The following is a 71,766-nucleotide window of genomic DNA, read 5'->3' on the forward strand; positions in this document are numbered from 1 at the left end:
CTAAAAGGACTTCAACTATTGTTCCTGCTGCACCTGAGCTTTTCTTATCGTGACGAGTAAAATGTTGACACGGTGCATAAACAGACCTGACATAGAGCAGCAGACATCGCTACAGAAACCATCTCAGAGGTTAAAAGAAACGCTGGAGCCCCCATCTCAGCTGCTGCAGCCGTTTCCTCTTCAGTCTCGCTGCTTGTTGATGGACTCAGAGGTGCTTCTTAAATGCATGTCGTCACTTCCTGCCCTGGAGGGTCGTCTCCAGGTCGGTCTGAGGTCAAACTCAGGTCGCTGCAGCGGGAAGTCGGAGGTCACGTCGTCGTCTGTCGTACAGAAGTGGTTAAACGGTCATTTATACTCATTGTTTGCTAATGGTTGCGTAACATAATGCTCCTATTTAATAAAAGGTTTATTCAAGGGAATGAGTCACGTTCACGAGACGTAATGAATCTGGGAGAACAAAGAATCACATTCCTGAGCCCCGATAAAATAATTATACTAAACTCTGTTCCTATCGGTGAAACCTAAAGTAAAGTGAAGGTAATTTTTTGCTTTCAGCTTGTGGAAGCACTGACAGAAAAAAGAACAATAACAATTACATTAATTATTGCATTTTCAGTCAAAAATGAAACAATAATTTAACGTCAGAGGGGACGCTGATGTCTGGGAGAGTCAGGGTGGGTTCAGATAGAGGTCAACATGCTGTATTTACGCAATTATAAGTTCGTTTTATATGTTTAAATATGAACATTTCTCAGTTTCCTTTGGTGTCATGAGAATCAGTAACACTATCCCATAAAATCATTATTTTAAATTCATGATGAAAAGTTATTAAGCAGGACTCATTTGGAGCATAAAATACATTTCAGAAGCTTTAAGTAACCTCATAAAGGTACCTGAATTAGCTGTATTTTAAAATATAAGGGCATTTTTTTAAAGAGCATTTAACCCTCGTGTCGTCCTGCAGGTTAAAATTGACTCGTTTTAAAGTTTGAAAATGTGGAAAAAAAAATTTTTTTCTCAGTGAAACTTCTGATGTCCACATTTTCAACATTTTTGGGGGAAAAAAAAGAAATGTTAAAAATGTTTTGAGTCATTTGAACATGAATCTGGCAAACATTTTAGGGATCTGTGAGGAGGAGGAGCCTTCATTCAGTGAGTTCAGGAACTAGCATTAGAACACAGGAGTGATGGTTGCTGGAAATGTTCCTCTGTACCTCTATGGAGATATTCCATTAAAAATCAGCCGTTTCCAGCTACAATAGTCATTTACCACATTAACTATGTCTACACTGGATTTATCATTCATTTCATGTTATCTGCATTGAAAAAAAAGCTTTTCTTTCAAAAATGAGGACATTTCTAAGGTAGTGTATCTCATAGCATTCATACTGTATCTATGCTGTAAATAAAGCACTTTACTGCTGCTTCTGATCAGATGCTAACCTGTGCTTTGTTGTTTTAGTGCTCCCTGCAATGACATTAGCGTAAAATCTGATCTAATCTAAATGGACCAAACACTATATTTTGGGATAATAGACATGTGGTTTTGGCATGACCTCAAAATGTTAATTTCTACCAAATCACTGAACTTAAAAAGCTTCCAATAAGTAGTCTGCATCAGCCATAATAATGTAAGAAATCAGGGTTTTATCTGAATAATGAAATCTTCTGTGCCTCAGTTCTTTTCATCCATTGAAATGACTGAAATCATCCCAGAATATTTGACATTATTCAGGACATTTACAGGTTCAGGGCTGTTGCACACGTTTTAAAATCTAATTTAAGACTTTTTAATGACCTAAACAAACAAGACAAAGATTAAATCTCTGCTGAAGGACTGTGAATGAAGACAGCAGATATAATAAACGACATGAAGGCCAGATGAAACACAAGAGCTGAAATAAAACAGTCATAAAAAATCACTTAAAGCTAACTAGGTACGGTAATATAAACGGATTTGATAAGTTAATCTAAGTGCCATCTCAAAATTTAAGGCCCCTCGTAAGTAAGAAAATATGACTTTTTATGACATTTTATGACCTTAAATTTTTTAAAGCAAATCTGGTAGTTTTTAGGACTTTTTAAGGATCTACAGCTACCCTGAGTAAAAGACTCCTGATGATGGTTTTAAGGAGAAAAGGGTTTATTGTAAGTGTTAATGATCCTTGGGTTCATAGGTGATGATGCTTATATTAATGAATGCATCTATAATTAGACCAAACCATATTTAACAGGGGAGTCAAACTCATTCTAGTTTAGGTTCCACATGCGGCCCAGTTTGATCTCCAGTGATCCGGACCAGTAAAACCACAGCATAATAACCTATAAATAACCACAACTCCTAATGGTTCCTTTGTTTTAGTGCAAAAAAAAAAAACATTCGGAAAATGTTCACATTTAAGGAATTATCTTTTCATAAAATGTCATGAACAACCTGAAATTTGTTAAGAAAAATAAGTTCAATTTCAACAATATTCAGCCTCAGTTTATCATTTAAACATTACAACTTCCAGATCACGAAAGCACAAAACATTCAGTCTCAGGTATCTGGAACTACTTTCTGATCAAGACAACAAAAGTCAGACAAAAAACAACAAAAACAAGACAAAAGATTACAAAAAAAAGACACAAAATGACAAAAATGAGACAAAAAAAACGAATAACGTGAAACAAAATGACAAAAATGAGACAAAAAACACAAGCGAGACAAAAAGGAAAACGACAAAAACACACAAAACGACAGTCATTTTGGACAATTTTTAGCTTGTAAGGAAAATCTGGAGTCATTTTGGCCAAATTTTAACTAATTTTGGTAATTTTGGACAATTTTTAGCTCATATCAGGCAAATGTTGGACAGTTTCTTAGCTTATAAGACAAAATATTAATAAAACGAGACACAAAACAACAAAAAACTGGACAAACAACATGAGCGAGACAAACAAAAGACACAAAACAACAAAAATGAGACAAAAAACAACAAATAAAGCGAAACACAAAATGACAAAAACAAAACAAAAAACACAAGCGAGACAAAAAGGAAACAAACCAACAAAAGCATGAGACAACAAAAACAAGACAAAATATTACAAAAATGAGACACAAAATGACAGAACAACAGTGAACAATCTGGTATTTTACTTTCTGATCAAAACAACTTGTCAGGGTCTAGAAATTATTTTAAATTTATAGTTTTACAAATTTACAATCTGCAGTTAATGTCTCCTCTGTAATTTTTAAACTTTGAGGGCCAGATTAGACCCTCTGGAGGGCTGCTTTTGGCCCACGGGCCGTATGTTAGAACCCCTGCAAAGATCTCGTTGTGTTAAAACACTTTGCAATGTAAAATGAAAGCAATAGTTCTCTCGTTTGCATCCCTCCATTTCCTCTGTTTTCTCTGAGCCAGCAGCAGCTCAGTTGGTGGATCCCCACACTCCCACCTTAATGCCCCGCTCCATGCTGCTGCTGCCCCCGGGGGGTGAGGATGTGATGGAGGATGGAGGAGAGTCGTTGCCCTGCTGTTGAACCCACTACGTTCCTGTCCTTCCTCCTCCATCTCTCTCATGTCTGATGTATGCAGCGCTCTGATCACAGCCCTGAAACCTTCCCAGCGCATCTTCATTTCCAAAACAGCCAAATAAAGCACAGGAATTTATGGAATAAATGTAAAGATAAGCCCCGTGGGTGAGTCCGCCTCTCTGTCGATAACAGCGTGAAGCTGTCCTCGTACGTCTGGAAATGTTAATATGGATCAATCCGAGTGGCGGAGGATCATAAAACCCAGATCAGGACTTTTACAGGAGGTTGGAGCTCCTCTCTAAAGTCCTGAGGGATGGAGATCAGCTGTGGTTTACACCTGTCCTGGTCCACACCAACAATAAAAGACAATGAGGATCTTCTTTATCAGTGAGAATGGAAAGAAACGGTCTGGCTTGACAAAAAATGTTTGTACATTTATGGTGAAAAACTGTCAAACCATGACAGTGAAAATCTGTAAAGTTTGATAACATTTAGATAACACTGAATCACCGTAAATATCAGGAGAAAACTGTATGTTTTAAAACATTTTTACTCTTGTCTGTTATTTAATAGAAAAATGCAAATCAATACTGTAAGTTTTGCATTTATGTCTCTATTTTTAGCAGTCAGATGTACATATTGTTTTGCTAATTTATTTGATGTAAAAATTACAGTTTGTAGTGGTCAAATTGATGTACAGTTATGTTAATTATGGGCATATGCTTTAATATTTATGACAGTTGTAGCCAAAAATACATATATTTAATGTTAAATACACAAACTGTTGTGCTGATGATGGAAAATGGTGTAATATTTATAATAAGTTACACAAACTTGTACATTTTCAAGTTTATTTTTTTTACAGTAAAGTATGGAATGAAGCACATTTTTAACCATAAAACCAACAATATTAATACATTTCTTTACTGTAAATGACGAAAAACTTTTGCTGTAATTTTACGGTACACTGTAAAAGCTTACCGTAAAATGTACAGTAACTAGCTGGCAGTTATTGACAAGTAAGTTGCTGTAGGATGTTTTACAGTGATCTTACTGTAAACTTAATCACAGTACCTATTTTGTTATTTACAGTAATAGGGTGGTGTATTTTTTGTCACAGCAAACATGAGGAAACCCACACATGTACAGGAGAACATGGAGACTCCATGCAGGAAGATCCCAGGAATGCTGGGACATGAACCAGGGATCTTCTAGCTGCAAGGTGACAGTACTAACCACCAAGCCACGGTGCAGCCCCACAGCATAAGTCATTTAAAGCTAAAACCAAGAATAGTATTTCTCCACAAAATCTACCAAAACAAACCCTCCATGTCTCCAGAAATGTACAGATAAGAAAACAGAGACACAAACCCCGACCCCCTCACCCCGTGACGTCACGCCTGTTGTCATGGTAACCTGAGAGACTGACATGCCCTCCAGTTCTGCCTCCGTCTCTGTCTCCAGCGTCCTGGAGCCAATAAGTGTCTTCATTAGGCTGGAAAAGGGCAGAAAAAAATGACAAACAATAACCACCTGTATGTGTTCATTCCTGATCTCTCTCTCCTCCTATCTGTCCTCCTATCTGTCCTCCTATCTCTCTCTCCTCCTATCTGTCCTCCTGTCCGTCCTCCTATCTCTCTCTCCTCCTATCTGTCCTCCTGTCCGTCCTCCTATCTCTCTCTCCTCCTATCTGTCCTCCTATCTGTCCTCCTATCTCTCTCTCCTCCTATCTGTCCTCCTATCTGTCCTCCTATCTCTCTCTCCTCCTATCTGTCCTCCTGTCCGTCCTCCTATCTCTCTCTCCTCCTATCTGTCCTCCTATCTGTCCTCCTATCCGTCCTCCTATCTCTCTCTCCTCCTGTCTGTCCTCCTATCTCTCTCTCCTCCTATCTGTCCTCCTGTCTGTCCTCCTATCTCTCTCTCCTCCTATCTGTCCTCCTATCCGTCCTCCTATCTCTCTCTCCTCCTATCTGTCCTCCTATCTGTCCTCCTATCTCTCTCTCCTCCTATCCGTCCTCCTATCTGTCCTCCTATCTGTCCTCCTATCTGTCTCTCCTCCTATCTGTCCTCTTATCTGTCCTCCTATCTCTCTCTCTCCTCCTATCTGTCCTCCTATCTGTCCTCCTATCTCTCTCTCCTCCTATCTGTCCTCCTATCCGTGCTCCTATCTCTCTCTCTTCCTATCTGTCCTCCTATCTGTCCTCCTATCTCTCTCTCCTCCTATCTGTCCTCCTATCCGTCCTCCTATCTCTCTCTCCTCCTATCTGTCCTCCTATCTGTCCTCCTATCCGTCCTCCTATCTCTCTCTCCTCCTATCTGTCCTCCTATCCGTCCTCCTATCTCTCTCTCCTCCTATCTGTCCTCCTGTCCGTCCTCCTATCTCTCTCCTCCTATCTGTCCTCCTATCCGTCCTCCTATCTCTCTCTCTTCCTATCTGTCCTCCTATCTGTCCTCCTATCTCTCTCTCCTCCTATCTGTCCTCCTATCTGTCCTCCTATCCGTCCTCCTATCTCTCTCTCCTCCTATCTGTCCTCCTATCTGTCCTCCTATCCGTCCTCCTATCTCTCTCTCCTCCTATCTGTCCTCCTATCCGTCCTCCTATCTGTCCTCCTATCCGTCCTCCTATCTCTCTCTCCTCCTATCCATCCTCCTATCCGTCCTCCTATCTCTCTCTCCTCCTATCTGTCCTCCTGTCCGTCCTCCTATCTCTCTCCTCCTATCTGTCCTCCTATCTGTCCTCCTATCTCTCTCTCCTCCTATCTGTCCTCCTATCTGTCCTCCTATCTCTCTCTCCTCCTATCTGTCCTCCTATCTGTCCTCCTATCTCTCTCTCCTCCTATCCGTCCTCCTATCCGTCCTCCTATCTCTCTCTCCTCCTTCCCTCTCCCTCTCTCCATCCATTGTCGGGTCACCCTGAGGTCGGGAGGAAAAATGAGGCGCCACCTCTCCTCTGATGAAAATCTCTCCCTCTCATCCTTCCATTACTCGCCGGCTTCTCATCTCTCCCATGTTTCTCCTTCTCTCCTCTCTCATCTCTTCTTCCTGTGTTTCTAACCATGCAGTTCTTCGTTTTCTTCCGTACGGGAAAAGAAACAATATCTTTGTGCTTCTCTGAGTGTCTTAAAAAAACTAGTGGTGGGACACGATTTAAAAAATGAATCGAACTGATTAGAGGCTTTGTTATTAAATAATCGCAATTAATCACGTTTTTGCCAAATATCAATATTTGATACAATAAGCAAAGTTTTTTACTTCAAATAAATGTTGGTTGACTGTGTAGATGAACATTCAAATACGTGAACTTAAACAACTAAAATGTTTGTTTTATTTCTATTTATCTGCATTTTTCATCTGTCTGCTACATTCACAGATTACTGCAAACTCACATTGACATTACAGCAATTATATTCAACATTTTAAGAGTTTTTGTAAACTCAAGCACTTCCACTGTCTTCTAAAGTGGTCTATTATGGTAGTGCTGTTGCATTGCAGCGTGTTTCTAGCTGCACTCTGATGCGTCTTCCCAGAGCTCATTTGCATAAAGTATACTCCACTTCTACTTTATGCAAATCTGGTGTGGAGATCGGAGGTCCGACGCATCATGAAATAATCGTTAAACGTCTAAACTAGCTGTTGTTGAACTAAAATGAGGATTCAGCAGCTTATTTCTCTCCTCAAATGCTTTCAGAAATACTTTTAGCTGAAGAGTTTTTGTAATAAAAGAGAAAGTTTGTGACCGAGCCGCTATGTTGGTCCGACCTTTCTACCGGACTGAAGCTAAAGCGCTGTCATCTGACCTCCTAATGGACCACTACAGTGCTACTTGTGGGTCTGCAAACAGACTTTAGGCTCATTAGCGCCACCTATTGGACTGGAGTGTTCATCAGAGTTAAAAAACTTTGCCACTTTCTCGCTAAATCTGGCGACTTTTTCTGTCAAAGCGACTAGCGACGAATCTAGCTACTTCTTCTGGTGCTTTAGAGACTCTGACAGGGAAGCTCATATCATTCTGCAGTTACTGTCCTGAACAAGCAGCAGGTGGCGCTGTGAGCTCCTCCCCCTCCCAAAACACTCACAGGCGGTCAGTCTAGTGACCTCCGCATCCAGACGGCAAATCAGTCGCACATGCGTGAAGCTGCTGCAGATCCTGTCCCGGCTTACAGAGCGCGATGTTAATCAAAATAATAATAATAATAATAATAATAATAATAATAATAATAATAATAATAATAATAATAATAATAATAATAATAATAATAATAATAATAATAAATTTTATTTATAGGCGCCTTTCAGAACACTCAAGGTCACCGTACAGAGGAAACACAAATAAAAACACATTCAAATATACAATATAAAATGTAAGAATTGTTTTTTTAATTTAAAAGAAGAAAATTTAGCAATTTTAAAACAACAGAAGGAGGAATGGAAGTCAAAGTGAGTAGGCTTGTTTGAACAGGTGGGTTTTGAGATTGGATTTGAAAATGTCCAGTGTGTTGATGTTTGTGATGTCAGGTGGGAGGGAGTTCCAGAGGCGTAAGGCAGAGCGGCTGAAGGCTCTGAGGCCCATGGTGGTCATACTGAGGGAAGAAGATGATCTGAGAGTCTGGCTGGATGCGTTTATATGGAGGAGTTCAGTGAGGTATGGAGTGGCGAGGTTATGGAGGGCCTTGAAGGTTAGGAGAATGGTTTTGTAGAAGATGCGGTGAGTGATTGGAAGCCAGTGGAGCTGTTGGAAAACTGGGGTGATGTGGTGGAGAGAAGGTGTCCTAGTGATGATCCGGGCTGCTGCATTCTGGACTAGTTGAAGTTTATGGAGGGACTTGAGGGGGAGACCAAAATGTTTCTTTTCTGTCAAACTAAAATAAATCACTGCATCTGACTCACAGCCTCGAGTTCTAAACATACTTTGGGTGTTTTATCCTCTCTTTTTGTCTCTCCCACAACGTTATTCCTCTCTCCCACAACATCTGTTGCAATTACATGCAAATTATGGGATGATGTCATTTAGCGACTTTTAGGGCAGCCAATAACAACTTTCCTTACTGAGGAGTTGGCAGCACTGGAGTTCATCAGTGTTATCGGTGTGCCAGACATTAGGGAACGGAGAAAGGTGCGATTAAATGTGTTATTTTTTAATGTGTTACTTTTTTCTATAGTTAATTAATTAATCTAAATTAATATGTTAAAGTCCCAGCCCTTGAAAAAACACAAAAAAGTTGGTGTATGTGCAGCTACAGACCTGCTGATAGTAACAGTAGGAGTGGTTTTAGTAAAGGCAGTAGTGTCCATATAAGTGTCAGAGACGTAAAACAGCAGATTATATCCATCCATCCATCCATCCATCCATCCATTATCTACACACCGCTTAATCCTCACTAGGGTCACGGGGAGCTGCAGTCTATCCCAGCTGACTCAGGTGAAGGCAGGGGACACCTGGACAGGTAACAGTCTGTCTCAGGGTTACATATACAGACAATTAATCACACTCACATTCACACCTACAGACAGTTTAGAATCACCAGTTAACCTCAGCATGTTTGTGGACTGTGGGAGGAAGCTGGAGAACCTGGAGAAAACCCACACATGTACAGGAGAACATGGAGACTCCATGCAGGAAGATCCCAGGAAGGCCGGGACACAAACCAGGGATCTTCTAGCTGCAAGGTGACAGTACTAACCACTACGCCACTGTGCAGCCCAGATTATATACAATTACAAATAAATTAAAATTTAATAATAAAAAAATCAGCAGGTATATTAAAAGCAGCAATAAAACAACAGATTGAACAACAGAATGTACAGAATGGGGATATTGCAGAATGAGAGCAAATGATTTATTTTAACTAATCTTGTAAAATTAATTATTTGTATTTTTTTAGGTCTATGTTTAAATGTGATTGGGTGTCAAAACTGTTGTTTTTTACTGTGTGTACTGCCATTCTAGGCCAGGTTTCTCTCATAACAGAGATGTAGGATCTCAACGGGACAAACCTGGTTAAATAAAGATAATAATAATAATAATAATAATAATAACAAATTGCACGGTATAAAAATAAAAGTAAAAGTAAGTAACTAAAGTTAACCTGGTAAAGATCTGCAGATGAATTGAAGATGCGCGCATACACACACACACACACACACACACACAACAAAAAAATAGGGATGATTATGGGTTATGGTTAAAATCAGCATTCCATTTTGTACTCAAGTACAAAAATAAAAAGCATCTACAGTAATTAACATGTGATTGATGGAGCCTCAGAAAGGGTTCTGACATTCTTTAGCGTTTCCTCTCGTGTGTGTGTGTGTGTGTGTGTGTGTGTGTGTGTGTGTGTGTGTGTGTGTGTGTGTGTGTGTGTGTGTGTGTGTGTGTGTGTCTGTGTCTGTGTCTGTGTCTGTGTGTGTGTTTACAGAATGTCAGCTTGCCAACACGCCAACCGCTGCTGATTTGTCGCCCTATCATTTGTTTTTCCTGTGTTTTCTCCTCTTAACCCTCGTGTCGTGCTGCAGGTCAATTTGACCCATTTTAAAGTTTGAAAATGTTGGAAAAAAAATATTTTCACAATGAAACTTCTGATGTCCACATTTTCAACATTTTTGGGAAATCTTTGAACATTTTTTGGTGGAAAAAAAGAAACGTTAGAAATGTTTCTTAAGAACATTCACAAAAAAATCAACCAAAAACCAGCAAATTTCACTAGATTTTGGTTGATTTTTATGTGAATGTTCTTCAAGAAAATATTAGAAGTTTTACTGATATATATGGAATCACTTTAGATATTTTTAGGATTTTTTGGAAGATTTTTACTCATTTTTTTTGAAAATATTTATGAGGATTTTCTTGCCAAATTTGGAGGATTTTTTTTTAAATAAAATTTTTAAGGGAAATTTTTAAGGAATTATTGGAATTTTCTTCCTGAAGGTTTTGCAAATTTTCAGAAATTTGGGGGATAACAATATTTTGTGGTGCCCATAAAAGAGGACAACAGGAGGGTTAAAATTGTGATAAATAAAAAGTGAAGCTTTTCTTTTGTATCCAGAAACTACACACAAATATACCTGAAATCTGCTCTGTTATTCTCAGCGATAATCTAAAAGAGATAGAGGTGAGGTTGGGGTGGAGAGGAGTGAAAGAACAAATCCTTTCTTTCGTCCTCGCAGCAAATCCAACCATAACTCCTCCAGCTGCAGGTCAAGGATCAAGTCAGGAATCCCAGGGATCCACGGTGTGTGTCCGTTATAGGGACTCATTCACACACACCATTACACACATCAATATTCACAGCACCTCCGTCCATCACACACACAGTAAACTGATGTTTTCATGGTTGAACTGATCATTAATATTGATCAGCTGTTAGAGGACGCATGTGTTCTACTGAGTGAGAAGGATTGGAATCATGTCTGTGTGTAAAATATGACTGTAAGAGGAGTTAAAGTGACAAATAATCCAGCTTTTATTGTAATATTGCAACACTAAACAAACATAAAATAATCCACTGGTTAGAATAATAATAATTTGGACACAAAATTGGTAGAAATCCGTCTTCAGATCGTTTGCTTGTCCTTGAAATGTGTCCAGAACATGATGGGACTCCAAATGTGAGAAATTTAATTGGATCTGAGGAAGAACCCACAACTCATTCTGCGTGTCAGGACAAAAACTGAACCATCAAGTCCAAGAAACTCTCTGTAGACCTTCACAATAAAATGGAGGCAGAGATCAGGGTGAAGGTATGAAAGCATTTATGAAGCTCTGAGTGTTCCCAGCAGCACCGTGGCCTCGATAACGGTGAAATGGAAGAATCAGGAGGACTGCTGTTGGAGTCTGAACCCAGCAGAAGGTCCTCAGTCAGGGAGGAGACCAAGAAATCAACAGAAAAAACAGCAGCAGAGAGGAAGAACCTGCAGCAAAACCTCAAATTAATGTCTTCAATCAAGGTCATATATGTTTGTTTTACGTCTGATGAGATGTTTTTAGAGCATTTCACTTGATTCAAGCTAAACATTAACATATAACGTCTTAATGAGATTTCATCCCTCGTTCAAACATTATGCTCCAAATGACAATAATTAGACTGATAAAGGTGTTCATCTAAGTAAAGAACATGACTAGTGTGTTGCAGCTCTTCCATTCAGACATTATCCAGCATTTCATACATCTACGTTCATGAACTTAACTTGGACAAGCTCTGGTACCTTTACACCATGTTTTTAAAGCCTTTCGAACTGTCTAATGTTCAAAATGTGCAGCAGAGAAAATGCAAAACCTCAACTGAAATGTCTTAAACCTGTAAGACCCAAAAATAGGGAAAAAAATGAGCAAAAAAAAAATAATATACAAAAAAAATGAACCCTAACATAGAAAAAAAGAGAATTAAATGAAACTAAAAGATAATAATAATAATAATGACAATATATAAACCCAAATGTATGAGAGAAAATTTTTTTTTAAAAATCTAGAAAAAATTTGCTAAGAAAATAAAAAATAAATTTATTTATTTTTATATATATATATATATATATATATATATATATATAGGGTTAAGGTAAAATTACATGTGACCCTGTGGACTTTTAAAATTCTACATATTTTAATACAAACATATTTTTATTTTTTATGCTATAATGTAAGGCTAATGCTTAAGTTAATTTCCAGTGGATGAACAGTTCTCAGTTGTGGTTTTTGTACTTTAAAATGCAGAAAGGATCTAATAACAGCTCTGAGGTTTGTTTTGAGTCTGGAGATGAATCTGTTGGATTCTGCTCCACTGCTCCACCTGCTGCCTGAAAGTGTTATTACACCAAACTGCTGTCATTTCAGGGAGCATTAATAGATAAATGTTGATAAGATCTGCAAATAATAACTGGAAGCTGATTGAAACCTGTTTAATATTGGTTTGAATGTTTTTTTATATTGCATTTTTTTAAAAAATAAATGTTAGATTGATTTTAACACAATGAAAAATCAAAAGGCTCCCTCTGTCCTCTTAATATTTACTTCATCCTCTTCTTATTTCTATGTATTTTTACGTGAGTTTTTATATAAATATGCATTCTTATTTGTATAATAAACATCGACATTTTATACTATATTATACTACTACATTATATTGTGTGTGTGTGTGTGTGTGTGTGCGTGTGCGTGTGCGTGTGCGTGTGCGTGTGCGTGTGCGTGTGCGTGTGCGTGTGCGTGTGTGTCATTTCAATTTAAATTCAGAAATTACAATTTTTAAGGAAAAATATTTTTTTCCTATAGATGGTATTTTTATGCAATAAATGAATTTAGAATAAATTAATAAAGTATCACAATGCCGATACTTCTTAATAATTTTTAAGTTGGTAAAACACAATTAAAGTGTTAAATTCTATTGCACACAGAACAGATAAAATAACATTTATGTTTTATATTTTTTAACCTCCTAAGACCAGAGCTTTGGTTGAATTTTAGATTTCTTTTAGTTATCTGGGATAAGGAGTAACCAATAAACACAATAATTGGATAAAATTTAATGTCTGATTATTACATTTATCATATTTTATTATATATATTGTTATTATTATAATCGTTATTTATATTATTATTATTATTATTATTATTATTATTATTATTATTATTATTATTATTATTATTATTATTAACAATACACTCTTTTTGAAAAAAAACAATTATGTCCACATATGTGGTCCTAGGAGGTTAATAATAATTTTTTGTCTAAAATGTATTTCTATGGATTGCAATTTTTGTGAAAATGTGAACTGCAAAAATTAATAAGTAAAAAATAAAAGCAAATTAAATGATCGAATAAATGAAGAATGTTGAAAGAAAAAATATTACACTTATTTAGACGTTTAAAATGATAATATTGTGCTTTATAATTTATTTAAAATCATGTAATGTAATATATGAATTGAAAGGTATGTATATTGAAACATATTGTTAGATTTTAAATTTTAATAATTGATAAATAAGTGATTTAAGGTATTTATGGAGTTATTTAGATGATCTGACATGGATCTAATGATATCAGAGCCATGTTTAACCAGAACCAACACTTCATCATCAGCTGTCTCTTCTGTCAGGTTCCACTCATTTCATCTTCCACCGAGAAGGAAGACGGAAATAAATCCTCTCTCTTCCCTCCGGAGCCAAATCCATGTCGTATATTTCACAGTTATCATATTGTTCCTGTGAAACCAAATCAAACTCTTTCCACTCCATTTACAGAGGTGTTAAATCACAGCCTTAATCCTCCTGTTGTCCTCATTTACAGGCACCAAAAAATATTGTTTCCTTGTCTGAAAAAAAATCCACAAATTCAGCAAAAAAAATTCCCCAAATTTTTGAAAATTTGCAAAACATTCAGGAAGAAAATTCCAATAATTCCTTAAAAGTTCCCTTAAAAGTTTTATTTTTAAAAAATCCCCCAAATTTGGCAAAAAAAAAATTTCTTATGAACGTTTTCAAAAAATGAGTAAAAATCTTCCAAAAAATCCTAAAAATATCTAAAGTGATTACATATATATCAGTAAAACTTCTATTTTCTTTAAGAACATTCATATAAAAATTTTTCTGTGTTCTTATGAAACATTTTTAACATTTTTTTTCCACCAAAAAATGTTCAAAGATTTCCCAAAAATGTTGAAAATGTGGACATCAGAAGTTTCACTGAATTTTTTTTTCTTCCACATTTTCAAACTGGACGACTCGAGGGTTAAGCCTGATCATTCAGGTTCTTCTATAGTAGAAATCCTCTGTGTGATGTTAAACACATCCCATAATTATTTATTTAGTGTTCTGTATTCTGTCTGACTTTAACACTTTCATCTCTCAGTCACTTCCATCTCTGAGATGTTTCTAACTCTTCTGTTTGGCGTTTAAAACCCAAAAAAATTCTGAAAAACAACAGCTTGCAAGCATTTGTTTGTTACTGATGGCCGTGGTGACAAGAAGTAGATCCCTGTGGTGACGGGAAGTAGATCCCTGTGGTGACAGGAAGTAGATCCCTGTGGTGACAGCAGAGTATCTAACAGGATGGTTTGCCTTCATCCTGAGGATCAATCAACCAAAGCTGGGAGCTAAAGCTGCTCCAAAGAACCACCTGGTGGTTAAAACAAGCACTGCAGCGTTCTAACACGACAACATGAACATTATCAGGAAACTGGCAAAACTAAATACATTCAGAAGAAGTAAAATAACCAGGAAATAGTCCAATATTATGTTAGTATAATATTATAATAAATGCAGGACAAACAGGCTGAAAAACAGCTTTTTCCCATGGTCCATCAGTCTCCTGAAAACCTAAAGGCACAGTGTCACTTTTAATGGTTGTTGGTTGGTGCTTATGTGTAATCTTCAGACCATATTTATTCTATTTTATTGGATTTTATTACATTTAATTTACCTCCCATATTGTATATGTCTTGCCTCCATTGCATATGTTGTCATTTTTAATGTTGTCTTGTTTTATATGTGCATTTGCTTTTATTATTTATTGCTGTTAATTTAGTTTGTTTTAATTCACCGTCCAGTGGCAGCTATTTATAATTTCGTCATGCCCCCATGTATGATGACAATGAAGCTATTATATTATATTATATTATATTATATTATATTATATTATATTATATTATATTATATTATATTATATTATATTATATTATATTATATTATATTATATTATATTATATTATATTATATTATACTCTATTCTATACTCTGAAAAACTGTCAGAACTAAACCTGCAGCATTTGGTTTTTAAGGCAAACCAGAAAACCTGTCAACCTGCACTGTCATATTTTTATTCCATTGTTCTTCTATGTTATTTTATTAATTTTTAGAACGTATTTTGCATGTTTTTGTTTCTTTCATATCGCATAACTTTATATTTCCCTGTTGTCTAAAGGTGCAACATAAATAAACCTGCACTCCTTCTTACATAAAGATTAACCACATCTCTATCAATAACTAAAGCTGTAATAATTATTCTAATTTTATTTTAAGTACAGTCATTTCAGGTTTTGTTTTAAATTCTACTAATAAGACACATGAACCTTTTTTAAGACATCAGTGAATGTCACCAAATTCTGAATAAACTTCTCAAACAGAACTTCTACCAGAAGCCTCAGTACGCTGTATTCAATGTTTGACATCAGACAGAATGAGTGACATTAATGAGTTTCCTAAAAGTACAAACTTAACTTTAACCTTATAAATAAATCTCATAAATCCCATAAATTTGCAATGAGGAAACACCAGAGGCAGTTCAAGTCAATGATTCAAAAACTAAGAAGAGAAAAGACAATAATAATAAAGCGAAATCTGAAAAAAAAAACCAACAACTTAGAACTGGCTAAAATGTACAAACAGACATAAATAATTAAAAAATAATGAATTAATAAAATAAAGATAAGTATTGATTGCAAAGTCTAAAATGACAAATCTGTTTTGAAGAGATTTATTTATTTATTTATTTATGTTTTTTTTTGTTTGTTTGTTTGTTTTTTTTAAACAAAAAAGCCCAGATTTGGTCAAGGTTTAACTTTGGCCTGAAATCTGCACCCTTGTTCTTTGTCCACTAGATGGCAGGATTGGATCAATGTTCATGGAGCAACAACCTCAACACTCAGCAAACTTCCTCTGCTGCCTCCACGACCTCGGATAAGTGGAAGAAGATGGATGGATGGATGGATGATAAATGGATGGATGGATGGATGGATGGATGGATGGATGGATGGATGGATGGATGGATGGACAGATGGACAGATGGATGAACCATTCATTCAAAGGCTAATTCATCACTGAGAAGCAGCAGTCACTGGTTCTGGCTGTTCCTTTTGACATACGGTAGTTTCCATTCTCTAACACGAGCACAATGATGCAAAGCAACCGGTACCAACAACCTCCAGCACAGGGTAGAGAGGTTCTGTGAATGTGCAGTGGAAGGTGTGGAGGTGGACCAGAGTGTCTGAGAGGACTCTGTAGAAGGACAGAGTCCCAGCAGGCCAGTCCAGATAAACAGCTATCCTGTCGGGTCTGTGAGTGGACGACGTCGATGAGACAGTGGCCTTTCCGTCGTGCCAAGCAATGTTCCTGTAGTCAAAGCCCCAGGACTTGTTGTTCCACCCAAGCAACGAGTCGTCCCCTTTTCCTTTCTTCTCTATCCCTCTGTATGCTACTCCCACTGTAACTGGTCCCGACCACTCCACCTCCCAGTAGCACCGCCCAGTCAGACCATTCATACCCAGAACCTGGCACCGGACCTCAAACCTGTCTGGGTGATCCGGATACGGCTGCTGCTCTTTCACCACCGTTACCTTCTTGTTATCCTGAGACAGGAGGAAGTTCTTGTAAGCTGTGTTTGGGTCTAGTGTAAGTTCACAGGCATCTGCCAGGAAAGAAAGAGACACAGCTTAAAATTTACACAGAACTTTACTCATTTGACTTACATATTATTTTGAACATCACATTTCTGTGATGTCGTGTAAAGTTTAATTTTAACACTCGACAAAATTGAACCATTTTTAAGTTTGAAAATGTGGGGGGAAAAAATATATTTTCACGGTGAACCTTCTGATGTCCACATTTTCAACATTTTTGAATATTGTTTGGTGGAAAAAAGGAAATATTAAAAATGTTTGTTAAGAACATTGACATAAAAATCAACCAAAATCCAGCGAAGATCGCTGGATTTTGGTTGATTTTTATGTCAATGTTCTTAAGAAAATATTAGAAGTTTTAATTGATATATATGTAATCACTTTAGATATTTTTAGGATTTTCTTTGAAGATTTTTACTCATTTTTTGAAAATATTTGCAAGAATTTTCTTGCCAAATTTGGGGGATTTTTTTTTTTAAATAAAACTTTTAAGGGAAACTTTTAAGGAATTATTGGAATTTTCTTCCTGAAGGTTTTGCAAATTTTCAAAAATTTGGGGACTTTTTTTGCTGAATTTGTGGATTTTTTTCACACAAGGAAACAATTTTGTTGGTGCATGTAAATGAGGACAACAGGAGGGTTAAAGGGAATCTATGAACAACTTTTCAGGCATCTACCTATGTGGATAAAGATTCGTATTGTTTTCCAATGAGAAAACTCTAGAATTCTGGATCGCAAACTGCAATAAAGCTGCAGTATAAAGCTACTAGTACTGAGAACATCATGTCAGGAAATGCAGACATTTTTTGCCCATTTTTACTGGTACTTACATTTTTTAGGCCCAAGCAACATTCTGGACTCTCCACAATGATCAACCCTAAAGTCAAAAAGACGGGACACTGCATCATCATCAAATTAGTGAGAATACCCGTACTGAATACTCTAAGACAACAGAAGTCATACTGAGCTAGGTTGACTAGTTAATGTTAGTAACGCCACAGTAGAAATACCCAAATTTACAAGAGCTAGCAAAAGTCCAGACAATTTTAGTTCTTGGAAACTTCCCAAGTCACTAAAATTTCCTTCAGCTCTTTGTTATCTAGTACTTAAACCTTGGACTCAACAATGTTTAGCCCCACCATAGGAGTTCTCAAACCTTTAGAAAGTACAACCCTCTAGCAGTGACTGCAGTGGGGGTGCACTGTGAATTGAACTGCTAATGAACTCTTTATACCTGAGGGTCTCCAGCCTCCAATGTGGATCCTCCAGTCCAGCTGAGAGCAGCTTCAGCCCGGAGTCTCCTGGATGGTTGTAGCTCAGGTCCAGCTCTCTCAGATGGGAGGGGTTGAAGCTAATAGCCGATGCCAGAGAGGAACAGCCTTTCTCTGTAACCAGGCAGCCTGACAAACTGGAGGAGGTACAGGTTTAAATCACAACTAATTATCTCTATACCAAAACAAAGGTTTAGGACTACTAACCTGAGGGTTTCCAGTCTGCAGTTTGGTCTTTCCAGGCCAAGAGACAGCAGCTCTACTCCCAAGTCCCGCAGGTCGTTGTTACTCAGGTCCAGGTTTCTCAGACTGGAGGGTTTGGACTGGAAAACCGAGGCCAGATAGTCACAGCCCTTCTCCGACATGCAACACCAGCTGAGCCTGAAGAGAAGTCAAATGTTGAGTCGTGTGAAAACTGTTGCATCTAAGTCAAGTGGAATCTAAGTCAAATCAAGTCTAAGACTTGATCGTGTTCAAATGTTAAAGATCTTTTAAAAAATCACCAAGAGAAGTCAGCGTTCAGACGCAGCAGGATTTATTGTCGACAGAAACCCAGGAGTAGTTCTTAGCAGTAATAACACCCCAAGCAAAACCAGAGATACTGAGCTGTGCTTCATCTTTATGCTGTGAGAGTTGGTCATTTTTCCATGCCTATAGGGTGCCCAGACATGTTCAGACTTTGCCCGATTATTTTGAGACAGATGTCATCCATGTTCTACCTTTATGTATTGTGATGTTTCTGATACACCTCTTTTAAAACCTTTATACTGCTTTAAGTTTACACCATTATGCTTTGAGTACTCCACATATATCATCAACAAGAAAAAGACCATCTTCATGAATACACACATCAGTCTGCCGACAAAACTAAGAATCCTCAGATGCTGCATCTGGTCAGTCTGGATGTATGGATGCAAAACGTGGACAATATCAAACAATATGCAGAAGAGACTCCAGGTTCCTACGAAGAACGCTAAAGATACCGTAGGTAGAAAGAGGAACCAATGAAGAGGTGCTTATGAGAGCAAAAAGAACAACACTGGCAACCATCAAATTGAGAAAAATTAAACTCCTAGGACATGTGATGAGGAGGAATAGTATAGAGAATCTTGCAATAACAGGCAAAATAGAAGGAAAGAAAGCAAGAGGACGCCAGGGAATGTAATATATTGACAACATCAAGGCCTGGATAAATACATCGAAAGCCAACACTGGACTACATGCAACATATGACAGAGAAAAGTGGAAAGGCATGGTCATCAACACGATTAAAAAGACGCCTAAGAAGAAGAAGAACATAGCAAAAGTTAGAGGTTATACTTTGTGATCTTCCAGCTGTGATACCATCAAACCATACCATCAAAGATCAGTCATTACTAGAACATTCATCATTATGTATTTTATGTTTTAACTCTGGTCTTTGGTCTAATAGCATTTGCCGTAATTATATCATCTTTTACTTATAACACATCGCCCCCAAAAAATATACAACGGATGTAATAGAGACAAACTGAGAATTAGAAAAGCTTCTTAAACAAAGTGAACAGACCTGAGATCTTCCAGTCTGCAGCGTGGACTCTCCAGTCCAGCAGAAAGACGCTTCACTCCGACATCCTGCAGGTCGTTGTTACTCAGGTCCAGCCCTCTGAGACTGGAATACTGGCCCACGTTGTGACCGCGGGGCTCCGTTAGCTCACAGTGTACCGGTCTACGAAAAAATATCAAACAACATCCACATGCAAGGTACACAGTAAAAGGCTTGGTGGTATATGTCACAGTATGCAAATATTCAGAAAGTTGACATGAATTCTTGTAAAATCACTACATTGTTATGATGTTACTCTACATTTTAATGTTATTTTGTAACTTCCAATAAACACACTGAATTTTAAAGCCACTAAATATAAAATATAGATATACATTCTCAATTTCACGGTTGGCTGCTTCACTTTTGGATTTCTTGGACGATCGTTGCTCAGGTCCAGTTCTTTCGGATATGAAGGGTTGGTGCTCAAGGCCGAAGCCAAAGGAGTGCAGCCGTCCTGAGTGACCTCACAGCATGACAACCTGGAAATGGCAAAGCATCATTCATTTCTACTCTCCTTGTCCATGTTCTTCTTAGCTGTGAATTTAGTTTGATTAGCCAAAGTTATCTTTGTTGCCTTTATTACATCTGGACTCTTGCTTTGATATCTACAGAGAACAGGTTTTAATTTCACATCAAAGTAATGCTCAGATCTTGACGAAACATTTTCATAATAACAAACCAAAGCAAATTGCCATCATTATCACTACCAGTTCTGCATATGGTTTGTCTAAAGCAGGGGTGTCCAACATGCGACCCGTGGGCCAAAAGCGGTCCTCCAGAGGGTCCAATCCAGTCCTCAAAGTATAAAAATTCCAGAGAAGACATTAACTGCAGATTGTAAATTAGTAAAACTATAAATTTAAAATAATTTCTAGACCATGACAAGTTGTTTTTATCAGAAAGTAAAATACTAGATTGTTCATTGTTCTTCTGTCATTTTGTGTCTCATTTTTGTAATGTCTTGTTTTTGTTGTTTTTTGTCTGACTTTGACGTTTGTCTCATGTTTGTCGTTTTCTTTCTTGTTTTTGTCATTTTGTATCTCCTTTTGGTCTCGCTTGTGTTTTTGTCTCATTTTTGTCAGTTTGTGTTTTGCTTTATTCATTGTTTTCTGTATCATTTTTGTCATTTTGTTTCACGCTTTTGTAATTTTTTGTCTCGTTTGTCCATTTTTTGTTGCTATGTAACTTTTTTGTCCAATTTTTTGTCTCTTTCTTGTCAATTTGTTTCTCACTGTTGTCGTTTTGTCTCATTTTTGTAATGTTTTGTCTTGTTTTTGTTGTTTTTTGTTTTTTTTAAAGTGAAATACTTTATCATCACTTCCAGATAGCTGTGACTAAATGTTGCGTTCCTTTGTAGACACTCTGTGATCTGGAAGTTGTAATGTGGAAATGATAAACTGAGGCTGAATGTTGCTGAAACGGTATTTATTTTTCTTTTAAAAAAATCAGGTTGTTCATAATGTTCTGTAAAAAGATAATTCCTTAAATGTGAACATTTTCAGAATGTACTTTTTGCACTTAAAGGAAAAATTTGGAGTTGTGGTTATTTATAAGTTGTTATGCTGTGATTTACTGGTCTGGTCCACTTTAAATCCAATTGGGATGTATGTGGAACCTGAAATAGAATGAGTTTTACACCCCTGCTGTGGGTAGCTGCCATCAACTTTGGGCTAACGCGACGTATAGGAACATCCCCATAATCAGCTCTTTCAGGCTTTCTCTTTTCATTGCAGTGTAGGATCTAACAGCGATGTTAATTCCTAGTGCACCAACACAAAGAAAAATGGCAGTTTCTGGATGTAACTCCAGTTCTATGTAGAAATTAGAACAATTGGCAGGTTTGTTGTGTTTGCCTAGATGGTGAATTTTAGTGTCAAGACGACAGAAAAATGACGCCTGTTGTCCACTCCGACGACAACATTTGTCTTTGCCAAGTGTAAGCAGACGTTGCCGACACCCACACAGCATTTTTCATGGCTGCTCAGGTATATCTGCCCTGAAAGAGGTTCAACAGGGGGTCGTTCTTGGAGTAGGAACTTACACAAAGTTGCTGCCACGGAAAACAACATAATGTCAAACATTACTCTGTATTAAAAAATGGAAAAGTTAAATGGAATATCTCCGTCTATTGTGATTATTTTTGCAATGTAATGAAAATTAGTGTTCTTTGCCTGTTAAAATGCTAAAATATAGTTCAAGATTTGGCTACAAACCAGTCCTTGAACTGGAAAGTTGCTACCAGTGGTCGAATAGAAAGGACAGAAACTACAAATCTTAATACCAGGACCATTAGCAGAAGGAAATAATGAACCACAGTCAAACTGTTCATTAGATGATCTAGTACAGATCACATAAAACCCCTCACATCTCTTAAATAGTGTCATCAGCACTGACCTGAGAGTTTCCAGTTTACAGTGTGAACTCTTCAGTCCAACAGAGAGAAGATTCACTCCTACATCGTGAAGCTTGTTGAAACTCAGGTCCAGTTCTCTCACACTGGAGGCCTGCGAGCTGAGAGTTGAAGCCAGAGCTTCACAAGACAGTCGAGAGAGCTGACACTGGCTCAGTCTAGATCAGGAATCAGACAGTGGAAGTTATTTTCTTTAAGGATTATACCAAAGATGCTGTGACTCCTGGAAGAGAGCCTTACTTAAAACATACAAAACACATCATTCAGTCAGCCATCACATCAAAAAATAGTCATGTGATTATAGAATGCTACTGTACATCATTATTATTATTATTGGTGTTTAGACAGCAGGGGAAAAGGGGGAGAGCTGAGTGATGACGACTTGAGACTGCATTGTCCATCTGTAATGGAACAAAGGCACCCAGTGAGTCCTGTGCTACTGACATAAAGACACCTAAGAAAATACTGTCTTTTCAGCATTTATGTTCTGCGCAGACGTGGTTAATGGTCGCAGACAGAGCAGAGCGGTCTGCAGAGGATGAACAAAGAACGTTGTGTGCTGAGTGTAAGGCTAGGAGAGGGAGGATGGCAGTAGACATGTAGGAATGCAGTCCTTTGTAAACCTTGGTAATTAATTGCTGCTTTCGTCTACAGGACGTACTCCCTCAGATACCATGCAAAGGGCTGGTTGTCAGCTAAGCATGTTCAAACATCAGACACAGGTCAAACATCAGTCTCAGTGTAAAACACTAGCACAGTGAAAAATTGCTTTTCAGCTTTCGGGGTTGTTTATGAAATTCCATCTTTTGTTTCCTCAAAATAGTCACATAAATCGGTACTTTAACATGTACACTACCAGTCACAAGTTTGGACACACCTTCTCATTCAATGCTTTTTGTTTATTTGTATTATTTTCTACATTGTAGATTAACCCTCCAGTTGTCTCCATATACAGGCACCAAAAAATATTGTTTCCTTGTCTAAAAAAAAAATCCAAAAATTCAGCTAAAAAATTCCCCAAATTTCTGAAAATTTGCAAAACCTTCAGGAAGAAAATTCCAATAATTCCTTAAAAGTTTTTTTTTTTTAATCCCCCAAATTTGGCAGTAAAATATTTTCAAAAAATTAGTAAAAATCTTCCAAAAAAAATCCTAAAAAATATCTAAAATGATTCCACATATATCAGTAAAACTTCTAATATTTTCTTTAAGAACATTCACAAAATATCAACCAAAATCCAGTGAAATTCGCAGGATTTTGGTAGATTTTTTTGTGAATGTTCTTAAGAAACATTTTTAACATTTCTTTTTTTCCACCAAAAAAATTTCAGAGATTTCCCAAAAATGTTGAAAATGTGGACATCAGAAATTTCATTATGAATTTTTTTTTTTTTTTCACATTTTCAAACTTTAAAACGGGTCAATTTGACCCGCAGGACGACATGAGGGTTAATACTGAAGATTAACACATTTTCATTTATAACATAATTCCATATGTGTTCTTTTATTGTTTTGATGTCTTCAGTATTAATATGCAATATAGAAAATAAGAAAATAAAAACCACTGAATGAGAAGGTATGTGTAAACTTTTGACTGGTAGTGTATGTATGCAAACATTTAAATAACCTATAAACCAGTTCTTACAGTGCAGTAGTTGAGACTTTGACCAACGGCAGCATTCTCAGAAGAACCTCCTCTGATCTAGAGTATTTCTTCAGATCAAACACATCCAGGTCTTCTTCGGATGACAGCAACACGTAGACCAGAGCTGACCACTGAGCAGGAGAGATGTGTGCTGTGGAGATGCTTCCTGTCCTCAGGTAATGTTGGATCTCGTCCACCAGTGACCAGTCCCTCAGTTCACTCAGGCAGTGGAACAGGTTGATGCATCTCTCTGGTGAGGGATTCTCCCTGATTTTCTTTTTGATGTATTTTGCCAGTTCCTGGCTGGTGTCTTTGCTGCTTGGTTTTAGTTTCAGGAGACCTCGTAAGAGAGCCTGATTTGACTTCAAAGAAAGGCCCAGGAGGAAGCGGAGGAACAAGTCTAGGTGTCCATTTGGACTCTGCAAGGCCTTGTCCACAGCTCTCTCACAGACTTCAGTTACAGTGGCTTTCTGGAACAGCCTGTTCAGATGTTGGAGAGGTGTTTGTGGTTCAGCCATCACGTCCTTGTTGTCATTTAAGAGGGACAGGACCACATAAAAAGCTGCCAAAAACTCATGAATGCTCAAATGAACAAAGGAAAACATCTTGTCTTCATTCAGTCCATCTTCTTCTTGAAAGATCTGCGTGAACACACCTGAGTACACGGACGCATCACTGAGGGGAATGCCACTGTTCTTCAAATCTGTCTCGTAGAAGATCAGATTTCCTTTCTCCAGCTGGTGAAAAGCCAGCTTTGCTAGTGATTTAATGATCTTCACGTTCTCAGTCATGTCATACTTCATTGCTGTCTGTTTCATCTGAAACACCAGGAACTTTGCATACATCTCGGTCAGAGTTTGAGGAATTTCATTTTTCTCACCTTCTCCTAACATTTCCATCAGAACTGTAGCAGTGATCCAGCAGAAGACTGGGATGTGACACATGATGTGGAGGCTTCGGGATGTCTTCACGTGGGAGATGATTCGGCCACAAGCCTGCTCATCTCTGAACCTCTTCCTGAAGTACTCCTCCTTCTGTGGGTCGGTGAACCCTCTCACCTCTGTCATGATGTCAACAAAGTCAAGAGGGATCTGATTGGCCGCTGCAGGTCGTGTGGTTATCCAGAGGCGAGCAGAAGGAAGCAGCTTCCCCTGGATGAGGTTCGCCAGCAGCTCATTCACAAACAGTGGCTCGTCAACAGAGCATTCATCCTTGTCGCAGAAGTTGAGGTGAAGGCGGCTTTCGTCCAGACCGTCGAGCACAAACAGAAGTTTATATGTGCTCTTGTCGTAGTTGGTGTTTCCTGATGTCTGTAGTTTTGTGAAGATGTAATTAAGAGCCTCCTCTTGGATATCTTGGCTTTCCCTGATACATTTGTGAATGAGCTCAGCGAGACGAAACCTTCTCCCCTTCAGTAAGTTCAGCTGGCGGAAGGTGAAGGGGAACGTGAGATGCGTGTCTTGATTGGCTCTTCCTTCAGCCCAGTCCAGGATGAACTTGTGCACCAGAAATGTTTTGCCAATTCCTGCGATCCCATGAGTCAGAACTGTTCTCACAGGTGTGCTTTCCCCAGAAGGGTGTTTGAAAATATCATTGTGCTGAATTGATCTTTCGCTTCCTTGCGGCCTTCTTGATGCCATCTCAATGTGCCTGACCTCATGCTGCCTGTTGATGTCTTCATCATTCCCGTCGATGATGTAGAGCTCAGTGTAGATGTCATCCAGAAGTTTCTTGTCCTTCTGCTTCGATGACCCCTCTAGTATACACATGAACTTGTTCTGGAGGTTTGACTGGAGCATGCGTTGGTACGACGTGATGGGTTGTGGAGGCTTAGGTCTTTGCACCAGCACATCTGTATGGAGAACAGTCACATTATTCAGAGTTTATTTATTTTTTTGGCTCATAATCCTGAATCTAGATACCAAGCAATGAGCATGGCATCACAGGCGCAGTGTTTGTACGAATATCAAAAACAAAAACATGTCATGAAATCACTACAACACCTGCTAAATGCTCAGAAAACCTGGTGCAGGTTCACCTTCAGTCTGTAAACCAGGAGTAGGAGGTTGAGGAAGAACTGTTTGCGCCTGTTGAATGGAACAAGCTCCTGTTGTTTCTGAAGTCTCACCAACATCAGTGGCATCATCTGAGACAGACATGAAGACATGAAAATGTTCAGGGAGGCCTTCATTTTCACTTATGGAAGGATGGAAATCAAAGGAGTAAATGATTAAATATCTTCTAACCGTTAAAGTGAAGATAGATTTTAGTCATACAGTAGAGGACTTACTGTTAGCCTGAGCAACACTTTGTGAAAAATGCTCCACTAAATCATTCCTGCCAATCTTCCTCAGAACTTCCAGTGTGATCCGCAGAGCTCCATGCAGGCTGTAGGTCTGCACCATCTCATCCACCATGTCCTGTCTGTCGGCCTCCTCTAGTCGGCTCTTTGGGATGGCTGGGAAACCCTCGATGATCCCAGCCTGCTTCAGGAGCCACTGAAAATGCTTGAGCTCATCATTCCCCAAGTCCTGCAGAACTCCCAAGAGGAGCTCTATGTGTGACGCCATGACTGATGCCAAAAGAGGACAGTTTGATTATCAGACGGCAACTTCAGAAGGTTATGCAGAACATGTATTCAGTGAATCGAATAACTCTGGCAGAAGGTCTTTTTACGATTCGATCATTTCCATTTTACATTTTAGAGTCTGTGAGCACTAAAACTGCCTCTCTGATATCCTGCTTTCACATCACATTCTCTCCATATGAGGTAAAGAAGTAGTGCCAGAAATGCTAAAGTATGTGCACTCATGAGGCACTTTATTAGGAACATTTGTACACATGTTTATCCAATTAACCAATCATCTAACAGTAGTGCAGCATCAACTCCGACAGATACCGGACCGTTTATAATCGTTATTAAACATCAGAATAAGGGAAAACTGTGATCTCTTTGACCATAGCTTGATTCCTGGTGGCAGATGGGCTAGTTTAAATATTTCTGAAACTGCAGATCTCTCTAATCTTCACTACAACAACAGATTCTAGAGTTTACTCAGCATGCTGAAAAACAAGAAGCATCCAATGAGCAACAGAGGTCAGGCTGGTTGGAGATAACAAGTGTCTAAAGCAACACCACGTCCAATTTTGAGGCATATGGGATACACAAGCAGAAACAACATGTTGGGTTTGAGTTTTGTCAGCCAAGAGCTGAAATCTAAGGCTGAGAGCTTAAAATCTGGCATCAACGTTATGAATCTATGGAGCTTATCTGCCTTTGGTCAACAGTCCAGACTGCTAGCAGCAGTGTAGCTTTGTGAGAATGTTTTCTTGGTTTACTTTGGCACCGTTTCTACCAATGGTCTGATCAGCCAGCATGTATATGTATATCACTTTTAGATCAATGCATTTCTGGTCTGTTATGAGTTTGTTTGATCAGTGCTGCTGGTTTGTGCTATTGTTTTGTTGCTTATAGTCTTAGATAAGTTCTGTTCTTTTGTCCCCTTGCTTGGTCCTGAATTTAGTACTGGTTTTCGTAACTTTGTCATTTTTTCAATAAAGTAAAAAACAGTTCTCGTGCTTTACAGATTGGTCCCTCCAACAGGGCAGTTATTTAAGACTTGGTGATTCAAAAGATAAAATATATGTTATATTCAGTTCATTTTAACAAAGACCCCATAAGAAAAACCTACTGTTTACAATTGCTATATCAAAATCAATGCACGTACAAAATTCAACTTAAATCTATTTTCAGTTTGCGGCAAGTTTTACGTGGCCTTAATATGTAAAAGTGTATTCGTAGAAAAGCTTTTCAAACTATTCAGTCACTGTATTACTGAAATACTAGGCAAAAGCAGATAAAAATGCAAGATGAAACGTTACAGCATACATTGAAGAAATACCTTGACACACTCAGCTGTGGTTCCTCAAATCAAAGCGTGTCTAAAGCAATAACTTCTCAACTTCATGTGACGAAAGTGCAAAGAGTCTGGCATTGGTTTGCTCTAACAGCGACATCATTAAATCCTTATCCTGAATATATAGTCTGACCTAAAGGAATACCGTCTAGGTTCAGTGCCGGTTTCTCAGGTGTGTTGAAAAACAGGAGGAACAACCAGGTGAACTTTAGTCTCCCAGGAACCTTTGTCCTTCCCCTCCCTTTCCACACTTAAGAGCACGAGTGGAATCATTCCAAACCAAGAAAGATCAGAACATAAAACTAAATACGTACACAGTTGATATTTAAGACAGTACAATTCACTTCGGCCTCAAACTGATTCAAAATTTTAATACTGAACACGAGATATCACATTGATTTAAAATTGCAGAAGAAATATTTAATTGCATTAAAATCAGAGCAAATGAGTGAGATGTTGTTTAGAGAGAATATTTAGGAGTCCATCTGACTCCGCTTATTTATTTTAATGACACAAAATGTTACCAACCTGCCAGCTGATCCGCTCAAACTGTTTTCCGTTAAAAGTTGAAATGAGGAACTGAGTCAGGGGAACTAAATTTCCTCCCTATCTCTCTGCTGACTAAATCCAGCTTCACAACAGGCTGCTTCCTCATGTGCTGTTTACACTGTGATCATTTGTTCAAATAAATTTGGTCAAAATATTTGTACATTTTACATTTACTGTTATTTTACTATGAGTAGTTGTAATGAAAGTACTAACAGTAAACGTGCAGGCTACCAAAGGTGGATGTTTGCTGCACTGCACATATTAACCCTCGTGTCGTCCTGTGGGTCAAAACTGACCCGTTTTAAAGTTTGAAAATGTGCGAAAAAAATATATTTTCACAGTGAAACTTCTGAGGTCCACATTTTCAACATTTTTGGGAAATCTTTGAACATTTTTTGGTGGAAAAAAGAAATGTTAAAAATGTTTCTTAAGAACATTCACATAAAAATCAACCAAAATCCAGCGAATTTCACTGGATTTTGGTTGATTTTTATGTGAATGTTCTTAAAGAAAATATTAGAAATTTTACTGATATATATGTAATCACTTTAGATATTTTTAGGATTTTTTTGGAAGATTTTTATTTATTTTTTGAAAAGATTTACAAGAATCTTCTTGCCAAATTTGAGGGATTTTTAAAAAAAATAAAACTTTTAAGGAATTATTGGAGTTTTCTTTCTGAAGGTTTTGCAAATTTTCAGAAATTTGGGGACAGTTTTTGCTGATTTTTGGGATTTTTTTCAGACAAGGAAATAGTATTTTTTGGTGCCTGTAAATGAAGACAACAAGAGGGTTAACATTGTCTGAAGAATGAAGTTGAAGATATTTTCTTTTTTATGTACCAGCTGGTTTCTCCTCTTTATGGTGGAAATGTCTTTGTTTATATCAACGTTTATGTCAAAATATAATGAAATACAATGCCGAGGGGGCACAGCCACAGCTGAAATATCACTGGCTACCTCAGATCTGATGGGACAAATTCATTCACTAAAACTTGGATAAAACATTGTGACTGTATCCGCTGAGTGTAGCAGCAGTCAGTCGGCTGTGTGACCATCCATCATTCAAAATGTGTAAATTATGCACATATGTGCAATTTTACAGATTTTTTTAAATCTACAAACACTTAGATTTCTTCTCTAAGGATAAAGTCACTATTTATGCTGCTCTTTTCTTTATGCTGTTCTTTTTTTGTATCTGCTGCATAACACTTAAAATGTCCTTGCTGCAAGATCAATAAAGGATCTATCTATCTATCTATCTATCTGTCTATCTGTCTATCTGTCTATCTGTCTATCTGTCTATCTGTCTGTCTGTCTGTCTGTAATATATCCGAGAAATGGGACTTGTTGGACAAGGACAATTGGAAAGCGACTTGTTGAAGCTGGTCTGAAGTCCCACAGGGCAGGAAGAAGCCCTTCATTAAGGAAAGTCAGAGGAAAGCCGGTTACTCTTTACTGGGATCACAAGGATTGGACTGTTGATGATTGGCCTGAGGTTCTCTTCAGGGATGAATTCAGTTTTCAGTTGATGTCCACTCCAGCCAACTTACTGGTTAGGAGGAAGCCTGGAGAAGCTACAAACCAGACTGTCTGCCCCTACAGTAAAACATGGGGGTGGATCAGTGACTATCTGGGGTAGTTTCAGTCTGGGTGGAACAGGACCAATGAACCAGGTCATGTTTGGGGCTACTCTAGAAAACAGTCTTCTTCCATCAGCTAGAAAACTCTTTCCTGTCTTGAATGATTGGATTTTCCAATAAGACAATGCCCCTTACCACACTGCAAGGTCAGGTAAATCCTGGATGGAGAACCAGAACATTGGAACCATGCCTTGGCTGCTCAATCACCAGATCTAAATCCAACTGAAAACCTGTGGAAAATCATCAAACCCAAAATGGAGAACCACAAGCCCAAAAACAAAGAAGATTATTTAGAATTAGACAACAGGAATGGGCTGCTGTGACAGTAGAACAATGTCAGAAGCTGGTGGAGAGCAGCCAAGACGCATGGATGCAGTCATCAGAAACTATGGTTATGAATCAGTACTAACTCCTGTGTGGCTCATGGGACTAAAACAGACAGAAAAGAAAGCATGGAATCCTAAAAGCTGTTTTTGGCAGAACAATGCCATAGCTACTGATAGAAGAACTGAAAGGATTTTGGTTATTATCAAGAAAACCGTGGAAAATGTCTATCAGCTCTGAAATTAAACTCTTAGGAGCTATTTTTGTTGTTCTCATTATATTTGTCCAAACGGATGAACCTTTAGTCGTACCAGGCATTAAAATGAACAAGAAATTGAAGAAAACAAGGGTGGTCTAATCATTTATTTCCATGACTGTATCTACAGTATTGCTGGTGTGAGTGGCGTGACTCCAACTCCCAGCCTGCCTTGCGATAACGCTGCCCAGTGACGTGATTCCGGTGTTGCTGTTGGCGGGCAGAACGGGGTCGGTGCTGGTTGTTAGCGACGCGGCTGGGGCTATTGTGTGATTCAGCAGCGAGGCACATTGCGGGGAGACGTCGCTCCACACACGCCGAGCCCTCAGGTAGTCGTCTCTGTCGCCTCGGGCCCGTCTTTGGCTTGTTCGTCGTCTCCAGCAGACGCTCAAATCACAGTGTTTCCACACGGGCCTGCCCTGAGCCCAGACGAGCTCCGAAGCTTCTCTTTAAAGGTAAGGCTCCTCTCAGCTAGCTAGTGGAGGCTAAACACGCCAGCCATGTTGCCCTCTGGCTGCGGGAGTCTGGCCGCCTGGCTCGCCTCCGTGCTCGGCCTTTTTGGTGAATTGCAAAGACGTTTAGGTCGTATCAAGTCAAACCAAATTAACTTATGTGAGCACTCGGACGTTATTTTTGCCCGGGCGGCGCGACGGTTGCAGCGCGTGCAGCCATGATGGGAAAACGGCGTGCGTTGCTCCGGTTCTTATAAAGCACCGGACCGGACATTATTCAGATCCCACACACAAATATCCCGTTTTAATGGGTTTGTCCACGTGTGGGTTAAGTTGGGGATTCCGCAGTATGCGTTTTTCGGTGGTCGCGCTCTTGAAACATGGAGGCGGGGTGTTTTTTTAAATTATTTTTTTATTTCTTACTAGCAAACCACCAGATATTTAACCGACGCAGTAAACAGACATCAGCCCCGGAGATGTTAGAGAGCAGCTGGGGTAGTTTCAAGGTTGGGAAAACTTTTTGGGATGTTACTGGTTCAGCAGTTTAAACGTGTAGCCAGCGGCGTTTTGTTTCCTCCGTGCTCCGCCCTCCTACTGGCTCAGAGCGCGGAGAAGGTACAGAACCGAAGCTACCACCAGCAGCTAACATGTGTCACCTGAGCTGGAAAAAAAAAAGTTTATCCAGCCTGATATGCAGCCATTCATTCCCCCCTTTACCTGTGCATTTTATTAGATTTCTTCAGTTCATCACACCAGCAGCAACCAGTTTGGGTCCCACGACTGACTGACATATAAGCAACAAATATGGACTCTGCAGGAACCACCCTTCTAGACAGTTCTCTCAACGATGGTAAAAAAAAGAACTCAACATACACACAATGATTCACAACCTGTGGCCCAGGTGAGACCACAGACTCCACTGTTGGTCTCAGGTGTAAGTAGTGTGCATAGAAGCTGTTTTATTAACCCTGTAAAACCCACTGTTGCAGAAATCTAACATTATTTTTTAAAAATCCTACACGTCTCATTTTTCCTCTGTATTTGGGTTTTAGTATATATTAAATTTAGTTTATTTTTTGCTCATTTTTCTATATTTGTCATATATATATCAAATATAGAAAAATATTAGCAAAAAATAAAGTCAAACTAAAAAATATAAATCATAAAAATAATGTACAATCCAAAATATAAAAGAAAATGAGCAAAAAAAAAAAAACATATGTATGTGTATATATATGTATATATATATTTTTTTGATACGTTTTTTCTATATTTGGGTTTATGTATTATTGGTACTGGTGTTATTATTACTGCGTATTATTTTAATTTTTTTGCTCATTTTTTAGATTTAGTTTTATATATGCATACATTTTTTTGTTTATTTTATATTTTTCTGCTCATTTTTTTTTTATATTTGGGTCTTACAGGGTTAAGATTTACCACTCATTCATATGTTGGTCATACATTGTCTGTTTCTCACATATTTGCTCATTTTCACCAGCTAGATGCTTTTGTGTGTACATTTAAAACTTTTAGCACCACTATCAGCTCTTTGCATGCCACAGCCTGAGTTTTGCCAACCACCTGTAGGTGTTCTCTGTACTTATGTTCAAATTGTAAGCATTGTTAGCAGTTTTTCTAGACTAGTAGTAGTAACACCTCTCCTTATTTAGGTGCACACATAACTTGTTTACTCCAATGCCAAGATGAACAGTTTAATAAAGGGAGCCTAAAGTGCATATATCATGATTGGCCCAATGTTAAATTGTTCTAAATCAAAATGTGCAACCACAGGTGGAATGTGTTACCATGTTTGTTGTGTTTTGACTTTTAAATATACTATATTTTTGTAGTGATATTTTGATGCCTTGGCTTTCTAAGTCAGTTTGTGTCATTCGTATTCTTTATTTGCTTGTATTTTATATAAATGATAGCTTTAAATCAGGGGTGTCAAACTCATTTTAGTTCAGGGGAAAACATTCAGCCCAGTGATCTCCAGTGGACTGGACCAGTAAAATCACAGCATTAATAACCTATAAATAACCACAAATCCTAATTTTTCCTTTGTGTGCAAAAAAGTTCACATTTAAGAAATTAGCTTTTTACAAAACATTTGAGCAACCTGAAATTTGTTAAGAATAATATGATCACATTCAACAACATTCAGCCTCAGTTTATCATTTCCACATTACAACTTCCAGATCAGAGTGTCTACAAAGGAACACAACATTTAGTCACAGCTATCTGGAACTGAATGATAGAGGATTTTATTTTATGATCAAAACCACAAAATTCAGACAAAAACAAGACAAAATATTACAAAAATGAGACACAAAACAACAAGAAATGAGACAAACGAAATGAAAAAAACAGACAAAAAATTGACAAAACAACAAAAAAAAACACAAAACAACAAAAACGATGCTCAAAACAATGAATAAAGCAATACAAAATGAGAAAAATAAGACAAAACACCACTGAGACCAAAAGGAAACAAAAAATCAGAAACAAACAGCAAAAGTCAGACAAAATTTAACAAAAATAAGACAAAATAACAAAAACGAGACAAAATGACAAAAAAATGAGACAAACAAAACAGACAAAAAATTTGGCAAACTTACAAAGCGACAAAAAATGGAAATGCAAAATGACAAAACAATGACAAAAACATGAGAAAGAAAGACAAAAACGACAAAATATAGCAAAAATGAGATGCAAAATGACTAAAAATGAAACAAATGACACGAGACAAATGACATGAAACAAAACAGACAAAAAAATTGACAAAAACGTTACAAAGCAACAAAAAATGAGGCAAGCAACACAAGAAAGAAAAAAAACCCCAAACAACAAAAACGATGCTCAAAACAACGAATAAAGCAAAACACAAAATGAGAGAAGACACAAACGAGACAGAAAAGAAAACGACCAAAAATGAGACAAACGAAACAAAACTAAAAAAGACAATTTCAACAAAAAAAGTTACAAAGTGGAAAAAAATGGACACAAACGATGGTCAAAACAACGAATAAAGCAAAACAGAAAATGAGAAAAATAAGACAAAAACCACAAACGACAGAAAAAGTAAAGACAAAAAAATGAGACAAATGACGAAAGTCAGACAAAAAACAACCAAATCAAGAAACAAAACAACAAAAGAACAATGAACAATCTAGTATTTTACTTTATGATCCAAACAACTTGTCATGGTCTAGAAATGTTTTTAAATTTATAGTTTTACTAATTTACAATCTGCAGTTCATGTCTTCTCTGGAATTTTTACACTTTGAGGGCCGGATTGGACCCTCTGGAGGACCACTTTTGGCCCGCAGGCCTCATGTTGGACACCCCTGCTTTAAATGATCATAACAGTGGTTTTCGTATGCATGATTTAGTCTCTTGCCTCACATATTTAATAAGAGCTGTGAAATTGTTCCTTTAAAAAACTACTATTATGAACATAAACTTTCAATAATTTTCAGGAAACATAACAGCTCTCCTTTCCATTAATCTGAGGCATCATGTCGGATTCATGTCTACTGACATTTCCATATCACTCAACATTTTACAAATCTGAGCTTCATGCAGTCACATTAATACATCGGCTACAAGATTACAACAACCTGATGTAGGACCCTGTAATGTATAGTGGGTGATACCATTTCATACGTTGTCCTATGGTGCAGTATTGTATGTGCACGTTGTCTCTCCAGCCTTATTGAGAGCATGTATGAAGGAAGCCGTGAGGAACATTATTGTAAAAGTGACTTAATGCTGTCACTGATGAAGCAGCAATATTGAGCATCATATCTGTAAAAACGGCCTGATTTCCTCCAACACCGCTGCTCTGTGTTTTCCTCTAACAGAGGGAAATTGTGGCTTTTGTCGGGAGCTATTTCCAGCGGCTGATTAATCCATATGTGGCGCTCTGGTGCGTGTTTACCCCAGCAGGATGTTGAACGTGAATCAAAATTGCAGCGTCTGTTGTCATGGTAATGAAGGAGCGTATCAGCTGGCTCAACAGTGTGCCTCACCAACATTTCTCTTACAGTTTTGGGCTCAAGGGCACAGAGAGATAAAATATGCCAGGCTTTGGATGTGCTCGGTGCTGGCTAGTAGAACGTGTTGTTGATTCCAGCGCCTGGAGTGTTTATTCTGTAAAGAGTCTTCACTCAGGTTAAGGCTGAGCAGCATCCTTCATGTCTCTTAGTCGTGGAAAATCCCAACAATTCCACAGTTTCCCCATTTTGCTGCCCACCTGGATGTGTAGAGTAAGTCGTGTGATTGGATACCTGCCAAATGGCTGCTGGAGGGGAACCAGTCGGCAGACACTCTCCAGACGCCCGAGCCGAGCGTTCTGGGTCCGTACCGGTGTTTGTTCTTTATCTGGTGACCCCCTCCTCCTTTCTTTCTCTGCAGACTCAGGTTTCAGCTTCATTTCTCTCTCACCGGGTCTAACATGGCTTCCTCTGAGCTTTTGGTCAGGGAGGCTGCTATATAGGCTTGTAGTTTTTCTGGAATCACGATACGAAGGAGTGTTTTGAAATTTTCCGCCTCATGAATCATCACATTTTCAATAATAATAATAACAATAAATTTATACATAAAGTGCTTTCAGTCAAAATGCTGTACATGGAGATAAAAATATCAGAAATCCACAAACATACCGAAACACTGAAAAGGATATCAATAAACAAACACTTTCAGACTCATGTAACAGTAAAGAACGTTTTAATGTTTTAATTTATTGTTTATTGTACAGCACTTTGTTTCAGCGGCTGCTGTTTAAAGCGCTTTATAAATAAAGTTGAGTTGAGTTGAGTAAAAAAGTGGGTATTCAGCTTTGTTTTAAATCCATCAGTGGAAGATGCCTGCCTGATTTCAACAGGTAGACTGTTCCAGAAAGACAAAGCCCGTTTCCCAACCGTCTTTCTACAGACCTTTGGGACACTCAGAAGCCCAAAACACGAGTGGGGACATTATGGGTTCATCAGATTGGACAGGTACAATGGAGCAATTTCATTTACAGTTTTATCTGTTAGCAGTAGCACCTTAAAGTCTGCTCTAACCTCAACAGGTAGCCAGTGCAGAGAGGCTCATATCTGCTAGAGCTGCTGGTTCTGGACCATCTGCAGACCACCAAGGCTCTTCTTTGGCAGGCCTGATAAAAGGACATTACAGTAATCTAACCGTGATGAAACAAAATCATGAATTAGGACCTCAGCATCCTGAAACAACAGAATCGGTCTAATCTTGGAAATGTTTATGAGGTGAAAAAAGGCCACTCTGGTCATCTCTTTAATATGGATCTCCAAAGAGTATGATCAAAGAGCACACCAGATTGTGGACTCTGTCACCCAAAGACAGAGGAAATTGTCAGACGATTAAGTCTTGCAGGTCCAATGACCATCATTTCTGTCTTAGCAGAGTTCAGAAGCAGGAAATGTGTCGATAACCAGCTCTAACAGCTGAGAGAAGTCTGAAGTTTATCAGTGTCAGATCCACTTTGAAGGACCACTGGCATGTAGAACTGTAGCTCATCTGCAGAACAATGAAAAGACGTTCCAAAAGAATGCAAAATATGACCCAAAAGTGACAGATAGAAAACAAGTCACAATATGATAACAGCCAGGGACCATTAACACATCCTAATCGTATCAGCCTCATTGTTTACATCGTATTAGTATGTTCTGTCCAAGATGCATCGCGTCCCGGCTTTCCCGGGATCTTTCTACATGGAGTTTGCATGTTCTCCCTGTGCATGCGTGGGTTCTCTCCGGGTACTCCGGCTTCCTCCCACAGTCCAAAAATATGCTGAGGTTAATTGATTATTCTAAATTGCCCATAGGTGTGAATGTGAGAGTGCTTGTTTGTCTTTGTATGTGGCGCTGCGACAGACTGGTGACCTGTCTAGGGTGTCCCCTGCCTTCACCTGAGTCAGCTGGGATAGACTCCAGCCCCCCCATGACCCTAGTGAGGATTAAGCGGTGTATTGATAATGGATGGATGGATGTCCAAGATGCATGTAGCAGGTTTGTAGAATAGTTCTCATCTGATCTTGGCATGGTCCATGTGAGGAATTTGAGGTATGTGGACTACGTTGTACTCTGTAAATCCTGTTACTGTGTGTGAGGATTTAGTTGTTCATGGCGGTGATGTCCTGAGATGGTCACAGGAATCTGAGCCACAGCTGATCCAGACACGCATCGATGGATTGTTATCGACTATAAAAAGCAGATCGAAATTTGATCCTTCATTCGGTGGACTCTTTTATTCAGCCTGCTAGTGTTGTGGCGCTGCTGTGTGACTGTATGAGAGCCACGCTCTATAGTTTAGGTTCAGATTAGCAGCTGGTAAAATGCACATTATAAAAACAGATTCATCTGGGTTTTCATGCTAAAGAGCAGTGTATAAAATACTGTTGGGATCTTGTTTTTACCTCACACTGACCGTTAGTTTCACCTGTTTGAAATGACTGGCAGCAGGACACACCAGTTCTCAGTGATTAATGTGATTTCTGTGAGGAAGTTGAGGCTGAAATCCAGTTAGTGGACAGTGTGCAGTGAGCTGATGGTCATGTGTGAAGGAAGAACCATCCCGCTAACACACTGCTAGTTAACCACACGTGGGCTCTGAGCTTCTGTGGTTCCAACAACCTCCAACAGAGGGAACAAGGAACCTTTGATGCCAGTTTCAGGAATCACAAGTTTTAGATCGTTAGCATATAAATGAAGTAGCTTAGCAAACATACAGAGTGTCCATGATGCAGGATTTATTTTTTTTATGCAACCTTTTTTTAATTGCTCCCAATGAGACGGTCACTTTGAGAAAACACAGCATGCAGGGTCTTCTTTTGTGCAGCCACTCCGAGCACTTCTAGATAAAAATCTGGGCACTTTTCAGAAAATCACTGTTTATGATGTGTCAAATATTGTGTCAAACAAATACTAGCCTATTAATAAGAAATAGATAAAAAGCAAAAGGATGATGCTAGGATTGATTCATACCCTTAGAACACTTCTGCTGCTAATTGAATGCGTGGGATGCATATTTAATCAACATTTAGGTAAATCTAAATATGTGATCGAGCTTGGTATTGGCTAATACCAATATGAAGAGTTGGGAAACAAAGGTTGTAGGTTTCTGAAGTGTTAAACTTGCTTCTTTTGTATTATAATTTGTATTTTTTATGACAAAGCTGTGATAATGGCGGCTGGTCAGTCACTCCTATGTCTAAACCTAATCAGTATTTTTTGTTTTCACTACAGGAGACGCTTTAGACCCTGAAGTCCTCCATGATTTGTTTTTGAATGTCTTTCAGTCAGTCAGAATATTTGAATGTCAGCACAATCCAAACTATAAGCCACTCAACACTGGATAAAATTCTCTAACTTTCCTTTTGGGTCTTCCAGAGGTGTCCTCAGCAGACGTCAAGCTGGCAGCCGTAGCAGGAAAGAAGGGCAAGAAGGCTGAGGAGGAGGAGCAGCCTGCAGCACCTGCAGCAGCAGCAGCAGCACCAGCAGCAGCAGCAGCAGCAGCAGCAGCAGCAACAACAGCCCCACCAGCAGCAGGGGCAGGAGCAGCAGAGGAGGAGGAAGAGGAGGAGTATGTGGTGGAGAAGGTTCTGGACCGCAGAGTGGTGAAGGGCAAAGCGGAGTTTCTGCTGAAATGGAAGGGATTCTCAGAGTGAGTTTGTTTCTATCCCCTGATCTACGTGGTGTTGTTTTCCTGGAGACATCGTTTATGACTTAAGAATTAGGAGTAGGGATGTAACGATACACTCAACTCAAGATTCAATGCGATTTCCGATACTAGGTTAACAATACGATTTTCTCACGATTTTTTTTAACAGAATGAGCTTGCAGACAAATTATGACTGAGAAAGATTCCTTGAATTATTTCTCAGAGAAAAAACACATTTCTGAGGTAGGGTGTAACAAAACACATACTATGCAATGAATGCATGTTTAAAAAACATACATTTTTAGCTATATAAAAGCAGCAAATTATATTTTCTGTGATCTTTAACAAAATAAAGATTTATTTCTCTGCGGTTGGGTAAGCTGCGCAATACAATGCAGATGTCCTCGTCTTAAAAATGAAACTGAAGTTATATTTTATCTTAAACAACAAAAAATAAATAAACAGGATTTTCAAAAAAAATCCCACATCAAAATAACTAAATGAATAATACAAATAAGCTAAATCTCACCCCTTTTTCATTTTTGGACACAGAGAAGCCGAACTGCTGCCACAACTCAAGCTTGTTAACTGGTTTCCTGGATTTCAAAATTGGCCACGTCTCTTGTTCCGTCTGAATAACTGACGGTGACGTACGACGTCGACCATGTGAAATCAAGGGTAGATTACACCTTCCGCTGAATAGTCACACATTTGTATCGATTTTTAACTGTCTCTCGATGCATCGTTACATCCCTAATTAGGAGTATTAACTGTCTGAATACTGAGAGACTGACGTGTAACTGAAATATCCTGTTTGTGTTTGCATCCACTCGTCTAGTGAGGACAATACATGGGAGCCGGAGGAGAACTTGGACTGTCCCGACCTCATCGCAGAGTACATGCAGAAACACAAAGAGAAAGAGGAGAAGAAGAAGGAGAACAAGAGGAAAGCAGTCAGCGAGGCCTCGGGAGACACAGAGGAACGAGGAAGCAAGAAGAAGAAGGAGGAGGTGAGGAAGCAGCGAGTCTGCTCTTTGCTCTAAAGAATCCCAGCAGTTGGTCTGACTGCAGAAAGTTCTGCTGTTTTTATGGAATCATTTATACTCTGCACCCAGGTGTTTTAATGTCCATTACATCCTGGTGTGTTTTTTCTTCTTCAGCCATGTGATCTCTTGTTTCTGTATTTCCTGTGTTCAGGGTGAGAAGGCCAGAGGTTTTGGCAGAGGACTGCAGCCCGAGAGAATTATTGGAGCGACAGATTCGAGCGGAGAGCTGATGTTCCTCATGAAGTGGTGGGTCTTTACTGGCAGATAGTTCTGGTCTTCTTTAGCAAACAATAAATGGAGATGATTAGTAGGATCCTGATTGGGTTTCAGTTACTAATACAAGGGTTTTCTTCTCTGTGCATTCTACAGCAGGGCTGGACTGGACTGTATTACCACCCCCTCTTATGTATGTTAATGGGGTGCTAGTAACGTGCTTGGTGGGTTTATGCAGGGCCTCTGAGCTTTACAGAGGTCTTGAATTTAAGTAATTTAATAGCTTTTCAAGGTCCTAGACCAATGTTTCTGTTGCAGCCTGGCACTCTAGAGGAAAGGAAAGCAACATAAAACCAGATTTAAGTCTGAGAGAATGAGGTTTTTTTATTATGTAACAACAAAAGGAAAGATCCCAGGTGGGTGCTGCTAAATCAAAGAAATAACTAATAAAGTTAGTTAATAAAGTTAGGTCTTGGCTACCTATCTGTATGCTAAACAAGTGACAAACTGCTTTGTAAGAAATACTTTGTAATCTTACACCCGTCTACCCAGGCAGCGACAATGCAGACATGCCTAGAACGTCTAGTAGAGCTGGTTGGGTACCGCAATCTGCTTTCTCAGTTAAAGCAGTGAAGAAATGGAATTCCAAACATTGTAGCATCAGAAAGCTTTGCAGTGTTTAAATCCAGCCTCAAGGTTTGGCTGATGTCGGGGCAAAACTTGCACTAACATTGATCACCTATTATTTATTGTATTCACTGATTTTATGTATTTTCTCACACTGGCGGACTTCAGTAGTTCCCTTTTTTTCTGCCATGTCAGAGACAACAGATGCAACTCAGCTGTTAGCTAAGTCTGGTGCCTTTACTTTAATTCCCTGCAAAAATAAACAAACTAAACATCTAATAAGAACTGCAATAAAGAATCATATTGCAGCATACATGCTGCATGCTGACAACGAAGCGGCTTTATATTGATTTGACAGATGAATAAGGTCTACTCATTTGTCATTTTGGATGTTAAAAATCAAATGAAGAGGCCAGATGTTTTCTTTTTAAGGGAGCAGTGAACCATCTGAGCAGGAAAAATTAATTCAAGAAAGGTTTGAAGACATTACAGGAGGTCCTCGGTTTACAGCGTCATCAACCTACGGCGTTTTGCCATTACATGGAACTAGTTGAGTGGATGCTTACATCGTCACGCGGCGCTATCAGACAGCTTTGTTTCCATTCTCTGGTTGTACACCACCTTGGATTGTGCTACATTCACTAACTTTTTGTCCTTCATTATGGCTCCCAGCGTAAGTCAGACTCTTCTGATGCTTGGAAGAAAAGGAAGTGAAATTAGATAGAATAGAACGCTGGGAACAGGAAGAAACACCGACCAACATGGGTCACGTTGTAAAAACAGGTCAACATATTGTAGTGACCCTCTGTGATGAATGAGTGAGACTTTATCTGGTTCTCTGCTGGTTTATTGAACCTTCATACAGGCTACTGTGGACCGTAGCCAACGCCAGAATAACTAGAAAAACCCCATAACTTAGCTCCAGAATTAGCTGCCGTTCCCAGCTCTCTCTACTGCTGACTCTCAGCCAATCAGAGGTGAGCTAACTAAACATGGTACGTTCACTGACATTAGGTAAATCTGGAACTGAACAATAAACATTGAAACATCAACAACAACATCAGTCCGTTACAATATTCTGTTATCTTCTAGTAAAATGATTCATACATGCATGAAAGTCGTTAGTATTCATGACTTTTATGAAGAACTGATCGATATAGTGATGCACGGAACAGCTTTGTTTACATTTTCACCAGAGTTCCGACTTACGGCGAAGATTGACTTGCGTAGATCCGTAGGAACAGAACTCTGGCATAAGTCGAGGACCTCCTGTACACAAATACAATCCATTTCAAGTCAGTCCAGCACCTCTGGTCTGTGTAATTTCAGTAGTTTTTATTACTTAGGTCATAGTTAACGTATTTGATGAACTAGTTTACATTATGGTAGCAGCTGCTTGTCATTTTAGATCCATTCCCACTGATTTATACATTTAACACTGTCCAATACAAGACCACCAGTACCTGTTACCTCAATGCTGTGTCAGAAAAGATTAAACATTAAAACACAGTCTGTAGCTGAAACTTTGCATCAGTCTGCACAGATGCAAGATGCTGAATACAGTCATCAGAGTCACTTATAATATGAGGTTAGAGGTTGTAGCACTGAAATTAATGCGTTTAACCCTCGTGTCGTCCTGCACTTTGAAATTGACCCGTTTTAAAGATTGAAAATGTAGTGAAGAAAATATTTTCACTGTCAAACTTCTGATGTCCACATTTTTAACATTTTTGGGAAATCTTTGAACATTTTTTGGTGGAAATAAACTGTTAAAAATGTTTCTTAAGGACATTCACAAAAGATTTTTACTTGTTTTCTGAAAATATTTACAAGAACTTTCTTGCCAAATTTGGGGGATTTTTTAAAATAAAACTTTTAAGGGAAACTTTTAAGGAATTATTGGAATTTTCTTCCTGAAGTTTTTGCAAATTTTCAGAAAATTGGGGAATTGTTTTGCTAAATTTTTGGATTTTTTTCATACAAGGAAATAATATTTTTTGGTGCCTGTAAATGAGGGTGACAGGAGGGTTAAAACTGGTAATCCTGGAAAACAATGTGTCACATAACACAGTTGTTCTCGAAACTGATTCTGTTTTTCTTAAATTCCGACTAACAGGAAGAACTCCGACGAGGCCGACCTCGTCCCAGCCAAGGAAGCAAACGTCAAATGTCCCCAGGTGGTGATTTCTTTCTACGAGGAGCGCCTCACATGGCACTCCTACCCCACAGAAGAGGAGGAAAAGAAGGAGGAGGACAAAAAGGACTAGATGAATAGAAGATGAGGAAATGCAAAAAGAGGAAAAGAAAGGAAGTGTGAAGGTGCAGGGCAGGAAACCAACTACATATCGGTGAACTGTTGTACAGGTTAGTCGACTCTAGCAGCTGCTTTGGCAGTGAAACATGCCAACGTAGCTGAGAGAGGGGGAAAAAAGAAGTTTGTTTTCCTGCCCTGCAAGGATTCCTCAAAAGTGGCTCCCACCTGTATCTTGACCGAAAGTGTAAATTCTTTGAAAGAAATGTGTGTTTTTCCCTCACCGAGAACGTGTGACTTGATGGGAATTGGTGCCTTTGTTCTAATACAGTTCCTGCTGGTTGATGTGACCAGAAAAGTGTTTGTTTCCTACATAAGGAGACAAACTCCAGATGCTAAAAGCAGTCTGTCTCGTCTTTAAGGTATAAATCTATGTGAGAAGCATGTTTCTGTCCTTAAAGACGGCCGATCAGAGGGACAGTACAGACTTCCATTCCTGCTTCGTCGAGATACATAGGTGGGAACTTCTTTTGAAGGGGGTGGAGTGGGGCGAGGTATTAAGGAGAGATGAAAGAATGGACAGAAACCATTCGTCTCTTTCAGTATCTGTTCTTCGTGACACCTGGTTTCTCATTATTGCTGACATAACACTGTTCATCTGAAACTCCAACAACCAAATGACAACTTTTCACTCTGATGTGGACAGTGATGGGATGCGGTCTGCATGAAGACACCAGCGGTTAGGGTCCTCACATGTCCTACCAGCCACCGTGGCACACAGTTCTCAATATGAAAAAACATTAGTCAATGAATGTATTTCCACATGAACTCTATTATCAGGCAGATTCCTTCTGAACATCTGGTATGTGGTTTTAGGCAGTTTTAGTACAAGTAAACTGGAGTTAATGTCTCTTTTTATTGTTGAAGGGTTCATCAAACAATTCTTTCTGTAAAGTGGCATATGAATTCATGCCTTTCAAATCAAAATCATGATGTGGGACGATGCAGACGGCAAACTGTAAGGTGTATATAAGTTAGTATATTTGTTCCACAGCGGGCCTGAACCTGTTAGAACGGATGTCGATGGTTTTGCTAGTTTCTGCCGTCCTCGTGTGACACATCTCCTTCTGATTTCATCTTTTGATAATTCTCAGTCGTGTTCTAAATATATTAAATGTTGAATATTGACCTGTATTTACCCACAAGTTGTACCAAATTGAACAAAAGTTGACTGCTAGTGTAGCATGGGCAGTGTTGGGTAAAGACCAGAGGCATTTATTGAAGTGTTGGCTGTCGTTTGTACATTTATCTCCTACTGACTAACGAGCTTGTTTGGCTGATGATGAATTGTAGGGTTCTTGTCCGTTCTGCTGCCACTTGGCTGGTAGGTGGCGCTGAGGGTTCCTGACTTGGTGTGTCTGTAGGTCCTTGTTCTGAAACACAGCTGGGTCTCACTGCTGACGGGTGACAGTACGTCCAATCGTCCTCATTTCACTCTGTTTTAAGACTTCACACACTGCCACGTGTGTTTTCTAGACTATTATTTTAGCTTGCACTGCCCGGGCGACACTCAAGACAGGAGTATTTCTTGGTTCCTGTTGCTTGTGGAGCGTTCTCTGTTCAACATACGTTTTGATATTGTAACGAGTCAGATTGGTTCATGTGAGGAGGGTTTCTCTGGTGTTTTCTCTGCAGCCTCATGTCTCCCAGCATCTTTCTGTGTTGAATGTAGCCCGGCTGTGTGTATTCCTCCGTATACTGTAATAAAGTTAGCCTAGTAGCTTCTTCTGTTAGCACACCTGGATCAGCTAGTTTAAATCTCCCTTCTCTTACAGGTTTATATTTTAGGTGGCCTTGTTGTTTGACATTTAATGAGAACCAAACCTGAAATAGATCCAATCCATTCATTTCCAGCTTCTTCTTCTAATGCCATAAACTGAGAACAACCCTGGCATGTAAAATTTTAACTATTTTTCTGATGGTATTTTGATCATTGTGATCATTTCATGAGCCTTAACCCTTACTGACTTATTGTAAACTCATACAAACTCTGCAAGTTGCATGAAAAGTGTAAAAACAAGCGACCAGATTGTGTATGCATATCAGAATTCTTACCCAAGTACCTCACACAAATAGAACTATGTTGGCTCAGCTTTTAAATAGTTTCTAGCATTTTAAGTCAAGCCTTTGAGTCTAAGCTATTTTTGCCTAAGTTGGTGCTGCTGTAGTTCCTGAATCTGTTCTTCTGCTGGTCTGATTTCTTCAGTATTATAGCTCAGAAAGTGATTGAACTAGCTGCACCCAGGTCTGCTACTTAGCTTTTCTATCTCGTCTTGGAAACTTTTCTCTGTATTTAGCTGATTAGCTGGTGTTGTCTTGTTGCATGTTTATTGGTTTCCCTTGCAATGTTACTGTCATAGCTGATCTACTTTTAATTGTCTGTTTTGGACAATAAAGGTTTTTGTTTTCATAACAGTTTTTGTTCTCTGGCGTCTCAATAAGTCTGTTTTTTATTTTAATGGTACACATTAAGAGGAATTGAACTACCACAGTTGTCTGAGCATTTTGAAGCTAAAGCCCAACCTTTGTGCTGCTGGTAGGTCATTTGTTCTCATGAATATTTCCAAAAACGAGTCTTCAAGCCAAGTACACAAGGAGTTGGACCCTCTTAAAATTATCTCTGCTGCCAGTGGTGGCAAAAAATGTTTGGACACCCCGTACATTTGCTTGTATACTGCATTAAGAATCACTCGTAGGTCTTCAAGTGTAATTTCTTTTAGTCCAATCACAGCCATAATGCTAAACAAATCCTAAAAAAAGAAATTAAAAACCTAAAAATGTTTGGTTCCACAAAAATAAGAAAGTTTGAGTATTGGGTCATTTTGGTAGAATTTGTTCGTTTTCTTGTGAACAATAAACAAAATAAATATCATTTGCATTTGTTTGTGTCTGTCTAATGCAGCCACACCTTTAGAAACACAAAGATTTTTCCACAAATATTTCATGATAATATTTGAGATTGTGTAAATTTTTAAGGGTGTCCAAGAACTTTTTTTCACCACTTTATGTCAGATTACCAACTGGACTAGTTGGAGGTTTAACTTCAGACTAAAGTAATTGCTTATTTTTGGTATCCAGGATGTTTAATGTTTTACCTTGAAGTGTATGATCTAAATCTGAATTTGGGCAAAAGTGAAGATGAATCATTGAAATTTGAGGCAAAAACGTCAGATATGAGTTCAGTCGAAAAAAGATCTGTGTTAAAAACATGGACGATTTTTAAATTTGAAAATGAGCTGAGAGATTTGCTTCCATACCAACTTGATTACCAACACCTGAATGAACTGGATACTCAGGACTGCTCAGATCATAAAGGTTGTCTCCTCCAGATTGAACGACCTGAGACAGAACTCACCAACTGCAAAGAAATATTTTATAAAACTTTTTTTTTTATTTTTTTGTATTACAAAAGATGAGGTACCAAGTCCTTGAATACCAGCAAGAACTTTGGGCATCCACAAAATATAATCAACTAAGCAAAGCTGGTGAAAAAGTTCAAACTTTGTCTTCATAAAGTTGAAAGACTTTTGATTCTGGTGTCGTCTCGCTGCATTTCTCCACCATGCAGGGACCACAGGCAAATACAGTGGTTGGATTTCGTCTGCCATGTGAAACACTGAACAGCCGTTCTGACAGTTTCATGGCTAAAAATGATCCTAAACCATTACATCATTTCCTTTCCAGTGATTTGACTGTATATGTAAAGCACTTATGAGGGGAAACTAAAAGCAAGTGTGCCCCTCTGGCTGTGTTCCTTCCTGAGAAAACCTTTGTTCAGTTTCAAAAAGTATATTTAAACAATAATTTTCATGACTTTGTCTAAACTGATTCTAGGTCTTCCTCAGCTCCGTGCACAGCCAGTAGAGGGTGACATCCACCTGGAGGTCGGAGAGTGTTGCCTGTTTTTTGAAGGCCAAATCTTTCATTTTAACTGCATTAATTACACACATTTTGACCCATTGGTCTTAAAACAGCTTAATAATTTGTCTTAAAGATCTTTTAAAGATCCATCGAAGTCCACAAGATAAAGTACATGCACTAATATGACATGTCAATTCAAAACAGTCAATTTGTCATTTTATTGCAGTTTGCGCCACTGGGGGCCATCACTTTCCAAACCCACTGCTTTCATTACATCAATCCAGGATGACCCATTGCCTCACTTTGTCCTCAGTAAACTCCCCATGAAGCATGATGCTGTTAATTGCTTCCACTGAGGTTTCATTGCTGGTGATTGCAGCATTACGCATGAAGCTTGGCGAGGAGGTGGGCCTCAGTCAAAGGAAGAATCCACTGCGCTCTCCTAGTAGTCGTCTATTTTATTTTTAGGTGAATACATCTTATGAAGTGCTGCCACATTCTGACATAGCTTACAGCTAAAGATGAGCTTATGGTAAATTGTCCTTGATACCCGCTAAGTCCGTGAAGTACTAGGTAGGAGTGGAGCTATTTAAAGTAGGGTGTATTTCCAAGAAGTTTTTATAGGCAATACAATGAAGTCTCACAAAGCTGCCATGATGGCTCCAATTTAGAAAGATTTTTCTGGAGATTGTACCTGATGTCTTGGAGTTTTGGTGAATAACATGGTTTGTTCCCCCATGACCCCAATTCTTCACTGCAAGATGCTGCAACCCTACCAGCTCTACATCCTTTCTTCTTGCATATTCAGCAACTCGTCCTTGCTAGCTCAGAGTCCTTTTAGTGTTGGGCCAGTATCTATCCTACGATCAACTTGTTACCATGTCCAGCGCAATATTTTCAAGTCTCTTTTTAAATCAGGATTTTGCTTAGGCATTGAACTAGCATTCTGGAGTGCTGGTCCCAGGATTTACCTTTAAGGTTAGCAAGAGCTGAATTCAAGTCTTTTCCCAGTGTTTAAAAGGTTCATACCAAGGAGCAGAGCAACACAACCTGGAGTAAAGGTTGCCTTATCATCAACATGATAATCAGATCCCCTTTAACTGAACTCCTCTTTCTTCTGTCCTGATTTCATCTGTCCATCCACCAAGTCATTACTCTCAGGGGAATCTCGGTGTTTGAGGATTTCATGGTTTTTGAGACTCAGGAATGTCCGTTGACACCATGAGGACAACTACTGTGTTCCTTTAAAATCATTCTTTCATATTTTGCGTTGATGATCATCTTCAAACTCTTTACTTTTTAATGTCCACATCTCTTGTGAAACTATTCTTGGCTTGTCCACCTCCTCACTTCTTCTTATCCCGCTGTTTCTTGCTAGATTTTTCTGCCATTTTTTGGCGTGAAGCCACTGTGACCGTATTACTGGGACCGAAATGAAGAAGGTACTCTGTCGCATCCAGTGGCCTCCCTTCCTCATCCCTCAGTTTGGAAAAGACTTCCTGGTACAACACACCCAATCGTCGCTTCATTTCCTGGAGATGCCTCAAGGCTTCCTGTTTTTCTCTTAGCAGTCGTGAACGATGACGTCTCAAACCTGACACATCGTTCTCCAATCCCAGCAGCACGTCTTGTTTCCTCTTCCTGCAGTTCTGAGCGGCTATCTTGTTCTTACCGCGGCGCCGTATGTCCCTGATGAGGGTAAGCTGCTCCTCGTCGAGTTGGTAATTGGTCAGTAGGTCATTAAATTCTTCCACTGGCAGATTTACGATGAGTTCGTTGGAGAAAGGGATCTTTAGGGCTCGTGCACGCCGCTCATCCCGGCCCCACATTTTGGTCATTGAGATGTGTCTGGAAGAGGAGTGGTGGTATGGCTTGGTGCTGTCATGATGAGGAGCAGATTTGGCGTGTTTGGTGGGCATCTTTCCAAGATAAGGAGTGGAATCGGAGGACCAGGGCTGGTTGTATGTGTGATCGTGGCCAATTTGCTCCAGCCAGGAAAAGCCGTGAAACAGTTTGTGATCCTCATAGTTGGAAGGGAAGAGTTTCTCCACATCTGAAGGATACTCTCCCCCTACCGCGCCCATCTCCTCCTCTTCCAGCTCCTCCTGCTTTATGGTCACCTCCACTTCCATACCTGAGCCAACCAGGTCTTCCTCAGCATCCTCATTTTCAGAGACAAGACTTCCCACAGCTGACACACAAGATGGAGAGGAGGACGATAAGGAAGAGGAGGAGGAGGAAGATGAGGAAGAGGAATAAGAGGAGGCCTCGGAAGCACATGGAGAAGCCGGACTGTGGCTGAAGTCTAAAGAAAGACCAGAGTCTGAGTCTGCCTCATCGTCGCCACCTAGGAGGAAGAAACAAAGAAAGCTCAAGGTCAGTGTCAAAGCCTAACTGTTTGCAATTAAATTAGAATTACTGTGCTCTTAAATGAAGCACACATTGCACATTTTTCAAAATAGTACAGAGCAAGAGTGTGTTCCCTCCCTGGTAAACTACCTTGGTGATGTCTTCCTGTTTGACCCTGATCTTCTGTGACCACCATGTCAGAGCCTGAGTGGTCATCATCTCTGCCAGTTTCCTGCTGTATTCCACGGTCAAGGTACCCCTCCTCTTCCAGTCTGGCTACCATCTCAGGACTGAATCCGTCCTCTAGAGCCAGGTCCAACAATCTCATCTCATCCAAGATGGTAGCATCCTCTAAGAGGTCACTAAGGGTTCCAGGGAGACCATCTTCATCCTCACCATCCTCCTCGTCAACCAGAAAAACACTGGAAGGTAATACCAGGCGGTCACGAGTCACATCATTCCCCTCCAGAGATGAGCCGAAACTGGAAGATGTCATGCCATATGAATGAAAGTTAACATCAAGGCCTGGAAGATTTTCAGGTTCCAACCTATCAAAAACATCTGGTGTTAGCAGATTCATGTTGAAGGTACTGGAGGTATCTTGTGCATTTAATGCCATGTTAAAGTCTTCTGAAGAATCTTCTGCAAGCATATCTGCGTGGTCTGGAGGACTGTGGAAAGGATCCACTAGGGGGTTTTCTAAAGTGTGTCTTGTGTTCAGTGCTGAACTATGGTCATCCAACTCTGCACTGGGGATCAGGGGAAGCAGGACTGGCTCAATCTCTGCCTGGTTCTGAGGCTCCAACACACCTGGAGACAGAAAGCAAGCATTTTAGAGAAATATTAGGAATGGAGGATATACAATGGAGCATTTGGTACAATCATGTGTGGGACATTCAGGAAGAAGAAAAACACAGTAGGTGGACCTCATTTCACAAGTTGGTGAAATATTTTACATGTCATTAAAACTTGTGTTTGTTTTGCATTTCAGCTAAAGAGGCGAGGGATCAACAAGTTTCAGCTTCTGAAGTGATTTACCATGCTGCAACGATGCACCCATGAGAAGCACTGCTTGATCAGCCTCTGGTCCAACATGGTTGTTAGAGTTTGGGGGCAGAGCTTCAGACCCACCACGTTGGAAGGTCTCAGATGGTTTTGCATCCAAGGTATCTTCAAATGATGTCATGTCCATAACAGTGTTCTGGAAAAGAAGGATGAAATCTTAGTTTAATGTACTATGTCTTTCTGCTCTTATCTCGTCATCTCGTCGTGTTCTTTTTTTTGAAAGTATTATTTAAACTTTTATTCTCCCAGTCACCTCAGGGTCCATGATAGACAGCAGATCCTGCCAGTCGAGTTCCAGGTCCACAGAGGGGTTATCAGTGGGAATGATGGGGGACAGCTGGTGAGACTCCCCTCTGCCATCATTATCACTTAACTGAAGGACAAAGCAGAAGACATACGAGGACAGTGAAGTAGTGTTCAAGGCCAAGGACAGAATAGAGTGTACTACAAGAATGAAAAGAGAAGAGGATGTGTCAGTACCTGTTCTTCCTCTGTGAAGGGAAATGTTTCCTCTAACAACCTTAGACACTCCTGGAGGGACGCAGAAGTCTAGAAGGACAAAGAAGACAGTTGACCAGTCGGTTAACCAGCCAAATACATGTGTGTTCTTATTAGCTGCAGGGATGGCAGTATGATCTGGGTGGTTAATCCTTTACTGTGTGAGACTGAAGTATCTCAACAGGTTTTGATAGATTGTGTGCAGACATCCAGTCCTTGGTGACCCCCTGACTCTTTCTGGAGCATCACCAGCAGGTTGGCATTTGCATGATATTGAAATATCTTTATTGGAAACCACTGTAGACGGATTGCCTCGAAATTTGGTGCAGATATCTGTGACAGTCGGAGGATGAATCCCAGTGACTTTTGTGGTTGAGGTTTACATTTGTGATTTCAAGTGAAGTGTCTCAATGACAACTGGATGGATTGCAATGAAATTTGGTGCATATTTTAATGTTCCAGAAGGATGAATTTAAATTACTTTATGATCGTTTTCCATCAAGAACCATTATTAAGTCTAAATTTCAATTAAGGTCCAAATTTTTGTCATAAGTCCAAGTACACTCAAAACCAAAGACATTCTTCTATTGTATTTCTGGCTAAATAATTTTCCTACATGGGTCAATGTGTAATCCCAACATTTATTGCTTTGTCTTTCAATAACCACTGTTCTAGTACAATGTTTTCCATCTTATAGTGTTAGCATGCTATCCTTTGGTAAATAACACTAAACACCAGGTACAGTTCAGGCAAATGGTCATGTTGTTAGTCTTTAATGTATTTGTCATGAACCACAGGATGAACTGAAAATTAGACCTGATTGATGAAAGGTCAGAGAGTTTGGGTAACTTGTGGGGAATCAAATTTAATTGCAATCTATCCCATCTCCATCAAGATTTCAACATGCTGGTGTTGGAAAATCACAAAAGTCATTAGGATTCATCCAAATTGTTGCACTGCTGGGAGAGCTACAAATACTTGTGAAGAATTATTTTGAAACTTGGTCCACATCTTCAACAATTAAGCCATATCAAGGAGGAACATTCAGTCTTTGCAAAGTTGATTTTGCCCGGTTATTTCAGAGATGTCCCTTTGCCAAAAAAATTTTCCCACATGTGCCACCAGAAGAGTGACATCCTCCAAGAAAGCACAAAGTTTTCATCTGTCAAAAGTAGATTTCCTTTGCTCCCTCTTATCTGTGGAGCGTCTCTAGTTTCATTCTAAAAATGTCCGTCTAGTCTTTCGATCTTCCCTGAGTCCTGTCACAAATCAGACACCTCACCTTTGACCTCTGACCAGCAGTGCTATGCAAGAACGGCGAATTATGGGTAGTAATTCTTGTGAAGAAGGTTTGGCTTCTCTTAAGATCTTAAACAGTGCTAAGATATAATGTAACCCAAATTTGTGATTTTAAAAGGTCAACAACAAAAAAATCATGCCCCCACAGCGTTGAGTCATCTTTGTGTGTTCAAAAAGCAACCCTGGGTGTAACCAGCACCCTGGAGTGCAGCTGTTTCAGTGTGTCACCCATACTTTCCTATTCTGCTGAGCTGGGAGCGGTCCAGGGCTTGAAGCTGAGGCATCCAGCTCTGATTCCAATAATGACAAACGCTCTGATCACCTCACTCCACTGAACACATAATTCTACCTACAGTATGTATGTCAAGCAGGGACTGCTGGCTACAGGATATTTTGAGACTGATACTGGTCTTAAAGAGATCTTTGCTTTGACTATATAATATTTTTGGCTCTTTATGAAGCTGTGGTGGGCTGGTAACTAATGTAAAACACTGAGGATCTTTGGCTAAAGCTACAATCAACAACTTTGTCAGTGTTTGCATTGCCACACTGGAAAAAAATGCTCCTCTCAAAACAAGGGAAAAAAACTTATTTCAAGGAACTTTTACCTTGAAATAAGTGAAAAATCTGCCAATAGAACAAGTGAAAAATGGCTTGGTAAGATTTCTTGAAATAAGATATGATATTTAGAATATTAAGATCTTAAAATTAGCTGGGAAAACTTATTTTAAGCTCTATGTTACCAGGATTGTCAAGCTTAGGTGTCTTAAAATAAGCCAGATATACTTTAAAAAAAAAAAAAGCAATTTTTCACTCAAAATAGATTTTTGTTTTCATGTAACCTCCTAATTTGAGATGTATTAACCCTCCTGTTGTCCTCATTTAAGGGCACCAAAAAATATTGTTTCCTTGTCTGAAAAAATCCCCAAAATCAGCAAAAAGTTCCCCAAATTTCTGAAAATTTGCAACAAAAAAAAAACCTTCAGGAAGAAAATTCCAATAATTCCTTAAAAGTTTCCCTTAAAAGTTTTATTTTTAAAAATCCCCCAAATTTGGCAAGAAAATTCTTGTAAACATTTTCAAAAAATGAGTAAAAATCTTCCAAAAAATCCTAAAAATATCTGAAGTGATTCCATATATATCAGTAAAACTTCGAATATTTTCTTTAAGAATATTCACATAAAAATCTACCAAAATCCAGTGAAATTTGCTGGATTTTGGTTGATTTTTTATGAATGTTCTTAAGAAACATTTTTAACATTTCTTTTTTCCAAAAAATGTTCAAAAATGGCCCAAAAATGTTTAAAATGTGGACATCAGAAGTTTCACTGTGAAGATATATTTTTTCCACATTTTCAAACTTTAAAACGGGTCAATTTTGACCCGCAGGACGACACGAGGGTTAAACTTATTTTGAGTTTTCTTGTAAAATTCAACTCAAAACAACATAATTTCAAGATTGTTTGACTTAACAAGATATTTAAGATGCATTGTCTTAAAACAAGTCCCTCCATCTGCTGAAATGTCTCTTGTTAAGTGAATTTATCTTAAATCGAGTGGAATGAAACATTCTGACTAAAAATAAGACAAATAGACTTGGTAAGATTTAGAGTTTTGACAGTGCAGCGGTCTACAGCTGTTCAAAACTATTCAGAATGAAGTGGACAGTGTGATACACCCCTACAGTTATAGCAACAGCATCCAATCCTTGGAAACTTCACAACCCAGACGGAACCAAATTAGACTCTGCTGAAACTTTAGCTGACTTTGTCACACAGTACAACAAACACGCATTCCTACAAGGACACATACACAGTATTCAGCACATTTTTGCATTAGAATTGGTAGAAACAACAGTCAATCATGCTCAGATTTACTCCACTATTACATAAGTGTCCTAACCACTGTTCCCTCTAAACTGCGCGCGTGCGCAATTGCGCACTGCTGACACGGTCTCCGCGCACAGAAAGTCTGCGCTGCGCACAAAAAAAAAAAATCCAACCTAAATTGTAAATAAAATAAACACGTCACAATTCATTCTGTGCTATTTTTCAATGTGAGTCAGTGAGTGACCGGTGACTGGCTGCTGCAGCCAGTGATGCGATTCACATACGTATTTACCATAGACTGTATATAATGGTATTTACGCAGCTAATCTACGTCAGGCGTCCTTACCGTTGTTCTCATAGATATGAATGAGTAGATAGGACACGCCCCTTTGATCTGCGTACTACGGCGAGGCTAAGCTAGTGGGGGCAAAGTTTCAGTGCATTCTGTTGATGTAGACGGCGTGAAAACGGAAACAACAAGTATGCCGGCTCACTGTGCTGCATACAGTTACACACTACGTCGTACGATTGAGACAAGGAAACTTGGAATGACTTTTCATAGGTAAGAATAGTTTTTGGCTCTTTTTTCATTATGAAATCTTGTTGAGAGCTTCCAGTCTATGAGAGCTAACTAGTTAGCCAATAGCAAAATGCTAAGGCGAGCTAGCAGCTTGACAACCAAATACCAGACGATTAATAGTAGCTGTAGTATAGTTGTACAAGCAGTAGTAGTAATACTAAAAGTACAAGCAGCAGTAGTAGTATAAACAGCTGTTAGAGTCGTAGAAGTAGTATCAGCATTTGTAATAGTATTACAAGTTGTAGTAGCAGTGCCAGTATCAGCAGCAGCAAATGTACTACTAGTAGTAGTCGCATTGCTATTACTGCCACCAATACTACCAATAGTAGTTATAAAGCCTAACTCATATATATCCAGATTACCATCTATGTTCTTCCTCCAAACCCATTTTATGATTGGGATTACAGGTAGTTCTTTAGGACTGCTCTCAAATAATTGATATGTTACTAAACAAGGTTATACTTATCAAATTAAATAGCTCTGGTCTCCAGTATATTGGCAAATTTGGTTCTATGTACTTAATTTATTAGCATGATTTATTTTTAATATGTTGTGTACAGACTTAATTACTTCTCTGTCTACTTTTCTTACTCCATGTAGGTTTCCCAGAGACTATGGGTTGAGGAGGAATTGGAAGTTTGTCGGCTTAGACCTGGTGTCATTCCATCAGTGTTAAACTTCCTGGCTCATCTTGGAAGAGTACGTGCCAGAAAGACCACGACCAAGCAGCCTTGAGATCTTATGCAGCGTCTCCCTGAGGTGGGTGTCGACGGTGTTCACGGTCAGGTCTGTGGTAATCCCGTCAAAAAACAAAACAGAAAAAAAATCTAGATTATAAATCAAAATTTAACCAAAGCACTCTGTGTATAATGCCATAGTATAGGATGTAGTTCAGAAAATGTCAAAGTATAGTATGCTTTACTCAAGAATAACATAGTATGGCCTGTAGTTCATAGTACAGCATGTTGGCAAGAAAAAAAAACACAACATAGATTATTATGTGGTTCAAAAAGCGCAAAATGATAGGATGCTGCCTAAAATTGTCATGTATGATATGTGGTTCAAAAAAACGTCATAGTGCAGTATATTGTCAAAATAGTATGTAATTCAAGAAAACAGAGTATGTCATCTAAAAAATGCCAATTCAATTCAATTCAATTCAATTCAATTCAATTTTATTTATATAGCGCCAATTACAGTCAAATTGTCTCGAGACGCTTTACAGAACCCATATGCCTGACCCCCAGAGCAAGCCAAAAGGCGACAGTGGCAAGGAAAACACCCTTTTAACAGGGAAAAAAAACCTTGAGCAGAACCCGGCTCTAATGTGGGGGGACCCATCTGCCTGCTGACCGGGCGGGTTGAGAGGGACAGAAGAGGTAGAGAGGTAGAGATAGAGGGATGGAGGTAGAGATAGAGGGTTACAGATAGAGGGGTAGAGATAGAGAGGTGGGGGGGTGGGACACAAGGACCATAAAACACAGCCACACATCTGAAGCATCCAGCATCCAGCTCTGGGACCAGGGACACTCGGAGAAAGGACACAGAAAGAAACAGAGTGAATGTAATGCAATAATGGTATATATAGTAAATACATAGGTAGTTAGAGAAGGGCTCAGCGCATCAAGAGAGGTTCCCCAGCAGCCTAGGCCTATAGCAGCATGACTAAGGGCAAATTAAAGGGACATCAAGAGGGGAAGTCAGTTTTGCAAATGAAAACACCAGCTCACCCCGTCAGGGTCACCCAGTCAGCCCTAACTATAAGCTTTGTCGAAAAGGAAGGTTTTAAGCCTGGTCTCAAAAATAGAGAGGGTGTCCGCCTCCAGAACCCAAACTGGGAGCTGGTTCCACAGGAGAGGCACCTTATAACTGAAGGCTCTGCCTCCCATTCTACTTTTAGAGATTCTAGGAACAACAAGTAAGCCTGCAGTCTGAGAGCGAAGAGTTCTGCTAGGATAATATGGTACTATCAGGTCTTTAAGATATGATGGAGATTGGTTGTTAAGAGCTTTATATGTCATAAGAAGGATTTTGAATTCTATTCTAGATTTAACAGGAAGCCAGTGAAGAGAAACCAATATAGGAGAAATATGATCTCTCTTGCTAACTCCCGTCAGTACTCTGGCTGCAGCGTTTTGGATCAGCTGTAGATGTTTCAGAGAGCTATTGGGACAACCTGATAATAAGGAATTACAGTAGTCAAGCCTAGAAGTAACAAATGCATGGACTAGTTTTTCTGCATCACTCTGAGACAGGATGTTCCTGATTTTCACAATATTTCTCAGGTGGAAAAAGGAAGTCCTACAGATTTGTTTTATGTGCGAGTTAAAGGACATGTCCTGGTCAAAGATAACACCGAGGTTCATAGAATAATAATTTCATTGCACAAGTAAAAGGGTAGTAACTTTTAAAACTTCTAATTCTTATATGTTGCTAAAAAAACAAAAAAAACTAAACCAAAAAAAGTCACAGTAATATGTCAATTAAAAAAGCCTATAGTATAGCGTGTCGCCCAACAAACATCATAGTATAGCATGTGGCTCTAAAAACATCACAGTATAGCCTTTAGTCCACAGCTGTCAGTAGGTGAGGAGCAACACAAAAACAGTCCAAATGCTGGTTTCCAGAGGGTTAGATGAGTATTTATTTGAAAGAGTAAGTTTACAACAACACAACATGTGAGGGGGTTAAAAGCAAATGGATGTTATTAAAATAAAAATAAATAAACAGAACTATAAGTGAACTTCATGTTGACATTGATGGGCATTCCAACCAGGAACAAAGTAAAAGACAATCAATACGAAAAAAAACTCTTCCTGTTCACCTCTTAAAACCCAAAAACACACCACAGTGTCACCCTAAACTAAAACTAACAATGGGTTCCCTGTTTTCCTTTGTGAACAACTCAAAGGTCCCTCTCTATCTCCCCACACATCCACCAACCACTGGAACACATCTCCAAAGTTCTGCTGGACCAGCTCAGCTTCCTCTCAGAAGAAGTGCTGCCACCTGCCAGATGAAGGAGCCTTTTGAGAGGCAGCTGGCATCGTGATTGGACTGTACTTTGGTCTGTTCCAATCCAGCTTCAGCTCCAGAGACGGCAGGCGGGACGAGTCAACGGAGGCCGGATGGACGAAGGCATGCAGCTGAGTACAATCCAGAAAACAACAGAGGAGGAGTGTAGCAGCCCAGAGCCAGAACAACCAGAGTAGCATCATATGTCTCTTAGAAAACATCATAGTTTAGCCTTTGGTATGAAAAAAACGCCATCATATACATCGTATATTGTACAAATAACAAGTCTAAGGAAAGAGACATACATTGTAGAATTGTAGTAATTGTGGGCCGACTGATTTACTGATTATCAGTATTTTATTTTTTACTGGTTTACGGTAATAAATAAATTTAAAAATGGTGCTACTTTGGCTCTGAACCTTTATCTACCTGTGGTCGCTCTGTCTTCTGGAGTCATTTGATTGGTTATACATCACGAATAAAACTCCTTTAACTTAACATCTGTAAACAAAACAAAAACGTATCAACAAAGTTTTCTGTTAGACTTTGTGTTCTTCTAAGTTTAACTCCAAGATTTTAAATACTTTCATTTACTGCAAATGGATATCTACTCCAAATGTCTCACTAATAATCATTATCAGCCTTAAAAACCCACAAAACACCCCTCTATACTCGACCACACTTAGTACAGGCTGGTTCCCCCTTCTATAAATCTGCTTGGAATCTTCCACTTCCTGTTTGTCAAAGTGGCCTTCTACCTGGACAGGTTTTGTTGGAGCTCATGCAACAAACATTTTGGGTAACTGCACTTTAATATGGATGGATGACACTGAATTAGAGTCTGTTTTAATGAGACTGAGTTCAGATGTGTAGCTCTGTCATTAAATAGGAAATTATTTCCCAGAATTCACAGAGAACAGTCTGAAATGTTTGCTAGGTTAGCGTCCCACATGTTCTTTGGCTCAGCTAAAGCTAACTCTCTCCAGCTCCTGGATCTCTTGAGTTGCTTGTTGTTAAAATATCTTGCTAGAGGTGTTGAAGCTCAGAAAGTCTGAGATGTTTGTTCAAAATAAGCTCATTCTCAAGTCTGATCTGAACTGTCCTCTTTTGTTTGAACTTTCCCTAAACTTAGCAGTTAATGACAGAGCAGCACATCCAGACTCAGTCTCATTTATGTAGAGATTAAACTTCAGTGTCATTCATTGATGTTAAAGTGCAGTTTTTCAAATGTTTGTTGCGCATGCTCCCGACCAAACCAGTCCAGGTGGAAGACGATGTGAAGAGAAAGCTCCAGAGGATGAATATCACACATTTACATTGGAAATAAATGTCCTTTAATTAGACATTGTCATGCAAAAGTTGGATTTCCCTTTAATGACGTTCAAATCTTTGTTGAGTGTTTTGTTGATGTTGATTTCTAAATGTTTTCTGACACTCGGCCCCAAAGATTAAAACCTTCTACGGCTCACAAGCTGCAACAATCCACACATTATCAACTATCTTTTTGACTAAACTAAGATAAAAAGTGAAAAACTGTCCGATTCCTGCATCATGAATGTAAATCTTTTTGGTTTTTATGACAGTAAACTGAATATATTTGGGTTTGACATTTTATAAAACAAAACAAGAAATGAATTACTGGAGAAAATAATTAACAGATTAATGGACAAAGAAAATGTTTTCCAACATATATGGCTGAATTACTCCAATGTTACAAGGTACTTACAATTTTAATTCAATTTTATTTATATAACGCCAGTTACAGGTCAAATTGTCTCAAGACACTTTATTTTTATATTTTTTGTCATATTTAAAATATGACAAAGTAAGAAATTTAAACCTCTTGACTAGTCCAATTTATTACTTGGTTTTTAAGAGACTAATCAACAACTAAAATAACTTTCTCCACTAAAACTAATAAACATGAGGTCAAATAGAAGGAACAGTTTTAAATACTGCAGTTGAATGATGACAAGAATAAAGTTTGTCAACAAAAACTAAATCTGCTGGTGGATTCCATTAAAGTCCTAATAAATGATAATAAAGTGTGATACTAAAGGTTTGTGGTGCTAAAAATGTCAAAGATATGAAGTTGAACATCTGGATGGAGGTTGATAAAAGTTGACCTTCCTTCATTTCTCTGGAGCAACTCCATGGATTTTATGGATGGTGGTTAAAGACCTGCTCTTCTAGTGGTCTTCCTTCTAGTCGCTGTAAAAAGTCAGTCCATCCTGGCCGACTTCAACACCTCTTCATGACAACTTGTTCTGCCTCCGACCTGGAAACTCCAGAAACTCGGGAAAACCCGTGGAGACTCGAAGAACTCGTGGAGACTCGAAGAACTCGTCGGGTGGGGGAAGGTGTGGTGGGTGGTGGTGGGAGGTGGGGGAGTAGAGGGGGGAGGCCGCCACCCACCTCCCCGCCTACTCTCCGCCCTGACTCCACCCAGACTCCGCCTTGGCTCTGCCCATGTGGTCACTTCACAAACTACGATGTCAAAGGGACGACGAATTTATTTCTTTTTATCTGATCTGTAGCTCAGTGAGTTAAGGATTTGCCTATGGAGCTGCAGGTCGCTGGTTCAAGACCAGACCCTTCTTAAATTTTCATCAAAATCCTGACAAAGACAAAGAAAGAAAATTGCCGGTGGTGGGTCTTGAACCTGCGACCTTCCACTTGGTAGTCCGTCTTCTTTTCCCCTGAGCTATTTGCTCAGATACTAATTCTTCTTTTTTTTGCGCATTTATCATCTATTTTTTGTCGTTTTCGAGTTTTTTTTTAACTCGAGTCTCGACTCGACCGTTTTTCTCAGGAGGCTGGACTTCAGCCTTTGTGCTGGAGGGTGGAACCCTCAGTTCCAAGACTTTCCAAAGCCTCCACACCTCCCGAGTCCTCAGGACCTGAGCTTTCACACAGTCTGAGGGCTGAAATTTTCGAAGTCCCACAGTAGTTCTCTGTTAGTTTGAACCTTCAGACAGTCTGAGGACTGAAATTTTCTAAGTTCCTGAGTAGTTCTCTGTTAGTTTGAACCTTCAGACAGTCTGAGGACTGAAATTTTAAACGTTCCTGAGTACTTCTCTGTTGGTTTGAGCTTTCAGACAGTCTGAGGACTGAAGTTTTAAAAGTTTCTCAGTACTTCTCTGTTAGTTTGAACTTTCTGGTTAACAGAAGCCTTAAAACTTGTGACCATGAGTCTTGAGTTCACATTTAGACCATCCGAGTTCTTCTCAGACCTTCACCTGTGGGTTTTTTAGAAATCCTCAACAAACTTCGATTCTCTTCACTGAACAGTAAAGTTTGTGGAGATCAGAAGGTAACATTAGTTTGATCCATGGCTTCAACTACTAGTAGACTTTATCTGGAAAGCAGTTTTCTTGAATGAGTTGTTAGCAAATGTGTCCACAATCAAACCAAGAACAAAGAAAGAGGAAATGTTTGAAGAAACTACTTGATGTTTTCGTTTCAGACTAGAAAACGCTTTAAGATCTTTATCTGTTTTTGCTCTTTTTGATCGTTTTATTGTCTCTTCTGTTTAATTTGATCTTCTAAAGTCTAACTGGTGTCTTTTCAAATGTTTTGTCTTTAGTTTCATTTTTCTTAGTTTAGTTTTGCTCTTTTCTCACCTTTTATTATTTTCTAATGTCTGATTTGATTTCCAAATGTTTTGTCTTTTTAATGTTTAATTGTTTTTTCAAATGTTTTATCGGCTTGTTTGAGTTTTTTTTCCTTCCCCAACATTTAATGTTTGGATTAAATCTTTAAGGTTTTTCTTTTTAAATATTTTACCACCTTTTATTGTTTAATTTTCTTTTTAAATGCTTCATTGTATTTTCTGTTTAATTCCTATTTGAAGTTTTATTGTCTTTAAGATGTAATTTTCTAATAAAACATTTAAATTTTTAATTAAATGTTTTGTCTATTTAAAGGTTTAATAATCTAATTAAATGTTTTGCATTTTTATAATGTTTAATATTCTTCTTGTTTAATTGTATTTTTTAAATGTTTAATCATGGAAAATATTTTATCTGTAATTTTTAATATTTGTATTTTGAAAATTTTGTTTAATTTCATAATGACATGTATTGTATCTTGTTGAATTATCTCATTCAATATTTTGTCTGTTTAATAGAGGTAAACATTAAATTAAATTATATAATGCTTGTATAATGTTTAATTAGAAAATTACATCTTAAATCTTTTTAATAATAAAACTTTTTAAAAGTTTTATTGTATTAATTTTTTTTCCTTTGATTTAATTGCTTTTTGTTATGTAGTTTATTTCTTTAATCTTCTTTTTCTGTCAAGATTTTAACCCCAACCTTAAAAATGACATAAATCCTTAAATCACAATGAAAATACTTCTGTTGTCGCAATCATGAGTTAGTCAGTTATTCAGTTTATCAATTCAACTTTATTTGTTTAGCATCTTTTACACAGATGACAAAACTAAACAAGCAAAGAGAAAAAACTGTGGTAAAACTACGATTAAAACTCAAAAACATTAAAAAAAAATAGATTTAACATTTAAACATTTAAAATCTGCTGTGTCCAGGGGATGGAGGGAGTTTATTGAAGTCTTCTTGGGCTCACATGGGAAATCATTTAAAATATAAACTTGATATTCAGTCTAAGGAAACTGCAGAGTGACAGAAGAACCAACAATATCTCCTGTTTTCTCCTTTAATGAGTTGACTCTTCTTGTGCTTTCAGACCAAAGAACTACAGACTCTAAACAACCTGCTCAAACTCTTGGTACAGGACCTCACCACACGGGTCAAGAAGGTTTCTGTCTCATTTCTACTCTGAAGCTCACCTTCTCCTGCTCAAACTGCTGACAAATGTTTCTGCTGCTCTAAAGTCTGGTCTCCAGAACTTCCTAAAAACTCTCAAAGTCTCTTCTGCTGCAGGTTGCTTTGTAGAACTGTTCCAGAAAACCTCACTAAACCACATGGAGGGGCCTCAAGATAGTCATCCAAATGAAACCAAACTAGCACAACCCAAACACTAAAGTCTCCTGCAGCCTACCAGAGAACCTCTGAGAACGGAGAATCAGGACAGGAACTCTTACCTTCTGGACAACCAACGCTGGTTCTCAAACAAGAATACAGAATGTGTCTGACCAGAAACCTCTGAAGACTCACTACAGCCAAGACAAAGACACAACTCAGCTGCACCAAATCCACTAATCACTGCAAACATTAGCACCATGTGATAACTGTGGCTAAAGAACCACATTTACCAAGACAACTATCCAGTACAAAGCCCTAAAACACACCAAGAAACACATTAAAGACGATTTTACTGCTGGAAGCTGCAAGCCAACGCCTAAAGAACTAACTAAAGCAACGGAACCAAACCCGGTTCACTGGTGAAGAGAAGCAGAGGAAATGTTTGAATGCAGCTAAATAAAGCAGGAAGACACTGAGCTGCTCAGGTGTTCCTGATAACACCAAGCAGCCACCTGGACAGCCAATAGGAACACAGCTTCCTGGAAGTCTAGAGGGTTGGGTTAGTGAAGGAAATTTAGTTTAAAGTTGAAGCAGAAAGTTAACAAAGAAAGTTGAAAACCACCTTCTGATACCTGAAATCTCTGAGTTTTCACACAAAGAACACCTGAACATGTCAAACTGGTTCCATAGTAGAACCATCACTGTAAAAACGTCATAGTATGGTGTGTTGCTCAAAAAACATTAGGACCCGGCTGTCAGGGGACAAACATGTAAGAAACATGAGAACAGAGAGAACCCAACCAGTAGGTCACAGTTTATCATCATCTAATCATCTCCTGAAGTCCATATGGTGAGGAGACATCAGTATCTGGTTGTTAATTTACCAGAGGATGCTTATAATCATGCTGATGTGGTCTGTACTCTACAGTATTTTAGTGACTCAATAAATGCCTAAGTTGTTTTTTTTAAATGCTTTTTAGTTTTTAATAAACATTTAACAGCCTATATGTAATCAATAAATGGCCTTTGCCTATCTTAAGAAAAATTCACTCAGAACTCTGATATGTTAACAGTACTAAATAAATCAATAAATACATGCATACACACATAAATAAGTTAATACATTAACTGTGTTAAGATTTAGATTTTTAAAAAGTTGTTTATGTTTTTGCAGAATCCAGTATTGCTCACTGGTTGGTCGTTACATTTTGTTAGTTTGATTTCACTGTTTAAAATGATGCCACCTCTTTTCAGACAGAACCTGTGATAATAAAACAATACAAAATGTTTAGTTCCGTGTTAATAAAGCACTTAAAGCTTTAAGTATGGCTAAATGCTTTTTTCAAAATTAAATATATCACTCTTTAGGTGGTAGTGGCCCCAAGTTCAGTAAAGTTGGAAAGATATTCACAGATTGGGACTTCCAGCATCAATAACTCATTAGATATAGGTTGTCAAAACATAAACGGTGCCTCTTTCCCATTGTTGCAAGGCAGACAATGTGCTACAAGCCCAGTTTTATCAAAAGTAGCTGTCTTTCAAGCTACAGGAATAACATTGGTGTCTATGGAGTGAACAGGGTCCATCTGCAATTTGCAAAACCGCTGCAACAGTAAAGAGAGACAAATATTCAATAACTTCACTCTTATACATTGTAGTGTCACTAAAATCACTGCAGCCTTCAACTGGCTCCTGTTGACAAAGTGTTTTAACAGAAATGTAAATGCTGTAATTTGATTCTTTTAATGAACCATGTAACTTGAATGGATGCGATGCTGGTGTGACCACAGTGAACACGTCTGATGTTGCTCACAGTGGTCCAAGGGACGCTCAGGGAGTTTGTGTGTTTGCTCACACTCAGGAAAAATTACAGGGAACATTGGTCCTAACTGATGTGAAAACAGCAGAAAATCCTTCCACATGGTCAACATCAGAAGAACTTTCAAAAATGCCAAGATAAACTGTGTGATAACTTATCATTGTAATATATGATAAAAGAACTATTATTTTACTAGTATTCAACAACTGCAGCAGTGTCCTGATGGGTAGATCTCAAATTTTGAGATTTTCTTCCATGCACTTTCCATACTGTCAGTCTGTACATTGAGAACCGTTTCCCCCAGAGACAGACGGCCAGGCTCAGAATAACTTTACCCTTATGCTGCCCTGGCTGGGGGGCTTACAGACAAACTCATGGACCCCCAGCAGCTGGCCAGTAAGGACACGTATGTGGTTTTGAATATAATGAGTCAAGGCTGAGTCGCTTTCCCTCTGCACACATTTCTCATTTCACTATGAGTGCAACCGAGTGCCAATTCTGAATCCTTCTCATTCCATTCACCACAAACATGTGCTTGTAGCATTTTAGCATTACTTACAACACTATGTTAGCACTCAAACTAGGGGCCAGAACACAAGCGAGGACAGCTGATAGATCATGAAGCCCTCAGGCAAGACTTCACATGCTAGGCTGAGACCTCAACCTTGGCATGAGTGATGGTTCACTGAGTCTTCTGGGCACCTGAGGGAGTAAGTTTACTTCTGTGGATTTGCACCCCACATGCCGGCTAATCCTCCATTTAGTATCCATTGGTCCTGCTCATGTAGCATGAGCATTACCCCTGCAGCTCAGTGTTTCACTCACTAAGATTCTGTCTGGATTGTTTCATTGACAAAAACCACTGTGTGATAGGTCTTGAAATCTGACTTTGTATTTAGTTTTAGATTCATTTTTGTTGTGAAAATTAGGTTGTGGATAAAATGTTTACCATCATCTTTTTTTGTGGCTGAAATTAACACTAGTACATGCAGTAGTGTATTGTATAAATATGAAAGGAAAATCAAAGCAGATGTAAGACCCCTTACTAAGACGTAAGGTACTGGTTCTACTGGGTTTCGAACCCAGGACCTTCTGTGTGTAAAGCAGACATGATAACCTCTACACTCGAGAACCTCTTTACCAGCGAAAGATTAAATGGAAGACATTGGTCACCCCAGTTGATAAAGTTGATGAGGTAAATGTGACTTAGAAAAGTTTCTCAAAGACCGTAAGCCTGCACTGTAGTAATCTGATTGCAGATGGAAACAATAAACCTTTAATTAACCAAAATTCTGGGTTTAAAAAAAATTGTTATTTTCCCCCCCAAATCCCCAAAACCACACCATTTATCAGAACCAATCTTACAAAGACGGCATAATTACACGACTGGTGTCTGCTGCTGTTGGAATTCAATCATCTTCCAAAAATCTATTTTTTTAACCCTCCAAACCGCAAAAAAAAACTGCTAGTGAGTTTTAAAATCACCTAAAAATACCTTAAAAGTTGTCCAGAATGACGCAAAACTTGTCCGAGGTAACAAAAACTGTCTAAAGTGACTTAATGTTAGTCTGAAGTGACTAAACAGTTGATCAAAATGACATGAAACTTGTTCAAAAGGACAAAAAAAATGCCTGCAGTGACTTAGAATTGGTCTTGAATGACTTAAAGTTGGTTCAAAATGACAAAAAATATCTAAAGAGACTTATAATTAGTATTACATTACTTCAAATCTGTCCAAAATAACTTAAAAAGGATCCAAAACTTTAGCCTAAAGTGACTTAATATTAGTCTTAAGTAACTTACAATGTGTCCACTATGACCTTAAAAGTTGTCCAAAATTATTCAAAAGTTGCCCGAGACTCTGACTTCACTGGGTGAACAAATCCATCCAGAACCATCTCCATGTAGAGTAGACATCATAAACACTACATCATAGGTGCTAATATTGAAACAGTACACAAAACTACTAATGCCACACATGCAAGAGTTCAGCCAACCAACACACATGGATGTGAATGTGAAATATGTGCAGCTTTAAAATGGCTAAAACCTCATCTCACCCCAAAGGTAAGCATCAGGCACAGTTTGGACAATGCTGAGTTAATCTCAAGGCAGTAAGAGCTCCTGGGTGACCTCAAAGCAGAAGTAAGCATTCCACATTAAACAGAGAAATTAACCCCTAGACCATGGAACCCATTGACACAACACTAACTAGAAAAGCACTCAGAGAGCGCAGTACACCTCCAAGGCCGTTCATTCCCCCATATGGTAGAAATGCAGCATATTTTTTATTAGTTACTGATGATCAAAAATCACAGCAACATAGAATGTATCAATTTATTATAGACATTGTTTTGTGTCTCATTTTAGTTGCTTTGTGTCTCATTGTAGCTTTGTGTCTGTTTTCAGTCATTTTCTCTCTCATTGTAGTCATTTTGTGTCTGATTGTTGTTTTTTTTATGTCTCTTTGTCGTTGGTTTGTGTCTATTTTATAATTTTGCTTATAATTGTAGTCATATTCTGTCTGATTTCAGTTGTTTTGAGTCTCTTTGAAGTTCTTTTGTGTCTCTTTTTTGTAATTTTGTAAACTAGGATGTTTTAGTGACGTATTGAATGACATACTAAACTATGATGATTTTTGACATCTTCTACAATTCATGATGATATTTTTTTCAAAGAAAACCTTTCTGGAGTGTTTTTCACAGCCTCCTTTACATTATTTCATCATATGGCAAGTTTTTACAACATGTTGAAAAATCGCATTTTTATTCGACATACTAAACTATGACGTTTTAGACATATTTTGGACGACATACTAAACTATGACGTTTTAGACATATTTTGGACGACATACTAAACTATGACGTTTTTGATATATTTTGGATGACATACTAAACTATGACGTTTTTGTGACATTTTGGACGACATCCTGTGACTTTTTTTCAAAAGCTGCTTTTTTGGCCCTTTTGTTGGTTTTATTCAATAGGTAAGTAGAGAGGAAGACTGGAAAGGGCCATGAGCTGGAATCCAACCAGTGTCTCTCTGAGACAATCCTGTTTAACAACCACCAGCTCAACCAGTTGAGCTACCTGTACAGCTTTTGATTCCTTTGTTGGACGACATACTAAACTAGGACTTTTTTAAAGACATTTTGGACGACATACTAAACTATGAAGTTTTTGTCATATTTTGGATGACATACAAAACTATAATGTTTTTCCCACATTTTGGACAACATCCTATGACTTTTTTTCAAAAGCTGTTTTTTGGGCCCTTTTGTTGGTTTTATTCAATAGGTATGTAGAGACAAAAACAGGAAAGGGCCACGAGCTGCAATCAAACCAGCGTCTCTGAGACAGTTCTGTTTAGAAGTCACCCTCTCAACCAGTTGAGCTACCTGTACACCTTTTGTTTCCTTTGTTGGATGACATACTAAACTATGACATTTTTGTCATATTTTCAACGACATACGAAAGTATGACGTTTTTGTGACTTTTCGGACGACATACTAAACTATGACGTTTTTGTCACATTTTGGACGACATACTAAACTATGACGTTTTTGTCACATTTTGGACGACATACTAAACTATGACATTTTTGACATATTTTGGACGACATACTAAACTATGACATTTTTGTCGCATTTTGGACAACATACTAAACTATGACGTTTTTGTCACATTTTGGACAACATACTAAACTATGACGTTTTTGTCACATTTTGGACGACATACTAAACTATGACATTTTTGTCGCATTTTGGACGACATACTAAACTATGATATTTTTGTCATATTTTCAACGACATGTGAAACTATGACGTTTTGTGACTTTTTGGACCACATAGTAAACTGTGACATTTTTGTCACATTTTGGACGACATACTAAACTATGAAGTTTTTGTCACATTTTGGAGGACATACTAAACTATGACGTTTTTGTCACATTTTGGACGACATATTAAACTATGACGTTTTTGTGACATTTTGGACGACATCCTGTGACTTTTTTTCAAAAGCTGCTTTTTTGGCCCTTTTGTTGATTTTATTCAATAGGTAAGTAGAGAGAAAGACTGGACAGCGCCATGAGCTGGAATCGAACCAGCATCTCTCTGAGACAATGCTGTTTAACAACAGCCCTCTCAACCAGTTGAGCTACCTGTACAGCTTTTGACTTCTCTGTTGGATGACATACTAAACTAGGACTTTTTTAAAGACATTTTGGACGACATACTAAACTGTAGTGTTTTTCCCACACTTTGGACGACATCCTATGACTTTTTTTCAAAAGCTGTTTTTTGGGCCCTTTTGTTGGTTTTACTCAATAGGTATGTAGAGACAAAAACAGGAAAGGGCCATGAGCTGGAATCAAACCGGTGTCTCTGAGACAGTCCTGTTTAAATGGCACCCTCTCAACCAGTTGAGCTACCTACCTGTATACCTTTTGTTTTCTTTGTTGGATGACATACTAAACAATGACGTTTTCGTCACATTTTGGACAACATACTAAACTATGATATTTTTGTCATATTTTCAACGACATGCGAAACTATGACGTATTTGTCACGTTTTGGACGACATATTAAACTATGACGTTTTTGTGACTTTTCGGACAACATACTAAACTATAACGTTTTGACATATTTTGGACGACATACTAAACTATGACATTTTAGACATCTACAATTCATGATGATTTTTTTTCAAAGAAAACCTTTCTGGAGTGTTTTTCACGGCCTCCTTTACATTATTTCATCATATGGCACGTTTTTACGGCATGTTTGAAAAATCGCATTTTTTTCGACATAGTATAGTAAGGCGTTTTTTTGCGCCAAAATTCATGATCATTTTTTTTTCAAAGAAAATCTGTCTGGAGTGTTCTTTAAGGCACTCCTTTACTTTATTTCATCATATGGCACGTTTTTACAACATGTTGAAAAATCTTTTTTTTTTCGACATAGTATACTATGGCGTTTTTTTTGCACCAAAGTTCATGATGATTTTTTTTTCAAAGAAAACCTTTCTGGAGTGTTTTTCACAGCCTCCTTTGCATTATTTCATCATTTAGCACGTTTTTACAACATACTGAAAAATCTCATTTTATTTCAACATAGTATACTAAGGCGTTTTTTTGCGCAAAAATTCAGGATAATTTTTTTTTTAAAATAAAACCTTTCTGGAGTGTTTTTCATGGCGTCCTTTACATTATTTCCTTATAGGGCATGTTTTTACGACATGTTTGAAAAATCGCATTTTTTTTCGACATAGTATAGTAAGGCGTTTTTTTGCGCCAAAATTCATGATGATTTTTTTTTTTTCAAAGAAGACCTTACTGGAGTGTTTTTCACGGCCTCCTTTACATTATTTCATCATATGGCACGAATTTACAACGTGCGAAAAAGCGCATTTTTTTCCCAACATAGTATAGTAAGGTGTTTTTATGCGCCAAAATTCATGATGTTTTTTTTTTCAAAGAAAACGTTTCTGGAGTGTTTTTCAAGGCCTCCTTTAAATTATTTCATCATATGGCACGTTTTGACAACATGTTTGAAAAATCTCATTTTTTTTGGACATAGTATAGTAAGGCGTTTTTTGCGCCAAAATTCATGATCATTTTTTTTTTTCAAAGAAAACCTTTCTGGAGTGTTCTTCACGGCACTCCTTTACATTATTTCATCATATGGCACATTTTTACAACATGTTTGAAAAATCGCATTTTTTTCCGACATAGTATAGTAAGGCGTTTTTTTTACGCCAAAATTCATGATAATTTTTTTTTTTTTAAAGAAAACCTTTCTGGAGTGTTTTTCATGGCCTCCCTTACATTATTTCATCATATGGCAAATTTTTACAACATGTTTGAAAAATCGCATTTTTTTTCGACATAGTATAGTAAGGTGTTTTTGTACGCCAAAATTCATGATGATTTTTTTTTCAAAGCAAACCTTTCTGGAGTTTTTTTCATGGCCTCCTTTACATTATTTCATCATATGGCATGTTTTTACAACATGTTTTTAAAAATCGCATGTTTTTTTGACATAGTATAGTAAGGCGTTTTTTCACGCCAAAATTCATGATGATTTTTTTTTTTCAAAGAAAACGTTTCTGGAGTGTTTTTCAAGGCCTCCTTTGAATTATTTCATCATATGGCACGTTTTTACAACATGCTTGAAAAATCGAATTTTTTTTGGACATAGTATAGTAAGGCGTTTTTTTGTGCCAAAATTCATGATCATTTTTTTTTTTTTTCAAAGAAAACCTTTCTGGAGTGTTCTTCACGGCACTCCTTCACATTATTTCATCATATGGCACGTTTTTACAACATGTTTGAAAAATCGCATGTTTTTTTGACATAGTATAGTAAGGCGTTTTTTCACGCCAAAATTCATGATGATTTTTTTTTTTCAAAGAAAATGTTTCTGGAGTGTTTTTCAAGGCCTCCTTTGAATTATTTCATCATATGGCACGTTTTTACAACATGCTTGAAAAATCGAATTTTTTTTGGACATAGTATAGTAAGGCATTTTTTCACGCCAAAATTCATGATGATTTTTTTTTTAAAGAAAACGTTTCTAGAGTGTTTTTCACGGCCTCCTTTAAATTATTTCATCATATGGCAAGTTTTTACAACATGTTTGATAAATTGAAATTTTTTTGGAGATAGTATGGTAAGGCGTTTTTTAACGCCAAAATTCATGATGATTTTTTTTTTCAAAGAAAACTTTTCTGGAGTGTTCTTCACCGCACTCCTTTACATTATTTCATCATATGGCACATTTTTACAGCATGTTTGAAAAATCGCATTTTTTTTCGACATAGTATAGTAAGGTGTTTTTGTGCGCCAAAATTCATGATGATTTTTTTTTCAAAGCAAACCTTTCTGGAGTGTTTTTCAAGGCCTCCTTTACATTATTTCATCATATGGCACGTTTTTACAACATGTTTTTAAAAATCGCATGTTTTTTTGACATAGTATAGTAAGGCGTTTTTTTGCGCCTAAATTCATGATCTTTTTTTTTTTCAAAGAAAACCTTTCTGGAGTGTTCTTCACGGCACTCCTTTACATTATTTCATCATATGGATCATTTTTACAACATGTTTGAAACATCGCATTTTTTTTCGATATAGTATAGTAAGGCATTTTTTTTGCGCCAAAATTAATGATGATTTTTTTTTCAAAGAAAACCTTTCTGGAGTGTTTTTCATGGCCTCCTTCACATTATTTTATCATATGGCACGTTTTTACAACATGTTTGAAAAATCACATTTTTTTTCGACATAGTATAGCAAGGCGATTTTTAACGGCAAAATTCATGATAATGTTTTTTTTAAAGAAAACCTTTCTGGAGTGTTCTTCATGGCCTCCTTTACATTATTTCATCATATGGCACGTTTTTACACCATGTTTGAAAAATGTCATTTTTTTTCGACATAGTATAGTAAGGCATTTTTTTTTGCGCCAAAATTCATGATGATTTTTTTTTTCAAAGAAAACCTTTCTGGAGTGTTTTTCACGGCCTCCTTCACATTATTTCATCATATGGCACATTTTTACAACATGTTTGAAAAATCTCATTTTTTTTCGACATAGTATAGTAAGGCGTTTTTTAACGCCAAAATTCATGATGATTTTTTTTTCAAAGAAAACCTTTCTGGAGTGTTCTTCA

At 38.3% G+C, this 71,766-nt stretch overlaps 3 protein-coding genes and 1 long non-coding RNA gene across 6 annotated transcripts; 2 read left to right on the plus strand and 2 right to left on the minus strand.

The window, feature by feature from the left end:
• Positions 1 to 15,305: 15,305 nt before the first annotated feature.
• On the minus strand, positions 15,306 to 28,329 carry LOC111569130 (NACHT, LRR and PYD domains-containing protein 12-like). Of its 3 annotated transcripts, none has more exons than XM_023271107.3 (11): positions 28,259 to 28,329; positions 26,104 to 26,385; positions 25,852 to 25,959; positions 23,814 to 25,665; positions 22,154 to 22,327; positions 20,092 to 20,238; positions 19,721 to 19,879; positions 18,379 to 18,552; positions 18,135 to 18,308; positions 17,731 to 17,777; positions 15,306 to 16,908 (listed from the first exon to the last, which is right to left on the minus strand). In XM_023271107.3, exons 2-11 carry the CDS (start codon positions 26,381 to 26,383, stop codon positions 16,382 to 16,384), a joined length of 3,642 nt encoding a protein of 1,213 aa, XP_023126875.1. In that variant the 5' UTR covers positions 26,384 to 26,385; positions 28,259 to 28,329; the 3' UTR covers positions 15,306 to 16,381. The 3 variants fall into 3 exon arrangements, with proteins under 3 accessions (XP_023126875.1, XP_035804486.1, XP_035804488.1); XM_035948593.2 differs by lacking the exon at positions 28,259 to 28,329 and adding an exon at positions 27,716 to 27,910 and having other exon boundaries at positions 15,307 to 16,908; XM_035948595.2 differs by lacking the exons at positions 26,104 to 26,385; positions 28,259 to 28,329 and having other exon boundaries at positions 15,307 to 16,908; positions 25,817 to 25,954.
• Positions 28,330 to 30,796: 2,467 nt separating this feature from the next.
• cbx1a (chromobox homolog 1a (HP1 beta homolog Drosophila)) lies at positions 30,797 to 45,248 on the plus strand. Its single transcript, XM_023271108.3, has 6 exons — positions 30,797 to 30,956; positions 31,687 to 31,803; positions 38,366 to 38,639; positions 39,475 to 39,646; positions 39,834 to 39,928; positions 42,639 to 45,248. Exons 2-6 carry the CDS (start codon positions 31,758 to 31,760, stop codon positions 42,787 to 42,789), a joined length of 738 nt encoding a protein of 245 aa, XP_023126876.2. The 5' UTR covers positions 30,797 to 30,956; positions 31,687 to 31,757; the 3' UTR covers positions 42,790 to 45,248.
• A 954-nt stretch (positions 45,249 to 46,202) lies between these two features.
• On the minus strand, positions 46,203 to 55,047 carry nfe2l1a (nfe2 like bZIP transcription factor 1a). The gene is made up of 6 exons (XM_023271109.3): positions 54,906 to 55,047; positions 50,589 to 50,657; positions 50,362 to 50,481; positions 50,082 to 50,244; positions 49,194 to 49,853; positions 46,203 to 49,041 (listed from the first exon to the last, which is right to left on the minus strand). Exons 3-6 carry the CDS (start codon positions 50,371 to 50,373, stop codon positions 48,041 to 48,043), a joined length of 1,836 nt encoding a protein of 611 aa, XP_023126877.2. The 5' UTR covers positions 50,374 to 50,481; positions 50,589 to 50,657; positions 54,906 to 55,047; the 3' UTR covers positions 46,203 to 48,040.
• On the plus strand, positions 54,126 to 57,728 carry LOC129347507 (uncharacterized). The gene is made up of 3 exons (XR_008599641.1): positions 54,126 to 54,296; positions 54,915 to 55,073; positions 57,226 to 57,728. It is a non-coding gene; the product is annotated as an uncharacterized LOC129347507 (long non-coding RNA).
• Positions 57,729 to 71,766: the final 14,038 nt, after the last annotated feature.

This window comes from Amphiprion ocellaris, chromosome 19 (genome assembly GCF_022539595.1).
Source record: "Amphiprion ocellaris isolate individual 3 ecotype Okinawa chromosome 19, ASM2253959v1, whole genome shotgun sequence".
NCBI classification, from domain to species: Eukaryota; Metazoa; Chordata; class Actinopteri; family Pomacentridae; genus Amphiprion; species Amphiprion ocellaris.

Excerpts from the sequence above, each read along its gene's own strand:
- LOC111569130 (XM_023271107.3), bottom strand. The coding sequence starts at position 26,383 with ATGGCGTCACACATAGAGCTCCTCTTGGGAGTTCTGCAGGACTTGGGG. Across the intron at positions 18,553-19,720 it reads TGCAGACTGGAAGATCTCAG|GCTCAGCTGGTGTTGCATGT; the intron begins GTCTGTTCACTT and ends ACTTCTCTTCAG. Across the intron at positions 18,309-18,378 it reads TGCAGACTGGAAACCCTCAG|TTTGTCAGGCTGCCTGGTTA; the intron begins GTTAGTAGTCCT and ends TACCTCCTCCAG.
- nfe2l1a (XM_023271109.3), bottom strand. Across the intron at positions 49,854-50,081 it reads GGGTGCATCGTTGCAGCATG|GTGTGTTGGAGCCTCAGAAC; the intron begins GTAAATCACTTC and ends TTCTGTCTCCAG. Across the intron at positions 49,042-49,193 it reads AACAGGAAGACATCACCAAG|GTGGCGACGATGAGGCAGAC; the intron begins GTAGTTTACCAG and ends TCTTCCTCCTAG.
- cbx1a (XM_023271108.3), top strand. The coding sequence starts at position 31,758 with ATGGACTCTGCAGGAACCACCCTTCTAGACAGTTCTCTCAACGATG. Across the intron at positions 31,804-38,365 it reads AGACAGTTCTCTCAACGATG|AGGTGTCCTCAGCAGACGTC; the intron begins GTAAAAAAAAGA and ends TGGGTCTTCCAG. Across the intron at positions 38,640-39,474 it reads AAATGGAAGGGATTCTCAGA|TGAGGACAATACATGGGAGC; the intron begins GTGAGTTTGTTT and ends CCACTCGTCTAG.